Raw genomic sequence first — 70305 nt, 5'->3', positions numbered from 1 at the left:
ACGGCGTGTCTCCGCGCGGGCTAAGCTAGTATATATAAAGAAGGAATGAAATGGTGTAAAGACTGAGGGCCACGTCATCATTAAAATCAGGCCCCGCTATCAGTTTTCATGTCAAAATGTGGTCAATCGTTGTTTTAGTGTTTTTAGCAAATGGATTTTAACACAGTACACTTACATACACTCATCACCAATATGAACGCACACACGCACGTACACCCTATCCCTATGATCATCTTCGAGATACTGAGACCACCGGCGGAGCTATGTGGTGTGCTGCAGATGCCATGCGCCCCCCCCCCCCCCCAGCCCATGAATATTTTGTGAACAAACACTGTTTAGGATGATACAAATTAAGATAAATACAATATTTGGCCCCTCCATGCTATTATATTTGGCTATTTGCCCCCTCGGTAATATCTCGCTAGCTCCGCCACTGACTGAGACTTGAGTTAGGTGCGTAGCTCGTTCCCGGGGTAATTAAGATCCACAATGGCTTAGGGATTATTCTCTCCGTTCCTTAACGTAAGTGTTTTTAGACATTTCAATATGGACTATATACGAAGCAACATGAGTGAATCTACACTCTAAAATACGTCTATATACATTCCTATGTTGTTCATATTGAAATATCTAAAAGGAGTTATATTAAGGAAAGGAGGGAGCACGAAAAGCTCTTGGTACTCCATATCTAGCGGGATCTGGACACCCGTTTTAACTCCCACATATTCATGAAGTTCCCGAGTGAACCTTTGGTTCTCGAATACCATTCCCTTTGCTTCAGGAAACATTACAAAACTCGAAGAAAGATTTTATCGGCATTGATGGTGAAAAACTAGGCAGATTCTTGCATAGGGTTACTCATGGTGCAGAGCGCACATAGAGGATCATAATAGGGTATTGCGACTTCTAACCTGTGTTGGAATTTTCCCTGAAGAGGAGGGGAGATGAAGTATAGTGGAGATAAGTATTTCCCTCAGTGATAACTAAGGTTATCAAACCAATCAGAGAACCAAGCACACTCCCCCAAGGAGCACCTACACGAACAAAAGCAAATACTTGCACCCAATGTGGGCAAAAGGGGTGTCAAGCCCCATGAACTCGTTACTTGCTAGGATTAATTCTAGTAGTGATAGATAGATAAATTTCAAAATAAAATAAAAGTAAATAAATTACAGCAAGGTATTTTTCTGTTTTTATATATGATAAAGGTAGACCCGAGGGCCATAGGTTTCACTAGAGGATTCTCTCTCGAAGACAAAGCATGCGGTGGGTAAACTACTCTTGGGCAATTGATAGTAATGTGCATAGTTATGATGTTATTCATGACAATGATCACACATATAGGCATCACGTCCATGACAAGTAGACCGAATCCTGCCTGCATCTACTACTATTACTCCACCAATCGACCGCTATCCAGCATGCATCTATGGTATTAAGTTCATGGCAAACAAAGTAACGCCTTAAGAAAGATGACATGATGTAGACAAAGTAAACCCAATAAATATGAATAAATCCCGTGATTTTAACCTTAATGGCAACAGTAGAAATACGTGTCTTGGCCCCTTCTATCACTGGGATATAGAGCACCGCAAGACCGAACCCATTACAAAGTATCTGTCCCACTGAAGACAAATCAATCTAGTTGGCCAAACCAAACAGATACATCATAGAAAAATACAAAGCTATCATAATCATGCATAATAAAGTTCAGAAAAGACTCAATTACTTGCAACGAATAATCTGATCATAAACTCGTAATTCATGCTTTGTAGTGGGTTTAATCTGGCGGTGCTCTATATCCTAGTGACAGAAGGGGACACGACATATGTTTGTATTGTTGCCATTAAGAGTCAAACGATGGGGTTTATTCATATTGATTGGGTTTACTTTTCCTACAATATGTCATCTTGCTTAAGGCGTTACTTTGTTTGTCATGAACTTAATACCATAGATGCATCCTGGATAGCAGTCGATTGTGGAGTAATAGTAGTAGATGCAGGTAGGACTCGGTCTACTTGTCTCCGACTTATAGACTTGACATTAGGGTCAATGGAGCCACGTGGACCCTACAAGGTAACATGGCGCCCCAGGGGGGTTGGCCGCAGCCTGTTGCCTTGTCGGCAACTAGTGGCCCCCCTCTGGTGGATCTTTGCTCCAATATTTTTTATATATTCCACAAAAATTTCGAAAAAGTTTCGCCCGATTCTGAGAACTTTTATTTTAGCACAAATACAACACCATGATAGTTCTGCTGAAAGCAGCGTCAGTCGGGGTTAGTTTCATTCAAATCATGCAAATTAGAGTCTAAATCAAGGGAAAAAGCGTCTGGATAAGTAGATATGACGAAGACATATAAATGATCATGTATATAGGCATCAAATACTATCTTCCCGAGAAAAAATAAGACAAGAAGTTTCATCATGTTTTACGATACGAAGCCACCACCACGTCCTGATCTTCATCAAGAAGTTTGTTCTAGAGTCTGTTCGGGGCTCTAGAGAGGGGGATTCGTCGCCATCATCATCACCAACCCTTATCCATGACCAATTCATGATGCTCATCGCCGGAGTGAGTAATTCCTTCATAGGCTTGCTGGAAAGTGTTAGAGTTGGATATGATTTATCAGGGTTTTGGACGAAAACTCATCTCTTACAAAGGGATTTCATTTTTTAAACATATTTTAACTCCAGACTTTTTGTGCGTTCAATATGAACCATTCAAAGACACATCATCAATTTTCAACCCTTTTCTGACTTCATTTGCAATTTTTAATGCATTTAATATTTTTTAGCTAAATGACCCTAAAGTTGAAAAGCACTACAAATGAACTCTGAAAAGGTTAAAACCTAGCATGGTATCATCATTTCACCCACATATCATGTGCTAAAAAGTTGAGAGGGTTACAGCAAAAACTGGATGCACTTCGGGTACAAACTGGATAATCTCTTTCGAAGTATCAGGGTTTCGAACGAAAACTCATCTCTTACAAAGGGATTTCATTTTTTTAATATTTTAACTACAGACTTTCTGTGCGTTCAATCTGAACCATTCAAAGACATATCATCAATTTTCAACCCTTTTCTTTTCTTTATTTATTTAGTTTATACCATTTCTTTTTTTCTCCTTTTTTGGCCCGGCCCCATTGGCCAGGGCATAGCCGGCCATAGGGTGGGGGTTCTGCGCATGCACGCACACACTAAGAATGGCACGGCCGACGGCGAGCCACGACGGGGCTCGGTCGGAGAAGGGTGGTGCGGGCCGGAGAGGTCAGGGGGGTCGGGGCGCGGCCAGGGGCGACGAGTAGCGAGGCGGGGATGCGCGTGGCTAGGCGGAGGCGAGGCCAGGGAGGGGCAGAGAGCGGCACAATAGGTGGTGGGCGGCTGAGAATAGGGGCGGCGGCAACAGCTTGAGCACGTCCAGGCCACGGCGGGCGGGCTCGCGAGCATGGGACAGCAGGCACGTGGGTTCAGCGGCGATTGAAGCCAGCATCGCCAGTAGCATGCAGCAAGCGACAGTGCAAGGCATGGGCTACCAACGGCTAGCAGCGGCGCAGTGGCACGGTCGTGGGGCCGGCTCGGCAAAAGCGGGCTCGGCCGGCCGAAGGTGAGGCGCAGATGCGGGTGCACAGGGGCAGGGACGGCCATGGCCATGGGTGTGGTCGGCAGTGGCGATGGCGGGCGAGCAGTGGGGGCAGCGGGTCACGGCTGGAGAGGCGACACCACATGCAGCAGGTACCAGCAGAAGCAGAATCAGCACCGGCAGCGCATAGTGACAACAGGGCGAGAAGCTGCAACATTACGCAACAACATAGGGAGCAGCGGCGGCGGCAACAGTGATGGATCCACATGGGAGAGAGAGGGGAAGGAGACAGGGCCTCACAGCGGGTGCATTGGTGTGGCGTGCTCGGGCCTCGGGGGGGTCAGGGGGGCCGCGGTGGTTGCGGATCAAGCGACGGCCGAGGCGATCTAGTTGGGGATGATGGATCAAAACGACGCCTCGGCGATGACCTGCGGCAAATGACTAGGCATAGATGACGTAGAAGGCTTCGACGATGCTGTTGGACAACCCGAGTGGCATCCCCTCTTTCTTCTAACAACCATCGGTATTTTACTTGAAACTATATTTTTATTCGTCACATATTATGAATTTTGCTTGGAGCGTCTTGTATGATATGAGTCTTTGCTTGTTTTGCTTTTTGTTTTAAGTAATGAATCCTTGCTTGACACACTTATTTGAGAAAGCCAAAATTATGCTATGACTTGTTAGAACTGCTCTCTATGCTTCACTTAAATCTTTATGAGCTATGGAATTGCTCTAGTGCTTCACTTATTTCTTTTTGAGCTCGGTGTCCTTTATTATTTTTGAAGAAATGCTCTCATGCTTCACTTAGATTTATTTGAGAATTAGTAATTTTTTTAAGAAATTCTCTCTTGTTTCACTTAAATTATTTTGAGAGAAGAAACTTTTATGCTCATGTTCTTCACTCAGATTTGTTTGAGCTATCAAAAGCAACATATGAAATTAGTCCCAAAGTAACAGATATCCAAGAGGGATATAATAAAAACTTCCATGAAGATCATTGGACAAAATAAACGTGATTCTTTGTAATAGTTTTGAGATATGATGATAGTGATATGTGAGTCATGTTGATGAGTAATTATGCTTTAGTAAGAATATTTGTGTTAAGGTTTGTGATTCCCTATGCAAGAACGAAAGTCAATAGTTATGCAATGAAATTAAATCCTACTTGTGGTGCATTATTCGGTGTTAGTCGCACCACCTCTTTGATCTATAAATACCCCAATATTCTTGAAACCCTAGGGGAGTCGACAAAAATCAATTCTAGTCGCGACAAGTTCCAGAACCACCAGATCCAATCTAGACACCATCACGGAGGGGTTCATCATCCTCATTGGTGCCTCTCCGATGATGCGTGAGTAGTTCATTGTAGACCTTCGGGTTCGTAGTTAGTAGCTAGATGATTTCCTCTCTCTCTCTCTCTTGATTCTCAATACAATGGTCTCTTGGAGATCTATTTGATGTAACTCTTTTTCTGGTGTTTTTTTGGGATCCGATGAACTTTGAGTTTATGATCAGATCTATATTTTTATCCATGAAAGTTATTTGAGTCTTTTGATCTCTTATATGCATGATAACTTATAGCCTCACATTTCTTCTTCGAATATTTGGTTTAGTTAGGCCAACTAGATCGATTTTTCTTTCAATGGGAAGAGGTGTGTTGTGATGGGTTCGACCTTATAGTGCTTGATCCCAGTGACAGAAGGAGAACCGACACGTATGTATCGTTGCTATTAAGGACAACAAGATGGGGTCTATTTCTACATAAATAGATCTTGTCTACATCATGTCATCGTTCTTATTCATTACTCCATTTCTTCATGAACTTAATACACTAGATGCATGCTGGATAGTGATCGATGTGTGGAGTAGTAGTAGTAGATGCAGGCAGGAGTCGGTCTACTAATCTTATACGTGATGCCTATATAACACTAGTGCAGAACCGGGCTATAGCACCGGTTCGTAAGGGCTTTTAGTGCCAGTTGTGCAACCGGCACTAAAGGGTGGGGACTAAAGTTCCCTCCCCCCCCTTTAGTACCGGTTTTAGTCCCCACCCTTTAGTGCCGGTTCATCACAAACGGCCACTAAAGTGCCACCACGTGGCACGAGCCAGGGCCGGGTGCGGGGAGACCTATAGTACCGGTTGGTAACACCAACCGGTACTAAATGTTCGGGGGGGGGGGGGTTCTTTTTTTAAATTTTTCCTTTAGTTTTGTGTTTTCAATTTAATTTAGAGATTGTTTTTACATTATAATGAGTTGTTAAATCATTAGGTGAAAGTACCCGCAGATTAGTTTCAACTGGATGCATGCATGGATCCTAGCTAAGTGATCAAAGTATATATGCCATATCCATATATATTACTTGATCACTTATATTAGGTGAGCATGTAATTAATATGGATATGGCATATACTTGATCACTTAGCTAGCTAGGATTCATCCAGTTGAAACTAATCTGCGGTTTCTTTCATAAATGATATAATAACTTATTATCATCATATTAATATAAAAACTATTACATCATATATATCATCACCAACAAGTTAACGGTATACTAGCTAGCTAAAAATCATTATAGTCGTCATTACCACTATTTAATCATCATAGTCATTACCGCTATCTAATCACCACCAATACCAGCTTAAAGAAGAAACATTCACTTTGTACCAGAAGGAAAGATATCATCGAGTTCAACATGATCACTCTTTGAGATTAAGTTCAGGACAAAGAACACGAACATGAGAGGACAAGTACTAAGAGCATGCTAATCACTCCTGCTGCTCTCTCTCTCTCTCAGGTAAAATGGCATAGAACATGTGTAGCTCTCCTGATTCATCATATTGGAGCATGCAGATGAACCTGTCTCCTAATCGTGGGTTGCGCTTCTGCTTGTTGACTCCTAGTACTTCTCTGCGATCATTCACAATTTTGCTCCAGTCTTTCACTATTAAGCATTCCTCGGTTCTAGAAATCCTGAATGCACTCGTGTGCAATGTAGGATGTCTTGGCTGTAAGCTAACAATTGGCATGCGACCGTTAGTCAAGATCCACTGAGGCACAACTATCATTGGGAGACCCTGTTGAAGAGAACATCGTATAGTATCATACTTAGCAACATGAAGTTTAATTAGATTAAAAAATAATGTATGCAAAAGATGCACTGAGGACAAATTGTAAAAATCTTACCATCTTTCCTAAATACATGTGACCGTAGTTCGATACAAACACTATTGGTCGCACGTTTTGAGTACTAAGATTTGCAAGTCTAGGAAAATAATTTCTCTTGACAGCATCAAGATCCTCAAGCCATGATTGACTTATTTTCTCGCAGTTTAGTTTAGCCCTAGGACAGTGGACGGCCCTGGCTACCAAGCGCTGGAAATGTTTGCTTGAATGGAAATAAGCTATCAATAGAAATTAGTTGTCAACTGTTTTTGAAAAAACAATATCAACATAAATATGGCATGAGAAACTCACATAATGGTAGAACTAGAGGCGCGTGTTTTTGTCTCTGTGTGTGTGCGTGTGCAGGAGGCCGCTGGCGAGCGGCAATCGATCTTATAGTGCGCGGGGGGGGGGGGGGGGGGCGACAAGGACGGCGACGATGGTGATGGGACGGCGATGGGGGGGTGGCGGGCCGGGGGGCGGCGATGACGTACGGCGACGGAGGCGCGTAGCGACGACGGCGTCGGGGGCGGCGCACGGACGGGGGCGGCGACGACGGCGACGGGGGCGGTGACGGGGGCGGCGCGTGTGGGGACGGGGCGCGACGAAGATGGATGATAACTGAAAATTTCCGTAAGTGCTGGTTATATATGGGAGGCCTTTAGTACCGGTTGGAGACAGGAACCGGTACTAAAGGTTAAGTTTTGCCAGGCGAAGCGGCGGGAAGCGACCCCCTTTAGTACTGGTTCGTGGCACAACCCGGTACTAAAGACCCACCCTTTAGTACCGGTTTGAGCCATGAACCGGTACTAAAGGAGGTGCGCTCCCGTTCCGCGCTGCTCATTGTTTAGTCCCACCTCGCCGAGCGAAGGACAGCCGCACTGGTTTATAAACCCAGCTGTGGTTGCTCCCTCGAGCTCCTATATAATGCAGGCCTGTGGGCCTAACTTTGCCGCGCTGCCCTGTGAGCCTGTTGGGCCTTATGGGCCTGCATATGCACGTCCAAGGACGAGAAAGCCCACTGGGCAGTGCGGAAATAATTTTTTTCATATAAGTTTTTTCTTTTGTGGTTTATATATTTTCTTCTATTTATTTGTGAATAGTTTTTTGCTGTATTTAGAGTTTATTATATTTAATATTAGTGTGTTTTATCATTATATTCATATTTGTAGTGATTTTTCAGTTCATTTTGTACTGCTTTTCACTTTCACGGTGATTTAGCTCTGAAAACAAATTAGTAAATGTATCGGAAATAGCAAATTATGTCAGAAAGGGTTGAAAGTTGATGACGTGAATTTGAATTGTGCATCTGAACGCAAAAAAGTCTGGAGTTGTACTAAGTTATTAAAATATTGAATAGCCGGTGTAATAGATGAGTTTTCGTCTGAAACCCTGATACTTCCTAAGAGATTGTCCAGTTTGTACACGAACTGCATCTAGTTTTTGCCGTAACCCTCTCTACTTTTTTGCACATGCTATGCGGGTGAAATGATAATACCTTGCCAAGTTTCAACCTTTTAGAGTTCATTTTGTAGTGCTTTTCACTTTCACGGTGATTTAGCTCTGAAAACAAATCAGTAAAAACATCGAAAATAGCAAATTATGTCAAAAAGGGTTTAAAGTTGATGATATGGATTTGAATTATGCATATGAACGCAAAAAAAGTCTGGAGTTGTACTAAGTTATTAAAATATTGAATAGCCGGTGTAACAGATGTGTTTTCGTCCGAAACCCTGATACTTCATAAGAGATTGTCCAGATTGTACACGAAGTGCATCCAGTTTTTGTTGTAACCCTCTCTACTTTTTTGCACATGCTATGTGTGGTTCTCTTGCTGGTTCGATAACCTTGGTCTCATCACTGAGGGAAATACCTACCGTCGCTATTTTGCATCATCCCTTTCTCTTTGGGGAAATACTGACGTAGTTCAAGCTGACATCATCCACCTGCCGACATTCTCCCTCTTCATGTAAATCTTGTAAAACAAGAGAGAAAAGGCATAAGTAGTGTGCCATAATGTGTACCATGATGCAATAAATATCAACATAAAAGCATGATGCAGAATGGACGTATCAGCTCCCCTAAGCTTACACCTTGCTTGTCCTCAAGCAAAAATCGAAATCGAGAAATATGTCCACATGTTTAGAGATAGAGGTGTCGATAAGAACAAAATACAGACATGAGGGCATCATGATCATCTTTAGAACAACAACATATGTTGTCATATAATTTCTTATGCCAAAGTAACATTTCATTCACAAGGTAAAGTACGAATCAAAAACTTCATTGAAAACTAACAAACCATGATCTCAGTCATTGGAGCAATTGCAATTTATCATAACATCAGAAAGAGTCAATATAAGAGCTTTTCAGCAAGTCCACATACTCAAATATCATTTAGCCTTTCACAATTGCTAACACTCACGTGATACTTATGGGTTCAAAGTTTCAGTCGGACACAGAGAAAGATAGGGGCTTAAAGTTTTGCCTCCCAATCTTTTACCTGAAGGGTAATGTCAACAATAATGTTTTATGATAACCTATATCCAAGTGGGTATATATATCTGGATCTCTCCACCACATAGTGGTTGCCAAAAAGAAAAAGTGTAAAAAAGAACGGTGAAGATCACCATGACTCTTGTATAAGGGTAGAGGATAAAAGCACAAGATAGGCCCTTCGCATAGGGAAGCAGAGGTTGTCATGCGCTTTTATGCTTGGATGCACAAAATCTTAATATAAAAGAACGTCACTTTATATTGTCGCTTGTGATAAACAACTTTAATATGCAGTCCGTCGCTTTTAATGTAGTAGAAAATATTCTGAACCCTGGCCGGCAGTAGCAGAACCGAGCCATTTACTTGCACATCTCCCTCCTTGTCAGGAACAACGAGACTGCATCTTTTGAAGAAATCGACACATTCTGTTGTTAACTGAAGAAATCGACACCTGTCATGCTGTTAACTAAAGAAATTGACACCCAGCACGCAGTCGATTGGCGGGCTCAACGTCGACCGTCTGATCTTAATTACCTTTATTTACTGCCTCCTTGTTCAGCTGCTTTGCTTTATTAGTGTTAAAGTTAAGATTACCTTTCACTGGTTGTAATGGGTATAAAACCAACCCCGGATCTATCTTAGAGGTAAATGCTGCGTGCCCTTAATCCGCTATATATTTCTCTTGCGGTCATCCTCTGAATTTCACCTAGGTGCTTGGTGGTTTAATGTGTGAGTGGTTTAGTTTTCCGAACTCCCTCCGTTCCAAAATATATGACCCAACGGGAATACGTAGTTGGGTCTTCTCACTCCTTTGCTGCTGCTTAATTTGCCCGACAGACGTCAACATGGAACGGAGGGTACGTAGCTGCTCATCTCAGCTGTTGGTGAAATAGATGGTCAGCTTGTGTTCTTCTCAGCACAAGAAAGAATGCTGCTCATCTCAGCTGGCTTGCTTCATGCCCTAGCCTTGCAACTTCAAATATATTCATGCATTTGCAAAAAACCACATACCTCTATCAATATTGCAACTTCAAATATATTTATGTCTTTCTAGATTGTCCACTGGCTAAGATTCTTTGGCGTTCGATTCATATTGCTTTTAATATTACTTCACCTACCTCTATCAATATGTTATTTGGAACATGGCTTGATGGGGTGAACTTGGATGTAGCAAGACACATTCGTGTTGGCGTGTGTGCCTTGTTATGGGCAGTATGGAACTGCAGAAATGATTTGGTTTTTAACAGAGCAACGAACTTTCATTTTTTGCAGGTTATCTTCAGGGCCACAGCATTGATCCGTATGTGGTCGCTACTCACTCCCACGGAGGCCAGGGGGCGTTTGGCTACTGCGTCTACCCGATGGGAGATGGTAGCTCGGGTTATTTTCAACCGGTTTGGATGGCGGTCATGTAATAGGATAGGCATGTAGTGCTTCTATTTTATTTGCCAGCCGGTTGTGGCTTCATGATTAGGCTCGTTTGAGCAGCTTGTTTTCTTTTCGACCTTTCAGATATTGGAGACTTTGTGACTCATTTTGTTTTTTAATAATATGAGCCGTATGCATCTTTCTGATGCAGAGGCTAGGGTAATACCCCTTTTCTAAATTTCTTTTTTGCAAAAAACCACGAATTGGGAAATTCAAAAAACGTTTCACGATCTTGGATTTTTTTTGCTGATTTGAAAAAAAAATCGTCGATTTGAAAAAAGTTCATGGATTTTGATTATTATTTTGGAAATTTAAAAACATTTCATCATTTTTTAAAAAATATTTCACGTATTTGGAAAAAGATTCAACAAATCTATAACAAAATCATGAGTTTTAAAAAAATTCCAGGAATTTTAAATAAGAACCATAAATTTGGAAATATTTTGTGGATTTGAATATATTCAATCTTTTCAAGAAAAAACGTGGATTAAAAATTTTCACGTGTTTTGAAGGAAACAGTTCATGAGTTAAAAAAAGTTCATCAATTTTAAAAAAGTTCTTGAGTTGTAGAAAAGTTCTGAATTTTTTAAAAAGGTTTGAAAGTTGGGAAAATGTGGATTTGAATATATTCATATTTTGAAAATAATACTGGCGAATTCAAAAAAAGTCACGTGTTTTAAAAGAAACAATTCTTGGATTTGCAAAAGTTTCCGAATTTCAAAAATGTAAAAGAAGGGAGAAGCTACATTTCCAAACAAAAAACTGGCGATAAAAAGAAGAAAATAATTAAAAATGAAAAGGGAAAAACGTAAAAAAAAAGGAGAAGGTAAACCAAATAAAACCGTAAAAACCAAACTAGAAAACTAACAATAAACTGGTGGAAGCTTCCCAAAATCAGGAGCTTTCCGCTCATGCTTGCGATCATGGAACGGCCATTCAAAACATAAGTACTGAGGGGGGTGCGCTTTTTACCAATTGCACTTTAACTTTTTTTGAGACACAATTGCACTAACTGAGCGGCAAATAGGATATGTGATCTTCATGTGCCACAAGCCCACAACACAACGTCACAGCCCACAGGCCTGCAGAAAACCTGAGCGGCAAATAGGATATGTGATCTTCATGATCCCGTAATTTCCTGATGTAGTTTGGCCTTTTGTTACAAATGTTATATTTAATAAAATATATTTAAATACTATTCGGAGATTTAAAAATTTCATGAATTTTAAAATAACATTCATTCACAATAAACCAATTCAAAAATATTTTCTGACTAAACAAATGTTCAAGAATAAAAAAATCACAAATATTCAAAATACTTTAGAATTTATAAATTACTGTGAATTTTAAAAAATACTCATCAATTTTAAAAAATGTTTATGAACTAAAAATGTGATAAAATTTTATGTATTTTGCAAAATACTCGCAAATTTGAAAAATGTAACTTAAACTTAATAAATGTTGCAAATTTGAAAAAAACACACAGGATCTTTGTCTATATCTAATCATGTGTGGGCATGGACTTAGTTAGATCTATTTTCTTTCTCGAATACGCAAAATGTTTGCGCATCATTGCATCAATAGAAGCAGGGGTTTTTGGAAATTCTCATACACAAACCATGTGCACAACAGAGTGGCCATTACAGCCTCTCAGGGTTTTTTTTCACCCGCAAAAAAAAGGGTACATAGGCGTCGAGCCTGGGTGCGCCAGTGGGAAAACAATGATTACAGTGTGGTCTATAATTTTAGTGACGATTTAACAGCTTCCCTGTAACGGCTTTATGTGAGGAAACAGTCTATGTGAAGATGTGGGCCTAAGCTACTCTAGGAATTGTATAGTTGAATGCTACTTTTAGTCCTACACCGTGCATTATGAGCAACACTATGTGCATGCACGAATAATTGTTGCCAAGTTATTCGCGCTATCTGCCCTGCCGGATGACACTTTGGACATGCATGCTACTCCCTCCGTAAACTAATATAAGAGCGTTTAGAATATTAAAGTAGTGATCTAGACGCTTTTATATTAGTTTACAGAGGGAGTACATTGGACTAGCTCATTGAAGTGACTGTTGGCCGCTGGCTCCTCTGAAGGTTTTCCATGCTAATCAGATACCTTGACAGAAAAAACATCTGTCATCCCCCACGGCAACTCGTGCCACATCACTCCAACAAAACATGTTGCTCGCTCTCTGGCTAGATCACCACCTGCAACTCAGGTCATATGTAGGCGCTCTCTTCATAGCCCTTGGAATGGCAGTGCGAGCGACCAAAGCAAATCCAATTGCGGCTCATCGCGTGTAAATGTCACGGCTTTTCTCTACCGTCTTTACCCGTTTTTCGTTTTTTTTGTTTTGTTTGGTTTTTCTTTTCGTTTTTGATTTTATTTTATTATAAAAATTCCCCTAGTATTAAAGAAAAACCTTCACCTTTGTCTAAAAATGTTCACCAAACTTTTTAAAAAAACTTTTTGATTTCTTAAAAATGATCATGTTGGGGGCCGGTCGTACAGCCCATGTACCACATCGGCCCTGCGGCAGCACGGGAGGGAGTAGCCCACCGCCACCATGGATCCGACCCACCGTTCCTCCTCCTTTCCTCTGCTCTGCAGCTCTGCCGCCGACGAGTTCAACTCCAACAGGCAACAGCAGACGGCGACGGCGAGGAGGCACCGAGCGGCGGGCGAGGACGAAGCCTCCTCTGGGAGCTTCCTCGATCCTCTCCTCTGGAGTCTGGAAGCAAGCGTCCCCTGGTCACTCCTCGTCCGCCTGCCCACCAGGTGCTTGTGTTTATTCCCATGAGGTTCGTTCCACTGCGACCTATCTACCTCCACTACCTGTATACTATAGTGACCGCCCAACAACTCAGTAGCCGTCCCGTCTCCTTCCGCCCGTCCTTCTAGGTGCATCCATGGAAACTAGTACCAAGTAATGGTCAATTGGTCATGCATGTAGCTATCGACGACAAGTCAGGAAAGATATCAGCCATATATATGTTCGTCTGCGGCCCTCCCGTTGCTGTCTGTTGGCGACAATTACTCTTGTCATACCTTCAATTCCTGCAATGCTTATCTTCAATCAGCCATATATAGGGTTCCTAAGGTTTCACAGATAGAGATACAAGTAATTGCCATTATAGATAAATGCGTGCAAATCACGCGTTCAGACAAGTCTACGAAAATTATTTTGCCTAGTCCTACATGTAGCTATCAATACAAGCCAAGAAATTCATAATGGCATACATCTAGCTGCCCAGAAAGATATCTGCAGGCCGGGTACGTCCAGCCATACATCTACGACCCGTTGCTGTGGGAGACAATTCTTGCTTATCTTCAATCAGCCATAGGATAGGATTCATTCACATTCCACTCTGAAAAACCAAGTGAGCTGCATGTGTGGTAAGCTAAGTCAAGTCAAGCAAACTATCCTCATCCCCTTACACAGCAGCCACTGGTTACATATCTCCCTATCTCTCCTCTCCTCTCGTGTATATGTAAGGTAAGGTGTTCCTCAAGACCTCCTGCAACGACTCAACCCCCCTTTTGCACTAGCCAGGCGGCATCCATCACCGGCACCTCGTGCGTGAGTGCGTGCCAACGTAAGTAAGTAGTGCACACTCTTCTCCTTTAACTTGCAGCCAGGATTGATCACTTTTGAATTTTGATTGGTGACGGAAAATCTATGAATTAATGACTTCCCTTCGGTTCCTGGATCGATGCAGGTGCAGCAAGTCCGTCAATTAGAGGATGTCAGACGCGGCCCTCAGTGCGGCGCAATGGGTGGTGGGCAAGGCGCTAGCCCCCGTCACGGATGGTCTGCTAGAGGCTTGGGCAGGTAGCAGGAACCTTGGTCTCAACATTGAGGCCCTCAGTACGGAACTGCTGCTAGTGAAAGCCATGCTCGAACAAGCTGCTCTCAAGGAGCTCGGTGGCCCAGCCATGGAGATACTGCTGCAGAAGCTGCGGGATTCAGCACACAATGCCGAAGACTTGCTGGATGAGCTGGACTACTTCCGCATCCACGATGAGCTCCATGGCACGTACAATGCTGCTGAACAGCAAGGCAAGAGTGGTGTCCACAACCTTGTCGTCAATGCTCATCACATCGCCAAAGCTCTTGGCAAACAACTAGCATCTTTGTCTGCGTACTGGTTTGGTGCCAATGCTGGTGATCACCGACAACAAGATGCAAGACAACATGTTAATTATTGTGCTTCACAGCATGGTAAGAAGAGGTTACGTGGTGATTTCTCATCAGCGCCAAAGGCCAATCAGGCTGATGAGGAGGCCAGCAGGCGCATGCCCAAGCTCGGTAAATTCCTCCATGGCTCATCTTCCCCACACCCCCATGTTCACGATGACAATTGCAGCAATGCACAAGAAACACCAAAGCTTGAGTTTAATAGGGTGAATTTCTCTCAAAGGGTGAAGGGCATTGTAGAGAAACTGCAACTTATGCGTAATGAGGTTAGCAAAATTCTGCAATGTTGTAGCCCTAGAACTGTCCCAAACATTGCCTTGAGTCGTCCCATCACCAAAGGTCGAATTGATGAGCCAAAACTGTATGGGAGGGATTGGGTCATGAATAGCATCATACATGATATCACCAAGGGTCAATATTGTGACAAGGGTCTAACTGTGCTTTCGGTTGTTGGTCCCGGGGGGATGGGGAAGACAACTCTGATACAACACATATATCGCAACCAACAAGTGAAGAATTATTTTCCAGTCATGATTTGGATTTGTGTGTCGCTCAATTTCAGTCTGGATAAGGTGCTAGAACAAATTAAAACATGTACCCCTGCAGTTGAAAATGAAAAGGAGGGCAGTACAACTGAAGAGTTGATTGAAGAAAGATTGAAATCTAAAAGGTTCTTACTTGTATTGGATGATATATGGCAGATTAGTAATGGGGATGACTGGGAAAATCTACTGTCGATACTCAATCAATCACAAGAAAAGGGTTGCACAATTCTAGTCACAACTCGGTTTCAAGCAATAGCACAGAAGGTTAAAACAGGTCATTCAATACAATTGAACGGTTTAGAATCTGAAGAGTTTAGAAAGTTATTTTTTGCATTTGTCTTTGGCGATGAGCAGTGTGCAAGGGATAAACATTTTCTGCTTGAGACTGGAGATAAGATAATCCAAAAACTAAAGGGATCCCCTCTTGCAGCAAAAACTGTTGGTAGAGTACTCAGTAAAGAACTTAGTTTGCATCATTGGAAAAGGGTGCTAAAAAGTAAAGAATGGGAGACCGATAACAATGGAATTATGCCTGCCTTAAGGCTTAGCTATGACTTTCTCCCTTTCCATCTGCAACAATGTTTCGCCTATTCTGCATTGTTTCCTGAAGATTATTGTGTCACAAGCCACCAGCTCATTGGCCTATGGACAGGACTAGATATTTTGATACCTGGTGGTCAAAACCAAACATTGGAAGATATAGGTTTGAGCAATTTAAATGAGTTAGTAATCCATGGATTTTTCAGAGAAGAGGAAACTTATGCAGGTCTGCGGTACGTTATGCATGACCTACTGCATGATTTGGCATTGAAGGTTGCATCGCATGATTGTCTTAGTTTACGTCTCCCTAATGTTGAGTCAGTAGAAGTTCAGCCATCGACCCATCACTTATCTATAAGCATAGAGGACTTAGGTGAATATGATGCAGTGTCTGGCCAAAAATTAAAGAGTGAACTGAAAGAACTGAAAACAAGATTGAAGGTTGAACATTTGCAAAGTTTGATGTTATTTGGAAAAATAGATAAAAGTTTTGCCAAGGTATTTGGTGATTTTTTTGGGGAAGCAAATTCTCTTCGTGTTCTTTATTTGCCCAACATGATGTATCCAGTGGAATGCATGTTGCATAACTTCTCACGACTTGTCCACCTACGATTCCTGTGTCTAGGGACATGGGACAGACAGATACATTTACCACCTAACATGTCTAAACTTTACCACTTAAGGGTTCTAGATCTTGAGTCATGGTATGGTAGTCATGATTTGCCTGAAGACATGAGCAACCTTGCCAAATTGTGCCATTTTTATACTCCAATTGATTGTTTTAAAACCGGTCCTTTGTATACCACAATAGATGAGCAATGTTATGATATTTATAATGTGGGAAAACTTATACACTTAGAAGAGTTAGAGGTATTTCAAGTCAACAAAAAGAGTGAAGGATTTGAACCAAAGCAACTAGAGACTTTGACCAAGCTAAGGGAGCTTGGAATGTATAACCTTCACAAAATACATACAAAAGAAGAAGCGGCTCAAGTAAAACTGATAGAGAAAAACTACCTGAGAAGGTTAACATTGGATTGGGATAGTAAGCGATCTAATGTTGACCCTAGTTTGGAAGCATTGGTTCTTGAGAGACTTCAACCACATGGAGATCTTCAAGTATTGTGCATTAGAGGGCATGGAGGCCCTTCTTGTCCAACATGGCTGGGTGATGAGTTCGCTATTGAAGCTATACAGTCTCTTTATCTTTCTGGTGTTTCTTGGGAGGTTTTCCCTTCTCTAGGGAAGGCGTGGGATCTTCGTGAATTAAGGTTGGAGCATATTGGCACACCAAAGGAGTTTATCATAGAAAAAAGCTTTTGCATGCTAATAAAGCTTGAACTCATTGGCCTAGAGAGTTTTGAAAAATGGGTTTGTCCAGCTGAACAAGAGTCTGCCTTGGGTAGAGACCTGTCGCCACCACATGCTCATATGTTCCCTCTTTTGCAAATGCTATTTATTATGAATTGCCCGAAATTCTTGTGGTTGCCTTCTTCAAACCATATTGTTTTCCCAGATTGGTTTCCCAAACTACAAGAGTTTGTAATTGTGAACTGCCCAAAATTCCTGTCAGTGACTCCCATCTCCTGGATTGAAAGGTTGTGCCATTTCCATTTATCAGATGTGAAGCTACTACATTTGTTTAAATACTCAAAATCATCTGATGGGGTAGAATTGACGATTAATGGAGAGGGTGATCTACATAGTTTAGACCAAGTGTTAGTTCTGGATAAAGAAGCAGGTGTTGAGAAGCTGACACTCGGTAGGTGCCCACCTCTTGAGTTGAAGCACCTTCTGATGCTAACCTCGCTGAAGACATTGATTGTATTTAGTTCAGATGCCCTGGTTGGACCACTAGGAGGTCAAGGTGATTTCGAATGGCAACTCCCCGTTGAGAATATCAGGATGAATGACTTAAATGGTACTAGTGGGAAGGAATTGATAAAGCTCCTCCCCCACCTCCCAAGGCTCTCCAAATTGGAAATAGAATACATAGAAAACATAGTGGGGGTGGATCTACAACAAACAACATCAGCTATTTCGTTTTTCCGTCAACTTTTTCCTTCCTCCTTGCAATTCCTGGGGCTTAGGAGTGTGGAAGGCATGGGGACACTTGAGCCCCTCTCAAGCCTCTCCTCTCTTACCATATTAGAATTGAATTATTGCGGGCATGATCTGAAATGTCAGGGCTTGCGGTCTCTCCTTACATCTGGGGGCCAGCTCAACAAATTAAAAGTCTTTGGCAGCCCTAGATTCTTTGTTGGTTGGGATCCCAATCCCAGACGGGCGTTGGAGGATGTTGAAGGAGAAGAGCAGCAAACACAGCTTGTTTCATCCACACTGCGGGAGCTCTGCACGGATGATGCAGCGGGACTCCTTGCTGCACCCATCTGCAGCTTCCTCTCCTCCCTCTCCGAGTTGGGACTTCGTGGGAATGGGTCCAAAGAGGTGGAGCGCTTCAGCAAGGAGCAAGAGGACGCCCTTCAACTCCTCTCCTCCCTCCAGGAACTAGAGTTTTGGAGTTTCCACAATCTTCAGCAACTCCCTGCAAGGCTGCACAACCTTACCAGTCTCGAGATACTATCAATCAGCGACTGTCCAGCTATCTCATCGTTGCCCAGTGATGACCTGCCCAAATCACTGCAAGAGCTAAATGTTAGATACTGCTCGGAGGAGCTAAAACAGCAGTGCAGAGGGTTAGTGGGAACCATCCCAAGAATCATACAACACTGATCCAAGGTAACACAAACATACTTTCTTGTGTTTTCCACCTTGCCCTTTTGCTGCAATCCTACTTAATGACACTGTTGCGTTTGTTCCTATCCACTGTGCAGGACTCTGCCTTGGAATTCCCATGTACATTCTTCTATCTTTCTAGAGCTCAACTCTTTACATGCATACACATTTGCCACCGTGCATGACCCAAGGGTCTTGTGGCCGTCGTCTTCCTTACTGTACAAAAAATCTGGTGAGTAACATATAAACTGGAAATTTACTCCTGTAGTGAAATGTTCAAGATTCATTTTTCAATGCCCCTGTCTTATGTACAAGTCAAGAAAAGCAATGTAATTATCAGCCAATGTGTGCTGCAAGTCTCCTCTCTTTTCTTCCTAAATTTTGTAACCAACGAAATCTATGATCACCATTTGTTTTGGTTCTCTGTGCAGGTGTTCGTTCAATGTTATGGCTTCTTTATTTTTTGCATGCAAATTTGGGTTATTGTCATTCATCAAGGCATGGTAGTCTACTTGCCTATTTTGGGTGTCACGGTCACAATATCACTGGCGTAAGTAGTGAATAAATGAAACATTGGGGTCAAGCTACTGATATCAAGGTCTGACCAGTTTTTCATACACTGCTACATTGCTACCAATTCTAGGTGTTCTCGCATTCGTAATTTCTGTTGACTTGCTGTTCAGCTACTTGTGTTTACATTTGTCCAAAATCCATGAAGACTTGATGGTGTACCTCGAAAGTTCAGTTGTAAGGATCAAAAGATCATCATGGCATAATTATGGAGTGTTTTGCTACCGACAAGGTTTGCAGTTTCTCAATCCAGTCTACATTCTACTGATACCAGGTATCCTTAGCATTTTGTCATAACTGTTGTTGTTTACTGAAATTTAATGGCATATAGGGTCTTCACAAGAATAGCCTGCATATATACCATAGCAGTGCATGCACGGACTCAATTCGGATCATAGAGAGTAGTAGTACAGCCTGATGGTATATTGCATATTCGTCCTGAAACTGTGAGTTTGTGACTTTGTGCAAGTATTACAGTGGGCCAATCACATCCACATGGAGAGATGATGCTTTTTGTACTAACTAACAAGCAACTCCTCTGTGCAGGTCATAATGACAAACTAACAAGCAAGATTATCATTTCCTTAAGCCCCAAAGGCCACAAGATGCAGCTGACAACATTTTATTTCGAAAACTCAGCACTGCAAAGGTAACAAGGGATTATGCATTTGTATTCTGAGTAGAGGACGTTATGTATGTATAATCAGCTAAGGGAACGACTGGTCCAATTTTGCAGGTGTGAGCAACTGCAGAAAGGTCTAGATGCCACTGAACAGTCCAGGGCACCGAGAGAAACACGATTTGTCCCATACTCGCGGCGGTACACAAGGACTCCTACACACTTGCTCGATGACTACAGCAATGGGTGTACCTAAAACACCGGAGAAGGCTCATTCATGTGAGGTACATAGGCTCCCCAGCGACTGGCAACTCTGCAAGATGGCTACATGTTCTTATTAGGTTAACCGACCGACTTGTAAACGTTTCAGAATCAGCTACCATGCTCATTGGAGCCATGCTAAGGAAGAAGAAGCAGACACATAGGCTAGGCTAGCAGAAGCGTAGTCTGCAGCTAGGAATATCTAAAGCCAGTCGCTCAGAAATTGCTGTGATGAGTACATCCAGTGAGGCCTTATTCACCTTCATACCATGGTTAGTATTTTGGTCATTCGGTATTAGTATATGACAAGTTATTTTGACCGTGGCTGACAGAACCGTGCCAAGTACTTACACATCCCATTTGCTGCTGCTTTACGTGGCAGACAGATGCAAATGGTCAGATTCTTCTTCTCAGCAAAGGGAATGGAGCTGGAGCCATGGAGGATACCTGCCTGTTGGAAAAATAAATGGTCAGACTCTTCTTCCCAGCAAAGGGATGCTGCTCGTACGGCTTGCTTGAAGCCTGTCCGTCATTTGTGTCCAAGAAATGCTATTCCGTTGATCTTCACCGAAGGCAGTGATGTTCCAAGATATCATCATCACCGTCGTCCGTCGGTTGATCATCCCGGTGATTCACTGAAGATAGAGAGGAGAGGAGCACCATTCACTACAATCCGCGCCATTGAGCAGCTCAAGATGCTCTTCAAATGAGCTGCTTCTTTGCCATGAACTGCATGATCTTGTACCTCAGAATTGGTAGCAGCAGTATCTGTCGAATGCTTATGGGAAGATGGCCGAGGTGGTAGGTCTCAGGACCTTTTGTGAATGAGGCATGGAATGGGTGCAGAGGAAGAACCATCCAAATCCAGTTTGGCCATCAGGCTTTTGTTAAAAGTTGTTATTAAAACTGTGATGTTGTACAAAGTGAAGTTTTTCTTTCAAATTGTACACATTTATAAAAAAGGCGAAGATGGTTGATGTTCACCACATCTTAGACATTCTCTATATTTATTATCATTGCCATCGTCTGATAAAACATTCTACCACATCCATATTCTCGAGTTATAACGGCGCAGCGAGGCACACCTTTTCTTCAAGTTACACTTAACTGTTGCTATGTACGTCAGCTGTAACTAGTAGCTAAGATGAGCATGAGGTATGTCGCGAAATCGCTCAACATCACAGCCATTGTGTGTTCTGAATGTGTTGTACTGCTCACTGTCAGTATTCTACAAGAATTACACTAGCTAGCTAACACGCTTCTTATTATGTTATCTGACGAAAACATTTCAGAGTCGCTCCCCTGCCGAGGAAGCGTGGCAAGTACCTAAGCATCTCATTTGCTGCTGCTTTGCCTGGCAGATGTGAACATGGAATGGTGCTCATCTCATCCTATTCCGTGCGTGCACTCGTGGCGCCTGATTGCTTGAGCGCGCGCCGGATGTTGTCTCAGACCCAGAGTTTGGATTTTACGTTACGATGATTGATGAATATAAGTTGCACTACACTTGGATAGTTTGTATCAGACAGACCCCATAGTTGGCCTGACTGGTTTCTTCTGTTGCTGCTAGCCAAAAATCTCCAAGGACGGACCTACTGAGGGGTGTTGGTGGCATCTCAGAAATGAAAGTGTTGTGGACGGAGGGGGACCTGCTGCTGAACATGCTTGGGATGGGAGTGCTCTGCTCACCTCAACTTATGATGTGAAAAGGAAAGAACCGTGTCTTTAATTCGCGCCAATTAAGTCCGGGTCAAAAAGGCCATCACGAGCGGTAAAGTTCAATGTTGATGCCGCGCGCTTTCAGTTCAGAGCGACGAGCGCCGGTGCGGTACGTGATGCGCGACCACCATGGCGGTGTGGTGTACGCCATTGCCAGGGACACACACATAGAAGCTCTGTCAGGAAATGTGCAAATGTGAAGGAAGCTTTACGTCCTCGGTCTGAGTTTGGCGGTCCACTTCTCTCAAGACTACTTTATCTTTGATGAGAGCCATTGGGCGCCTATACCTGTACATGATCTCTCAAGAATATTCACTCAGCTACAATGAACCCCCGTCCCCCCGGTATAAAGATGGTCGTATCTGGAGATGAAGAAGCTTTGCGTAGGGAGGCAGTTTATTCAGGTCCACAAGACATAGAGAAAATAGCAACAAAGTTTTATTTTTTGTGCGGGGTTGCACACGCAGAGATAGCAAAATCTTCCAACTCAGGAAGCTACCTTTTCACCGGTTCTTGGAAGCTTCTAGAATCTTTTGGACGTTTTTTTCTCATTTTTCTTTTCCTTGTTTCTTTGTGCTTTATTAGTTATCTTTTAGGCTTTTTTCCGTGTTCATTTTTTATTCTTCTCCTTTTTATTTTTTCTTGTTTTAAATTCATGAGATTTCAGAATTTGTGAACATTTATAAATTCTTTATTTTTTTTCAAAATCATGAACTTTTTAAAAATCACGATAATTTCAAAATCTTGAACATTTTTTCAAATGTGTTCATAGCAAATATTCGTAATTTTTTTTAAATTCAAGAACATTTTTAAAAATTTGTAAATATTTAGGTCAGTGAACTTTTCAAATATATCAAACAACCGATAATTTCTTTTTTTGAGCTGTTTTTTACACATTCATGCACATTGTTTTCAATTCACGAGCGGAGCAGGCGGTGAGCTAGCGCTACTGGCCCGAGACCCACCGAGCTAGTAATGCAGTGCTAAAGGTGGCACTAAATATGAATATATATATTTTTTTCCTTTTTCTCCTCTTGGTTTTCTTTTTCCTACTTTTCATTTTTAACAAAAATTGAAAAAAGTTGCTGGATTTGATTTTCCTGTTAATTGGAAAAATATTAGGAAATATAATAAATGTTCCATAATTTTAAAGAACGTCCCAGAATTTGAAAATGTTCCTAGATTTTAAAATAACAATAAAATATTTAGAAATATACTAGCATTTCAAAAAGTGTTATCGAAATAAATAAATGTATGTGGATATAAATATATCATTAATTTAAAAATGTTCCTGCATAAATGTTTTTCCACTCACTATATACTCCTGAATTCTAAAATTGTTCTTCGAACTCAAAACATATTTCCAGAATTCAAATATTCATGAATTTGTAAAAAATATGCCTGGACTTTCAAAAATTCTCTCATGATTCAAAAAATGCATGGATTTAAAAATAAAAAGGATAAAGATATAAAATAAAATAAAATAGAAAAAACTGAAAATAAACCGTTAAAACCAAGAAAAAAACACACATACACAAAAACAGGTCGGGGAGGTTGGTGAAAACAAACACAGAAAAGACAGGAGCAAAGTCATATGCCAGACCCGAATAACATGAGAGGGATGAGCATTTGTTTTCAAGGTTCATATTGGGTGTTTTTCTTTGTTTTTCCACAATTAAATATACTACGTCTACCAGATTATATTCATCTGCTTGTGTAGTGGTTTTGTTTATTTATAGCTGTGAAATTGATATGTATTCTTCAAAATGGGCCGGATATATTCCAGCTTTTGGATGAGTTAGAGAAAGCCATGTTTATAAAAACCAGTGCTCCAAGACGAGAAATATGTCCCTATTTTGACGGGTAAGTCTTAGTTTCCCCTTACCTACACATTTTGCTGCTAAATTTGCATATACACATAGAATTGTTGATATAGCTTGTACAAACATAATGGGGATCACCAGAGTGATCATAGTTTTAAATAACCATGAATGAGCTAGTGGTTCATGACATGAAGACATGCTCTTTAAGACGATCAAGTGGTTCCGAATTTTAATCCAGAAGTTAATAGTTGAATGGTTTTGTAGAATTCAAATAATGAATTTAGGGTTAGGAAATTAACAATGCAATATGTAACATAAATGCTTAAATCGGTCGTAAATCAACCTACGAAGTAGAAACTGAATTTTTGAAATTTTTTTAAATGTTGCATTACCTAATTGGTGAGGACTTCTGTGTAGACAACACTTTTTGTGTATGTCTCGCTTGTGCTGATATTCGTCTTCTTTTTCTTTAACTTTTTATGCTTTCCATTTGTTGTACTGATCTTCTTATTCTTCTCCTAGTTCCCTTAATGTGTACCAAGACAATAAACCGACATGACATTTTGATACTAAATATTTTTACTTTGTGATATAGTTTTCACTGAATGCATTGTTTTCAATTCGTTATTTCACATACAATGTTAAATATATATTACAATACCAACAAAAAAATATTCCAAAAATAACTAGAACAATTAACGATGCCATAAGACTCTCTTTCCCTTTAGTTTTAGTTTGGGGCATTAAAGAAATTCTTTTATTAAGATGGATGTCAGTCCACCAAATTAATTTATGTTATTTATCTACTCAAAGTGAAGTTGTTTCCCTACTCAACAAATTTAACTTAGGTCTTTAATGAATTGGAATGCATCTATCTTTATCCATACCAGACCTAAATATTTACTGAACTTTTGAACTTGGTAGAGTCCTTTGTACTATATGAAACTAGCAAATAACTTTGTAAATGTTTCTAAAATTTCAAAGACTGATATTTTCGGATTTAATGAAAAAGATAATTCAAGAATGTATGATGTGGCAACGATTATTTTGTCCTAGATCCCCCGTGTGTACCATTGGTTGTGGTGCTGCATTCTTGGTCTGAGAACTTGCTATCAAATCATAACATTTAGAATTCAAGTGTCCCAAGGCTAAACTTTATTAATGGTACTAGTGTTAACAACGATGATATGTCCATGATTTAATGGCTGAGACAAAAAGTTATGGCCAGCAATGGTAACAGGATGGCCAGCAATGTGTACCAAGTGTGTCATTATGCGAACTAGTTCTATGAAAATTAATGTGTCACGAATGATAATAACTTCATAAGTTACAATGAAATTTCCAATTTTTATATTCCCCCGAGATGCCTAAGTTCCATATATACTATGCTTACTCTATTGTTACTGACTTGGTAACTTATGTCCATCCTTATGAGAACTTTGTACGGTCTCTTTAGTAAAATCTACTTATTGGAGCTTGCTGGTCCTATACATAATGCTTCTTACCTTCAAATTAGCATTTGAAAAATTGGTGTTGTACATAAGGCTTCTTACCTTCAAATTAGCATTTGACATTATACTGTTGTTGTATATCGATACAAGTGATGATGCATAGAAATTATTATATATAAATATTTAACTGAGTGCTTAATGCAACATTATTATCTCGCTACTTGCATGTACACCTGTCTCTAATCAAGTGTGTATAATGAATGCTATAATAACTTCAGCAAGTTACAATTCGTACCATGAGCGAGCTCTGCTTGAAAAAACAAAGACGAGCAAGCTTCTATTTTTTTGTTTTATAGTCATACATCAAATAGCTTTTGTGCCTGAGATGAGTTTCCTTGCTAACAGCTGCCACACCCGTCGGAGTTAGTCAACCATCGCATTTTGTGTCCTATTATGTTGCTCGCGCATTTAGTGTCAAAAAACTTTGCAAAGATATCACCGTTGTTGTTCTAATAGAAAATTCTATCAGGCAGAATTTAATTTGCTGAAGAGACTATTGTTGCAAATGTTTTTTGTCAACCATGGTCACCATGTCTAGTGTTAGCCGCTCACCGAAGCCGTTGCCATCCCTGGAGCCAAGGGAGCGGATGTGGCGAGGATTGGTGCGAAATGGAGGTGCCCGCCAATGATAGACGTCGCCGAGATTGATCGCCTTGTTCAACAGTATAGGGCAGAACAATCATGGACCACCAGCAGAGTCAAATACAAGGTAGACTCAACAGCTCTGTTCTGTGACATCCGATATTAATGACATACTGTTTGGAGTTGTGTCATGAAGAATTTTTTGAAGATTGGAATGGTTAGGTTGATCTATATGTTTGTCTGTTGTTTTCTAGGCTTTACTGTATAATCAAGACTATGGTCTTTTAATAGACCACTCTGATAGACAGCTCTGTTTTGTGGCTCTATGTTGCATGGAAATTTACAAATTTTATTGTCTCGATGCCTCGGTTTCATATTATGCTTACTCTACTGTAAATGGGCTTACCACGCTTACGTTGACGTCTAGGATCATTGTGGAGAAATGTTTCTATTGGAGCATGTTGGTCCTATAGATAAGACCTCTTCCCTTCTAATTAGCATTTTAAATTATAATGTTTCTGTATATAATATGGCATTATTGTCTTGTTGCTTATCTCTACACCTGCCCCCTAACGTTAAGTGTCTCTAGGTACTTTGCTCCCTGGCTCAACGGAGTATGACAATGTACTAGGTCCTTCTTGTAATTTTGTAAATGACACGCTGAATCTACTAGTTTTGGATGAGTTTCACGGTCTGAATCTAGCTAACCCGCTGAATCTATTGACATGGAGTATGACAATTTTCTAGGTTCTTCTTGATTTTTGGAAAAGAATGTTGGGGAACATAGTAATTTCAAAATTTTCCTACGCACACGCAAGATCATGGTGATGCATAGCGACGAGAGGAGAGAGTATTGTCCACGTACCCTCGTAGACCGTAAGCGGAAGCATTATGACAACGCGGTTGATGTAGTCGTACGTCTTCACGATCCGACCGATCCAAGTACCGAACATACGGCACCTCCGAGTTCAGCACACGTTCAGCTCGATGACGATCCCCGGACTCCGATCCAGCAAAGTGTCGGGGATGAGTTCCGTCAGCATGACGGCATGGTGACGATGAAGATGTTCTACCGGAGCAGGGCTTCGCCTAAACTCCACGACGATATGACCGAGGTGGAATATGGTGGAGGGGGGCACCGCACACGGCTAAGGAACGATCTTCAAGATCAACTTGTGTGTTCTAGGGGCCCCCCTGCCCCCTTATATAAAGGAAGGAGGGGGAGGTGCGGCCGGCCCCCTAGGGGTGCGCCTGGAGGAGTCATACTCCCACCAGGAGTAGGACTCCCCCCTCTTGCCTTGGTGGAGAAGGAAAAGGAGGGAGGGGAAAGAGGAAAGGGGGGCGCCGCCCCCCCCCCCCTTCCTTGTCCTATTCGGACTAGGGGGGAGGGGGCGCGCGGCCTGCCCTGGCCGGCCCTCCTCTTCTCCCTCATGGCCCACTAAGGCCCATTAACCCCAGGGAGGGTTCCGGTAACCCCCCGGTGTTCCGGTAAAATCCCATTTCACCCAGAACCATTCCGATATCCAAATGTAGGCTTCCAAAATATCAATCTTTATGTCTCGACCATTTCGAGACTCCTCGTCATGTCCGTGATCACATCCGGGACTCCGAACAAACTTTGGTACATCTAAACTTATAAACTCATAATAAAACTGTCATCGTAACGTTAAGCGTGCGGACCCTACGGGTTCGAGAACTATGTAGACATGACCGAGACACGTTTCCGGTCAATAACCAATAGCGGAACCTGGATGCTCATATTGGCTCCCACATATTCTACGAAGATCTTTATTGGTCAAACCGCATAACAACATACGTTGTTCCCTTTGTCATCGGTATGTTACTTGCCCGAGATTCGATCGTCGGTATCCAATACCTAGTTCAATCTCATTACCGACAAGTCTCTTTACTCGTTACGTAATGCACCATTCCGTAACTAACTCACTAGCTACATTGCTTGCAAGGCTTATAGTGATGTGCATTACCGAGAGGGCCCAGAGATACCTCTCCAACAATCGGAGTGACAAAACCTAATCTCGAAATACGCCAACCCAACATGTACCTTCGGAGACACCTGTAGAGCTCCTTTATAATCACCTAGTTACGTTGTGACGTTTGGTAGCACACAAAGTGTTCCTCCGGTAAACGGGAGTTGCATAATCTCATAGTTACAGGAACATGTATAAGTTATGAAGAAAGCAATAGCAACATACTAAACGATCAAGTGCTAGGCTAACGGAATGGGTCAAGTCAATCACATCATTCTCCTAATGATGTGATCCCGTTAATCAAATGACAACTGTTTTGTCCATGGCTAGGAAACTTAACCATCTTTGATTCACGAGCTAGTCAAGTAGAGGCATACTAGTGACACTATGTTTGTCTATGTATTCACACATGTATTATGTTTCCGATTAATACAATTCTAGCATGAATAATAAACATTTATCATGAAATAAGGAAATAAATAATAACTTTATTATTGCCTCTAGGGCATATTTCCTTCAGTCTCCCACTTGCACTAGAGTCAATAATCTAGTTCACATCGCCATGTGATTTAACACTAATATTCATATCTGTATATGATTAACACCCATAGTTCATATCGTCATGTGACTAACACCCAAAGGGTTTACTAGAGTCAATAATCTAGTTCACATAGCTATGTGATTAACACCCAAAGAGTACTGAGGTGTGATCATGTTTTGCTCGTGAGAGAAGCTTAGTCAACGGGTCTGCCACATTTAGAGCCGTATGTATTTTGCAAATATTCTATGTCTACAATGCTCTGCACGAAGCTACTCTAGCTGATTGCTCCCACTTTCAATATGTATCGGATCGAGACTTAGTGTCATCTGGATCAGTGCCAAAACTTGTATTGACGTAATCCTTTACGACGAACCTTTTGTCACCTCCATAATTGAGAAACATATCCTTATTCCACTAAGGATAATTTTGACCAATGTCCAGTGATCTACTCCTAGATCACTATTGTACTCCCTTGCCAAACCAGGGCAGAGTATACAGTAGGTCTGGACCATAACATGGCATACTTTTATAGAACCTATGACTGATGCATAGGGAATGACTTTCATTCTCTTTCTATTTTCTGCCGTGGTCGGGATTTGAGTCTTACTCAACTTCACACCATGGAACACAGGCAAGAACTCCTTCTTTGACTGTTCCATTTTGAACCACTTCAAAATCTTATCAAGGTATGTACTCATTGAAAAATCTTATCAAGCGTCTTGATCTATTTCAATAGATCTTGATGCTCAATATGTAAGTAGCTTTACTGAGGTCTTTCTTTTTAAAAAAACTCTTATTCAAGTATCCTTTTATGCTATCCAGAAATTCTATATCATTTCCAAACAACAATATGTCATCCACATATAGTATTTAGAAATGCTACAGAGCTCCCACTCACTTTTTTGTAAATACAGGCTTCTCCAAAAGTCTATATAAAACCATATGCTTTGATCAACTCATCAAAGCGTATATTCCAACTCCGAGATGCTTGCACCAGTCCATAGATGGATCACTGGAGCATGCACACTTTGTTAGCACCTTTAGGATTGACAAAACCTTCTGGTTGTATCATATACAACTCTTCTTTAGTAAATCCATTAAGGAATGTAGTTTTGACATCCATTTGCCAAATTTCATAAAATGTGGCAATTGCTAACATGATTCGGACAGACTTAAGCATCGCTACAGTTGAGAAAATCTCATTGTAGTCAACACCTTGAACTTGCCAAAAACCTTTTTGCGACAAGTCAAGCTTTGTAGATAGTAACACTACTATCAACGTCCGTCTTCCTCTTGAAGATCCATTTATTTTCTATGGTTTGCCTATCATCGGGCAAGTCCACCAAAGTCCACACTTAGTTCTCATACATGGATCCTATCTCAGATTTCATGGCCTCCAGCCATTTTGCGGAATCTGGGCTCATCATCGCTTCCTCATAGTTTGTAGGTTTATCATGGTCTAGTAACATGACTTTCAGAACAGGATTTGAAGGAAATATGCCCTAGAGGCAATAATAAAGTTATTATTTATTTCCTTATTTCATGATAAATGTTTATTATTCATGCTAGAATTGTATTAACCGGAAACATAATACATGTGTGAATAAATAGACAAACATAGTGTCACTAGTATGCCTCTACTTGACTAGCTTGTTTATCAAAGATGGTTATGTTTCCTAGCCTTGGACAAAAGAGTTGTCATTTGATTCACGGGATCACATCATTAGGAGAATGATGTGATTGACTTGACCCATTCCGTTAGCCTAGCACTTGATCGTTTAGTATGTTGCTATTGCTTTCTTCATGACTTATACATGTTCCTGTAACTATGAGATTATGCAACTCCCGTTTACCGGAGGAACACTTTGGGTGCTACCAAACGTCACAACGTCACTGGGTGATTATAAAGGAGTACTACAAGTGTCTCCAAAGGTACATGTTGGGTTGGCGTATTTCGAGATTAGGTCACTCCAATTGTCGGAGAGGTATCTCTGGGCCCTCTCGGTAATGCACATCACTATAAGCCTTGCAAGCAATGTTACTAATGAGTTAGTTACGGAATGATGCATTACGTAACGAGTAAAGAGACTTGCCGGTAACGAGATTGAACTAGTTATTGGATACCGATGATCGAATCTCGGGCAAGTAACATACCGATGACAAAGGGAACAACGTATGTTCTTATGCGGTTTGACCGATAAAGATCTTCGTAGAATATGTAGGAGCCAATATGGGCATCCAGGTTCCGCTATTGGTTATTGACCGAGAATAGTTCTAGGTCATGTCTACATAGTTCTCGAACCCGTAGGGTCCACACGCTTAAGGTTTCGATGACAGTTATATTATGAGTTTATGAATTTTGATGTACCGAAGGAGTTCGGAGTCCCGGATGAGATCGGGGACATGACGAGGAGTCCCGAAATGGTCGATATGTAAAGATCGATATATTGGACGACTATATTCGCACTTCGGAAAGGTTCCGAGTGATTCGGGTATTTATCGGAGTACCGGAGAGTTACGGGAATTCGCCGGGGAAAAGTATTGGGCCTTATTGGGCCATACGGGAAAGAGAGAGGGGCTGCGTAGGGCAGGCCGCGCACCCCCCCAAGGCCTAGTCCGAATTGGACTAGGGGGAGGGGTCGCACCCCCTCCTTCCTTCCCTTCTCTCTTCCCTTTCCTTCTCTCCTACTCCTACTACATGGAAGGTCTCCTAGTTGGACTAGGAAAGGAGGGAGTCCTACTCCCGGTGGGAGTAGGACTCCTCCCTGGCGCGCCCTCCCTTGGCCGGCCGCCTCCTCCCCCTTGCTCCTTTATATACGGGGGCAGGGGGGCACCCCAGGACACACAAGTTGATCTACGGATCGTTCCTTAGCCGTGTGCGGTGCCCCCCTCCACCATATTCCACCTCGGTCATATCGTCGCGGAGTTTAGGCGAAGCCCTGCGCCGATAGTACATCATCATCGTCACCACGCCGTCGTGCTGACGGAACTCATCCTCGAAGCTTTGCTGGATCGGAGCCCGATGATCGTCATCGAGCTGAACGTGTGCTGAACTCGAAGGTGCCGTACGTTCGGTACTTGGATCGGTCGGATCGTGAAGACGTACGACTACATCAACCGCGTTGTCATAACGCTTCCGCTTACGGTCTATGAGGATACGTGGACAACACTCTCCCCTGTCGTTGCTATGCCATCACCATGATCTTGCGTGTGCGTAGGAAATTTTTTGAAATTACTACGTTCCCCAACAGGATTACCATACCACTCTGGTGCGGACCGTACTCTGGAAGACCTACGAGGTTCTGTAGTAACTTGATCAGAAGTTTCATGATCATCATCATTAGCTTCCTCACTAATTGGTGTAGGAATCACTAGAACTAATTTCAGTGATGAACTATTTTCCAATTCAGGAGAAGGTACAATTACCTTATCAAGTTCTACTTTCCTCCCACTCACTTCTTTCGAGAGAAACTCCTTCTCTAGAAAGGATCCATTTTTAGCAACGAATATCTTGCCTTCAGATCTGTGATAGAAGGTGTACCCAACAGTTTCCTTTGGGTATTCTATGAAGATGCACTTCTCCAATTTGGGTTTTGAGCTTATCAGGATGAAACTTTTTCACACAAGCATCGCGGCCCCAAACTTTAAGAAACGACAACTTGGGTTTCTTGCTAAACCACAGTTCATATGCTGTCGTCTCAACGGATTTAGATAGTGCCCTTTTAACGTGAATGCAGCTGTCTCTAATGCATAACCCCAAAACAATATTGGTAAATCAGTAAGAGACATCATAGATCGCACCATATCCAATAAAGTGCGGTTACGACGTTCGGACACACCATAACATTGTGGTGTTCCAGGTGGCGTGAGCTCTGAAACTATTCCACATTGTTTTAATTGAAGACCAAACTCGTAACTCAAATATTCGTCTCCGCGATCAGATCGCAGAAACTTTATTTTCTTGTTACGATGATTTTTCCACTTCACTCTGAAATTCTTTGAACCTTTCAACTATTTCAGACTTATGTTTCATCAAGTAGATATACCCATATCTGCTCAAATCATCTTGTGAGGGTCAGAAAATAACGATACTTGCCACGAGCCTTCATACTCATTGGTCTGCATACATCAGTATGTATTATTTCCAACAAGTCAGTAGCTTGTTCCATTGTTCCGAAGAACGGAGTTTTAGTCATATTGCCCAAAAGGCACGGTTCGCAAGCATCAAATGATTCATAACCAAGTGATTCCGAAAAACCATCTTTATGGAGTTTCTTCATGCGTTTTACACCTATATGACCCAAACGGCAGTGCCACAAATAAGTTGCACTATCATTATTAACTTTGCATCTTTTGGCATCAATATTATGAATATGTGTATCACTACGATCGAGATCCAACAAACTATTTTCATTGGGTGTATGACCATTGAAGGTTTTATTCATGTAAACGGAACAACAATTATTCTCTGATTTTAAATGAATAACCGTATTGCAATAAACATGATCAAATCATATTCATGCTCAACGCAAACGCCAAATAACATTTATTTAGGTTTAACACTAATCCCAAAAGTATAGGTAGTGTGCGATGATGATCATATCAATCTTGAACTACTTCCAACACTCATCATCACTTCCCCCTTCAACTAGTCTCTGTTTATTCTGTAACTCCTGTTTCGAATTACTAATTTTAGCAACTGAACAAGTATCAAATACTCAAGGGCTACTATAAACACTAGTAAGGCACACATCAATAATCTGTATATGAAATATACCCTTGTTCACTTTGCCATCCTTCTTATCCACCAAATATTCAGGGCATTTCCACTTCCAGTGACCATTTCCTTTACAGTGTAAACACTCAGTTTCAGGCTTTGGTCCAGCTTTGGTCTTCTTCATGGGAGTGACAACTTGTTTGCCATTCTACTTGAAGTTTCCCTTTCTTTCTTTTCTTGAAACTAGTGGTCTTGTCAATCATCAATACTTGATGCTCTTTCTTGATTTCTACCTTCGTTGATTTCAACATCACGAAGAGCTCGGGAATCGTTTTTGTCATCCCTTGCATACTATAGTTCATCACAAAGTTCTAGTAACTTAGTGATGGTGACTAGAGAATTCTATCAATCACTATCTTATCTGGAAGATTAACTCCCACTTGATTCAAGTGATTGAAGTACCCAGACAATGTGAGCACATGCTCACTAGTTGAGCGATTCTCCTCCATCTTTTAGCTATAGAACTTGTTGGAGACTTCATATCTCTCAACTCGGGTATTTTCTTGAAATATTAACTTCAATTCCTGGAACATCTCATATGGTCCATGACGTTCAAAACATCTTTGAAGTCCTGATTCTAAGCCGTTAAGCATGGTGCACTAAACTATCAAGTAGTCATCATATTGAGCTAGCCAAACGTTCATAACGTCTGCATCTGCTCCTGCAATAGGTTTGTCACCTAGCGGTGCATCAAGGACATAATTCTTCTGTGCAGCAATGAGGATAAACCTCAGATCACGGATCCAATCCGCATCATTGCTACTAACATCTTTCAACACAGTTTTCTCTAGGAACATATCAAAATAAACATATGAAAGCAACAACGCGAGCTATTGATCTATAACATAATTTGCAAAATACTACCAGGACTAAGTTCATGATAAATTAAAGTTCAATTAATCATATTACTTAAGAACTCCCACTTAGACAGACATCTCTCTAGTCATCTAAGTGATCACGTGATCCAAATCAACTAAACCATGTCCGATCATCACGTGAGATGGAGTAGTTTCAATGGTGAACATCACTATGTTGATCATATCTACTATATGATTCACGTTCGACCTTTCGGTCTCCGTGTTCCGAGGCCATATCTGTTATATGCTAGGCTCATCAAGTTTAACCTGAGTATTCTGTGTGTGCAACTGTTTTGCACCCGTTGTATTTGAACGTAGAGCCTATCACACCCGATCATCACGTGGTGTCTCAGCACGAAGAACTTTCGCAACGGTGCATACTCAGGGAGAACACTTCTTGATAATTTTTAGTGAGAGATCATCTTAAAATGCTACCGTCAATCAAAGCAAGATAACATGCATAAAGGATAAACATCACATGCAATCAATATAAGTGATATGATATGGCCATCATCATCTTGTGCTTGTGATCTCCATCTCCGAAGCACCGTCATGATCACCATCGTAGCATCGTTGTTGTTACGCCATCTATTGCTTCTACGACTATCGCAACCGCTTAGTGATAAAGTAAAGCAATTACAGGGCGTTTGCATTTCATACAATAAAGTGACAACCATATGGCTCCTGCCAGTTGCCGATAACTTCGGTTACCAAACATGATCATCTCATACAATAAAATATAGCATCACATCTTGACCATATCACATCACAACATGCCCTACAAAAACAAGTTAGACGTCCTCTACTTTGTTGTTGCAAATTTTACGTGGCTGCTACGGGCTGAGCAAGAACCGTTCTTACCTACGCATCAAAACCACAATGATAGTTTGTCAAGTTAGTGTTGTTTTAACCTTTGCAAGGACCGCACGTAGCCACACTCGATTCAGCTAAAGTGAGAGAAACAGACACCCGCCAGTCACCTTTAAGCACGAGTGCTCGTAGCGGTGAAACCAGTCTCGCGTAAGCGTACGCGTAATGCCGGTCCGGGCCGCTTCATCTCACAATACCGCTAAGCCAAAGTACGACATGTTGGTAAGCAGTATGACTTGTATCGCCCACAACTCACTTGTGTTCTACTCGTGCATATGACATCTACGCATAAAACCTGGCTCGGATGCCACTGTTGGGGAACGTAGTAAATTCAAAATTTTCCTACGCACACGCAAGATCATGGTGATGCATAGCAACGAGATGTGAGAGTATTGTCCACGTACCCTTGTATACCGTAAGCGGAAGCGTTATGACAACGCGGTTGATGTATTCGTACGTCTTCACGATCCGACCGATCCAAGTACCGAACGTACGGCACCTCCGAGTTCAGCGCACGTTCAGCTCGATGACGATCCCCGGACTCCGATCCAGCAAAGTGTTGGGGATGATTTCCGTCAGCACGACGGCGTGGTGACGATGATGATGTTCTACCGGCGCAGGGCTTCGCCTAAACTCCGCGACGATATGACCGGGGTGGAATATGGTGGAGGGGGGCACCGCACACGGCTAAGGAACGATCTTCAAGATCAACTTGTGTGTTCTAGGGTGCCCCCTGCCCCCGTATATAAAGGAGGGAGGGGGAGGTGCGGCCGGCCCCCTAGGGGTGCGCCTGGGAGTAGGACTCCCCCCTCTTGCCTTGGTGGAGAAGGAAAAGGAGGGAGAGGAAAGAGGAAAGGGGGGCGCCGCCCCCCCTTCCTTGTCCTATTCGGACTAGGGGGGAGGGGGCGTGCGGCCTGCCCTGTCTGGCCCTCCTCTTCTCCCTCATGGCCCACTAAGGCACATTAACCCCCGGGAGGGTTCCGGTAACCCCCCGGTGTTCCGGTAAAATCCCGATTTCACCCGAAACCATTCCGATATCCAAATATAGGCTTCCAATATATCAATCTTTATATCTCGACCATTTCGAGACTCCTCGTCATGTCCGTGATCACATCCGGGACTCCGAACAAACTTTGGTACATCTAAACTTATAAACTCATAATAAAACTGTCATCGTAACGTTAAGCGTGCGGACCCTACGGGTTCGAGAACTATGTAGACATGTCCGAGACACGTTTCCGGTCAATAACCAATAGCGGAACCTGGATGCTCATATTGGCTCCCACATATTCTACGAAGATCTTTATCGGTCAAACCGCATAACAACATACGTTGTTCCCTTTGTCATCGGTATGTTACTTGCCCGAGATTCGATCGTCGGTATCCAATACCTAGTTCAATCTCGTTACCGGCAAGTCTCTTTACTCGTTACGTAATGCATCATTCCGTAACTAACTCATTGGCTACATTGCTTGCAAGGCTTATAGTGATGTGCATTACCGAGAGGGCCCAGAGATACCTCTCCAACAATCGGAGTGACAAAACCTAATCTCGAAATACGCCAACCCAACATGTACCTTCGGAGACACCTGTAGAGCTCCTTTATAATCACCTAGTTACGTTGTGACGTTTGGTAGCACACAAAGTGTTCCTCCGGTAAACGGGAGTTGCATAATCTCATAGTTACAGGAACATGTATAAGTCATGAAGAAAGCAATAGCAACATACTAAACGATCAAGTGCTAGGCTAACGGAATGGGTCAAGTCAATCACATCATTCTCCTAATGATGTGATCTCGTTAATCAAATGACAACTCTTTTGTCCATGGCTAGGAAACATAACCATCTTTGATAAACAAGTTAGTCAAGTAGAGGCATATTAGTGACACTATGTTTGTCTATTTATTCACACATGTATTATGTTTCCGGTTAATACAATTCTAGCATGAATAATAAATATTTATCATGAAATAAGTAAATAAATAATAACTTTATTATTGCCTCTAGGGCATACTTGCTTCAAAGAAAACCAGCGGCTACTTAATTTAGGAAGCGCCCACTTATTTAGGTTTTTACTTTAGCGTTACTTGCTTTTCTTTCCAGAACTTCGTGGTTGCTGTAATTTCTACAGCAGTTTTTCTCGACATGCACATGGCAGAAATTATACTATTGACCATAAAAAAAGAAATTATACTATTGTTAGCATAAGACGTTGGTCGCGCAAACCCTATTTGCCTCTCAGTGCGATAAATTGTCTGTTTTTCCGGTTTTAGAAAAGTTCTAGAAGGTTCTTCTAACCCGTTTTTTCAAAAACAAAATCTTCTATTGTTTATCTACCAGTTCTATTATTAAATTTTGCATTTTTGGTATTTATTTTCTTATAAATTGTTCATGCTATTTAAATATCCATAATTTTATAAGATGCTCATGAAATTATTAGAAAATGTTCACTTTTTAAAAAAAGTTCATAGTTATAGAAAAATGTTCACTTTTTTTAAGAAAAGTTCATAGTTATAGAAAAATGTTCACATGTTTTAAAAAGATTACCATTTCTTTGAAATATTATTTTCTAAAGAATGTTCACAAATGTTTCTAAATGACAGGTTTTTTCACATAAACATAATTTACGTTGTGACGCATAATAAAGAAAACAAAATAGAAGCCAGCCGGGCGGGCCCATGTATGTACCATTCCGGCCCTGCAGCAACTACAGGACCGAGCGGGCCACCATTCCTGGAATATTCTATTTGACGCTAGTTGCGGCAAATAAATTGTCGAAGAAACGCACAGGGAACAGGACCGAGCTAGCTACATGAGCTGGCCCATTACATGGGCCGGCCCACTAGCGACATGGACCGTTTTTTCTGTTGGACCGGCTTTCCTGTTTCTTCTTGGGTTTTTTTGTTTTTCGTTTTTTTCTTTTCTTCTTTTTCCGCTTTTCTGTTTATTTTTCTTCTTTCTAAATTTATTTTCTGTTTTCTGTTTTCTGTTTTTTTGTTTCTTCGTTTATTTTGGCATTGCAGAAACGTTTTTTGAAATTGCAGAAATGGGGTCTTGGCAGTACTTGTTTGCGCATTCAAATAATCCACAGAAAAATAATTCAAATAATTCATAGAATAATCCATACATCACTATTTCATCTAGCGCACACCAAGTGCACGATGACTTCATCAAAATAGTTCACAAAAACAATGATAATAGGCCCCGAAAATACAACTTTGAACGCTAGAAACTATTCCCATCAGGTTACTGAAAATTGCCATTCTAGTTTTTTAAAATTAGGACCGTTTTAGGCATTGACATGGTGTTCAAAAATATTACCGTGGCCCCTAGTTCTATCGAATAAATGGCACCACTATAGACATATTCAAAATTTCAAATCAGCACGGAAAGATTTTTTGAATATTCTGTATTACATTAGTATTACAAACATTTGAATTTTTAAAAATAAGTATGTTTAATACAGTGAAATTAACAAAAAAAATCATGTTTTTAAAACTTGGGTACTCAAAAAGATTGCATTGTTATTTTAAGGTTTACAATATTATTGATATCTCAGAATTTTCCAAGTTAGGCAGTACGATCACTTGCAACACTACATGATCAAGTGTAAGTGGAAGATTCTTAATCAAACCAGTACAGTTATTTTTGCATGAAAATAAATTACCATGTGTTTAAATTAGTTGTTTTTAGCAGAGTGTGTTTTAAATTAGTTTTCTTTGAGCGAAATGCGTAGTAACACGGGTTGTGTGCAAATAGAGAAAAAGAGTAGGGTTTTTTTTTGAGACGTTGAGAGAAAAGAAGAAGCGGATGGGCCAAAGCGGTCAGGCCCATGTACCTGGTGGCCGTGCAACAATTCATCATCGACCAAGCCTTCCATCCTTCTCTGCTCTGTTCCTGGCGAGTTCAACGGCAAACGATGGCGGCGCCGGCGAGGGGACGAACGGTGAGCAAGACGAAGACGCGTGCGTCGTCTTCCAGGCCGGCCTTGCCTCCGCCGTGCTGGAACAGGAACTGGAACTGGAAGCAAGCCGCCGGGTCATGTCAGGTCAGCCCTCATCCACCTGCCCGCCCGCCATGTGCTTGTGCTTATGCCACTGCCACTGCCACCGAGTAGGAGTAGTTGTGTGCCCAAGACCACGAGGTAGCCTCCCTCCCTCCCTCCCTGGCTTGGGTTGGCATGGCTGGAGTATTTGTTTGTTGGCTTGGCTTGCCTTGCCTTGCCTTGCCTCTTCACAAACAAATACTCAGGTCATTCATTGCTCACCAACAAACGCACAAGAGCGCGCAGTCAGTCATAAATAATGCTGGGCGAGAGAGACAGAGGGTAGAAATTAACACGGCGGGCCAACTACTCTACTCGAGAGCAGAGCAGGGCAGGGCAGGGCATGGCATCCAATGCGTTTCTTCCCTCCATCCCCATCCGGCCCCATCCCTGGTTCATGCATCTTTCATCAAACGTACTCCTAGAATTCAATTGGTACGTCAGTATCCCGCAATAACTTGTTTGCTTGCTTCTCACAAAGTGTACTGTGTGTTCTGCCCAAGTTTTCCAACCCCCTCTTCTCCAACAGATTCAAATTTCAAAACAGACAGCCACACCACAATATTTGGGCGACGACCAATTCAAACCAAACTTAGTAGTCGCCGGGGGGTTGTGGATTCATTCATGCTAATCACAAAACAATATCTGAAATGAGTTTGGTTTATGTTATTATTATCAAGGAAAAAAATAAAACTAAATATGTCTTCGTCCAATGGGTATATTCTTACACAAATCCTTCATTATTTCTGTGTCATTTTCAGAAGCATTCCATACAACTATCATTATTTCTGTGTTATTATTATCATTATTTTTTAATCAATTTCAGAAGCATTCCATACAACTATTAATTTTTTTAATTGGTTCAAAACAATGTACAAATATAATTTGTAGATTTAACACATTTCAATTATTTTTATATTCAATCAGTTCTAGAAACATTCCACATACATTTCACACAAATTTCTTTTTATTCAAGACACGTGTCAATCTGATAATTGAAGTTACATTTTTATGAAAAATAATATGAAGGTTTTTCAAAATTTGGAACCATCTTGAATTTTGTAATTGTGGGAAATAAGCATATTTGAAACTATTGTGAGTCGTCGTGTTTAAATAAGAGGTTGCCTGGTAGGCTAGTCGCACAGGTGCGCGACGGTGATGTTAATCTTGGTGGGTAATGCAAAGGCACACCATCATGCATGGCTGCATTCACTCTTTATCCACGGCAAAATTCTCCTCCTGCTTTGTGGAGTCCATGGTCCGGAGGTCGACGCCGCACCCCGGAAATAAAAGCGGCTGCTGTCGCTCGGCCTTGACGGTGTAGTTCTGACCTAGCAAGAAGTCAGCTTCAAGCCGAGGGTAGCTTGAAAGCGGTGTTATGAGCTGACTCTGCTCATCTGCCACATAGCTTATTCCACGAGCAGTGTACCTGAGTTTCAGACTGGACACAAACACATGCAAGTTAATTAATTTGAAATGTGCATGTGCACCTCAAATCTTTGCATGTTCCAACATGTTTGCCTCCAGCGCCGAGGACGAGGAGAAGGACATGTTGTCGCCACCAATGGCGGAATGGGTCTGAAACCCATTGCCGCCGATAGTGGCCGTGGTGAGGCGCGGCACATCGGACTAGGAGAATCATCTATTAGATCAATGTTATTTGCACAGGGGGTTACTCATGTGAGGTATAACGGAGATATACAAATTTACCGGTAGGTACGACCCTGTGGCAGAGGAGGACGAGGCGGCCGGCAGTTGGGACTCGGGGACGAGCTGCGGCTTTCTTGAACGGTGCTCGTAGAACTTGGAGCCGGAGGCGGCCGGCGGTTGGGACTGGGGGATGAACAGTGTTTTCACGCGCTTTCTTGAATGGCGCTCGCAAAACTTGGAGCCGGAGGCAGCGTCGTTGGCACACCGCCACTTCTTGCCGTCCACACGGCGGCACCGCGCCAATTGTCGAACGGACTCCATCTTGTTGCCCGATCCAACTGCACAAAGCCCGCAAATCCGATCGATCAGTACACTGCACACGCAGGATGCAGATGCAAGGTAAAGTTGCCTATTCGTCAATCCTAAAAACTAGTCAGATTTGCAGCAAATAAAAAAAAAGTGTAGAAAAAAGAAAAGGTTCCTCCTCTTAAGCAGGGCAAATCGACATGTTACTCGACCCTATGCTACTCTGTTTTGGACATGAGGACGCGTTTTGAACCCTCCCCACGAAACCATGTGCGTAAAAACCTTGAAAATAGATTAATGAAAAACAAACACACACACACACACACACACACACACACACACAGAGTTTTCGGTGGAACGCACGCACGGACGCGTTTCACGAATAGCGCATCCCCAAACAAAAGACCGAACGGTAAAAGCGGCGCACTAGCACAACCATACTAAATAGTACAAGAAATCGGAAGATTTGCGGCGAAGAAGAGGTACCGGAGAGGGGGCGGCGAGGGATTCCATGCTAGGAAGCACGAGACCTGGACCCGGAGTGGCGGGCAGGCCGGACATCAGGTGATTCTATACCCGCATTAAGGTTGAGCCGTTCGATATTGTCAAATCAAATGTTTTCTCGACCTAGTGGGTTACAATGAGTGAGCCAACATGCCATTTTGATAGTAAATATTTTTACTCTATGATATAGTTTTTCATTGAATGCATTGTTTTCAATTCGTTACTTCCCATATAATGTTAAATAATATATTCCAATACCCACAAAGAACATTCCAAAAATAACTAGAACAATTAACAATGCCATAAGAATCTGTTTCCTTTTTGTTTTAGTTTGAGACATTTAAGAAACTCTTTCCTTAAGATGGATCTCACTCCACCAAATTAATTTATGTTATTTATCTAATCAAAGTGAAGGTGCTGTCCTACTCAACAAAATTAATTTAGGTCACTAATGAATTGGAATGCATCCATCTTTATCCATACCACACCTAAATATTTACTGAACTTTCGAACTTGGTAGAGTCCTTTGTACTGCACGAAACTAGCAAATAACTTTATCAATGTTTCTAAATTTACAAAGACAAAAAAGATAATTCAAGAATGTATGATGTGGCCACGATTATTTTGTCCTAGATCCCCGTGTGTACCATTGGTTGCGGTGTTGCTTTCTTCGTCTTAGAAATTGCTATCAAATCATAACATTTAGAATTCAAGTGTCCCAAGGCTGAGCTTTGTTCATTTGACTATTATAGTAGTTCTCACAACAATTAGATAATCAAACTAAAAATTAATGGTACTAGTGTTAACAACGACGGTATGTCCGCGATTTAATCGATGAGACAAAAAGTTATGGCCAGCAATGGTAACGGGATGACTACGCCCAATGGTAACATAAAAAAATTGAGTAATGAGACTTCTGACAATATACTATTGTTGTATACTGAATTACTGAACAAGTGGTGATATTTAACTAAAGTCCTTAATGTAGCATTAACCTGCTACTTATTTGTTCACCTGCCCTCTAATCAAGTGTGTCATTTTGCGAAACTAGTTCTATGATAATTAATGTGTCACGAATGATAATAACTTCCTAAGTTACAATAAAATTTCCAATTTTTATATTCCCCTGAGATGCCTCAGTTCCATACTATGCTTACTATATTGTTACTGACTTGGTAAGTTATATCCGTCCTTATGAGAACGTTGTAGGGTCTCTGTTGTGAAATCTACTTATTGGAGCTTGTTGGTCCTATACATAAGGCTTCTTACCTTCAAATTAGCATTTGAAATTGGTGTTGTACATAAGGCTTCTTACCTACAAATTAGCATTTGAAATTGTACGGTTGATGTATATTGATACAAATGGTGATGCATATAGAAATAATTAACTGAGTGCTTAACGCAACATTACTGTCATGCTACTTGCATGTACACTTCTCTCTAATCAAGTGTGTACAATGAATGCTATAATAACTTCAGCATGTTAGGTTCGTGCCATGAGCCAGCTCCGCCAGAAAAAACAAACACGAGCAATCGTTGATTCGTTTTTTTAGTCATACAACAATAGCTTTTATGCGTGAGATGATTTTCCTTGCTGACAACTGCCACACCTGTCGGAGTTAGTCAACCATCGCATTTTGTCTCCTATTATGTTGCTCGCACATTTGATGTCAAAACCTTTGCATAAATATCACCGTTGTTGATCTAACAACAAATTATATTAGGCGGAATTGAATTTGTTGAAGAGACTATTGTTGCAAATGTTTTTTTGTCAGCCATGGTCACCATGTCTAGTCTCAGCCGCTCACCGAAGCCGTCGCCATGCCTGGAGCCAAGGGAGCGGATGTGGCGAGGATCGGTGCCAAATGGAGGTGCCCGCCAATGAAAGACGTCGCCGAGAATGATCACCTTGTTGAACAGTATAGCGCAGAACAATCATGGACCATCAGCAAAGTCGGATCCCAGGTAGACTCAACAGCTCTGTTCTGTGACATCTGATATTAATGACATACTCTTTGGAGTTGTCTCATGAAGAATTTTTTAAGATTGGAACGGTTAGGTTGATCTATCTATTTATCTGTTGTTTTCTAGGCTTTACTGTACAATCAAGACTATGGTCTTTTAATAGACCACTCTGATAGACAGCTCTGTTTTGTGGCTCCATTGTTGCATGGCCATTTACAAATTTTATTGGCTCGATGCCTCGGTTTCATATAATGCTTACTCTACTGTAAATTATACGTCCGGAGCCGGACTAGCACCGCTTAGTTGATGTACATGTAATGAAATCCGTCATGTTTATATGAAGTCTGGACCGTGTTTATATGAAATCTGTCATGTTTATATAAAATCCGGTCTTGTTTGCATGAACGTCATCCGGTTTGTTGAAAAAGAGTTTGAAATGTATGCGGCTATGGTTGAATGTCGTCCTCCCGCATCCGTGTCCACGGACTGGTCCCGCTGTCCGCGGACGGACGCGGGAGGAAATTTGCGGGTTGTTGTTGGAGATGCCCTAACGCACAAGCTAGACTACATGTAAATGTGAGCACTAGGTTTTTCTATATGTCCATGGATCTATTCTTGCAAGCAAATTGTGTAAAATGAAGCAAGTCTGACAACACATTAATTTGAACAGATAATCACAGTGCTGCTGCTCTGGTGACCATGACAAAGCAGGTACTGCCTTCCCGTGACTCCCTTGGGCTCCATCCACATTATCCGCTCATGCCAGCTGGTGACTCCTTTCAAACTTCACCATCTAACATGTGCAAGATTATCCTTTTCTACTTAGATAGATCACTTCAAAAAAGGTATAAAAATCAAGCAAGAAAACGGATGCGCTAACGCGCAACGGCTTTCGCGCTAGTTGTTCAATCCATTGCTTGCTTCTCTTCTGTCTTGGAAATGGTGCCTGAGTGCCCAAAAAAGAAAAACCTATTCATCTATAGTAAGCTACTGTGAGACTTTGGTAGGTCAAGTCGATCAAGGAAAATCCAGACCAGATCTCTCTCGCTCTCCCAATTATTACCAGGCAACATCAACAGCGTGTGTCCCATCCGGATCAAATCGATTTGGGATAAGTATACTTTTCGTCCTCGAACTCTTCCTAGAGTTTAGAAATCGTCCCTCAACTCTAAACCGGAGAGTTTTTATCCCTCGACTATCAAAACTGGATAGTTTTCGTCCCTCGTGCCGCTTCGGGCGGTTTTATTCCGGGGTAAACAGTAAATCGGTGAACAGTAAAATCGAAAAAATAGCAACAAAAATCAAAAGAATCTGAAAATTTACAGCATCGAAGATACTTTGGTGCACAAGACACATGCAAAATTTTGTGGTGTTTTGATATTCGAGCAGCTCGTGGCAAACAAAAAACTACAAATATGTACGTCAGTGAACAGTAAATTCAAAATAAATAGCAAAAAATTTCAAAGCAGTATGAATTTTTTTGGCATAAAAGAGACTTGGGTGCCCAACGTGCGTGCAAATTTTCGTGATGTTGGGTATTGTACGAACTCGTGACAAAAAATAAATTTTGGCTCAGATTTATTTTTTTGAAAAAGTGCGCTATTTTTTTTGGCTAGAGCTCCTCGTATGTCATTTGATCACGAATTTTTGCATGCATCTTGCGTACCTGAGCATCTTTGATGCCAAAATGTTTCATGTTTTTTTTGCTATTTTTTAATTTACTGTTCACCGACTACATATTTACAGTTTTTTGTTTCCCACGAGCTGCTCGAATGTCGAAATACCACAAAAATTTGCACGGGTCTTGAGCACCAGATTACCTTCGATGCTATAAAATTTCAGATTTTTTTGATTTTCTTTTGCTATTTTTTCAATTTTACTATTCATCCCGGCCACCGCCCAAAGTGGCACGAGGGACGAAAACTATCTGGTTTTGGTAGTTGAGGAACGAAAACTCTCCAGTTTAGAGTTAAGGGACGATTTCTAAACTCTCGGAAGAGTTCGAGGACGAAAAATATACTTATCCCAATCGATTTTAGCACTTTTTACACGACCATGCTGTGCCCTTTTTACACGGCCAAGTATTACCACTAGTAGACTTTCTACTACCGTGACGAACCATTTTTGGCCAGAAAAAAAAAAGAAAATAGTCTTTATTCATTCAAATATGGAAACAAAAGTACCGTGTACACACACACACACACACTTCAGCAGGTTTCTCACGAAGTCTGTATTGCGTTTGGCCAGAGCGCCTAAACTCCAGCTTAACTTAGCATATTCTCGTTTTGCCAAACAATGCTTGTTTAGTTATTCATATTTACAGACAAACACTCCCAGGCCCTACGTAGTATAGTTTTGAATCATTACGTTGGCATGGTAGTGCCAAATTATCCGGTGAGAAAAAATTCCGACAACGAAAAGTCTCATAGCGATTGGGTGAGTTGTGTAGGATTAAGGACCTTTGGAATCAAAATTAGGACAGTCATTGATGCTCTCCACGCTTTCTTCTCCTTTTATGATTTTCAGCACAACATTAGTAATTTCTTCCCCATACAGATCCCAATGTCTGTGATAAAAGTGTGCACGGAATCCATCCGGGCCAGGGCCAGGGGCCTTTGTTGGAAACATCTGGAACAGCGCACACTTCACCTCCTCATTAGTATATGGTGCACAAAGAGCTACATTCATACCTTGGGTGACCCTGCACGGCACATGCGATAAAACAACCTCAACATTGTCCACGCCCTCTGATGTTTCTTCATAAAAAGAGGAGACCATGCCCTTGAGTTCTTCTGGATCATCAACTTGGACCCCAAGCGCATTTGTGAGGGCTTTAATCATGTTTTTCTTCCGCCGGAGACTAACCCTCATGTGAAAAAAATTCATGTTCTTATCTCCAGCGGACAGCCACTCAAATTAGCTCCTCACGGTGGTACTCCCTCCATCCCAAATTACTCGTCGCGAAAATGAATGTATTTAGAACTAAAATACATCTAGATACATCCATACATGCGACAAGTAATTCGGAATGGAAGGAGTACCTCTGAACAAGCTACTCATTCAACTTGATTTCGATATGTGAGGGCCTCACCCTGTTTGTATCATTGCGTAATGTTTCTATTAGTCTACACTACTATTAAACGAGAGAACTTGACGACAGAGGACGAAAACTCTGCCCGTAAAACAACCCACGCCCGCACGAGTCTACAGGTAAATCCACGTCCTTTTCTCAAAAAAAAAAGGGTAAGAACCCACGCCCAAATTACACGGAGAGTCATACACGGAAAACAAATGAGTCATACACGGAAACAACTGAGCTAAATTAGCGGGAATCAATCCAGGCTCGACGTCCAGATTACATGCCCCGTCGCTGCCCTGCGCAGCCGCTAAGGCACCCGACGACGGCCGCGACGTCGCTGCCCTGCGTAGCCGCCGAGGCACCCGACGACGGCCGTGGCGACGAGGTCACCGAGTCACTCGATGACGGCCACGACGACGTGTTGTTCCCCAACACAGGTGCAGCCGCATAGACGCCCTGCCACGGCCGCGACGAGGAGCTCCTCGCCGACATAGGTGCATGCTCTTCTCTGATCTGAAGTTCGAAAGGCTTTTACATGCCGCTGCCGCCAAGGCTTCGTTAGGCTAGAAGACGCCTCCACCCTGCTCCTTTCTCAACCTGTTCATGTGATCCATCAATTGTTTTGACTGAATAAAATTATGAAGAACAAGGAAAGTGTATGCACTGGTGAATTATGACATGACATATGCTAACAATCCCTGTTGTCCGTACCTGACCTAAACCTGACGTCGTTTCATGAATCCTTGTCAAATGAGCATTGTACTGACCTCACCTAAATGCCTCATCAAGCTGCATATGAACAGGTTCAATTCTCAGTTCCAAATATGAACACACATAAAGTCACTCTGAGATACACCTACATGAATAGCATTACAAACTACTACATCCCGAATCATTATTGCAGGTATATATATTAATGCAAAAGGAATTCAGCTTTTGACTGAGTATTAACAAAGCTTTCATGTTAAACAGTAGGATGGAGTTGAACATAAAACACTACTCTGTCTGAGTTGTGGTAATAGTATTCCTTCAGTTACAATTGTGTGATACCATTCTTGACATTCACAGGGTTGAAGGACTTCATATGGCCCCAACCAGTCCCAACAGGGCGCGCACCCCGTTCCAGGATATAAGCAACAACCAATCGTTGGGTGATGAGCATTACACAACCACCCAATTTCAGTTTTTGTACCCCAACTGCTGAATTGTGACATTGATTGCAGACCCTAAAGAAGTAAAAAGGCAGAGGGATAGAGAGCGGTATGCACCAAATAAGGATGAGATTAATAAGAGACAACGTGAGGCCTACAAACAGAAGAAAATTGCCTCTGCTGAGATCAGTGGGGCACAAACACAGCTGGGTGTATCACAAGGTAATAAAGATGAACTTCATTCTTCATTATATATATTGCTTATTTTGACAGCAATCTGTAGGAGGAATTAGTTTAAATAAACATGGAGTAGTTTAACAATCTTGAAAGCAAGCTGCGCACACATCTTACTGAATTTAGGCTCATCTTGAAAGCAAAGTTTTGATAGTTTTTTAGCTTTGACATACAATTTTGACAGTCTGGGGACAGATTTAGTCACTGAACCAATTATGACCAGCAAATCATTAAACTTTAGTCTCAATATCTGAATTTCTATCTCTGGACCATGTGGCGGCAAGCAAGCAAATTAAATTGGTAAACAGTACAGTGTCCAACTGATTCAGCACTAGAGGCCGACAGTGATAGCACCAAGCGAAATTCAGTAATTATGACCAGCAAATCATTAAACTTAGTCTGAATATCTCAATTCTATCTCTGGACCATGTGGCTGTAGGCAAGCAAATTAAATTGGTAAACAGTGCAATGCCTATCTCATTGAACACTAGGGCCTGAGAGCAACTAGATTCAGTCAAGCATGCAAGTGAATCTAGAGCAGCAGAAAAGTCAGGGAACCAGACCTATGAAATCAAAACGAGAGAGAGGTAGAGGGAGGCTTTACCTTGGGTTGCTGCTGCCCCATGGCTGGGCGTCATCCCGTGAGAGAAGCCTCACTCCTCCTCTCCCTACATCAAGTTGGTGCAGGTGCCTGGTGAGTTGGAGGCTGGCTGCATCCATTGGCGTGTTGAGGTCTCCTGCAGCCCAGCACAAACACCATCTCAGGGAAGGGAAGAAGAAGAAATCCAATAGGAGAGGAGAAGGGGGCAGACCTGTATGTCGTCGGGATAGCCTTCCTGTCCCGGAGCCACAGGGTAAGGTCGCCGGAGCCACGACGGAGCAGATCAAGCGCCGGCGCACACGGATCCAGCGCCGGCGAACGCACATCAAGTGCCTCCTCGCCCAACAGCACCACCAGCAGCACCTCCTTGCCCAGAAGCCTCACTCCTCCTCTCCCTACGGGGTGTCAGAGAACTAGGGTTGGGGGCTGCCAGAGCGGGCGTAGGTGATGGGGACCAAGGCGGCCATGGGGAGGAAGAGGAGAGCGCACGCCCCGGCGTCGCCGGGAGGAGTGAGGGGCGGCGCAGAGCAGATCGCCGGGCCGCCGCCTGTGGATGGGGATGTTGTGGCCACGAATGAGGGAAGAATGGGGAGGAAAGGAGAAATGAGGGGGCGGTGGGAGTTTGACTGAGCTTTGAGTGAGTGTGGCGTTGTCCGAACAAAAATACACTGTACTATATTAGATCTTCTAAATACACATTATATTTCATAGGGCATGTCCGGTTCACTAAGTTTGTGAAAATTTTGTTTTCATCATGGCTTGTTTCAGTCATGATCATTTGATGATTCTAAAAGTTGTTTTATACAAATATCTATAAATTTGATTAAAAATGATTGAGTTTATTTAATTTTTATATTTGTAATGGAGCAGGTCATCTTGTGGTCTGTGGATGGTAAATTTTATGGAGTACTTCACAGGAGATATGTTGTCTGACATTCCTACACGTGTATTTTTTACTGTGTATCATTATATTTATTCTATGTTGTATCACTATTTAACTCTTATTACTGTTTTAATAAGAACATATGACAAATTTTAGAACAAAACTAGCTGTCATTTTAGTGGACTCAGAATTGAATGATGATAATATAAGAAATCGAGACATGGAAGAGGACGATAACAACACAGATCCCACTGGATAGACCCCCTGAGAATTTCAAAACATCAAATACATCAATAGAAGTTGAGCTCATTTCGCGGTCATTTATTCTTTCACCGTCTGTCAACCCAACAAACGATGATTTAATAGATGAACTTTGCTTGTTCATCGGTATGGTTGATGATGTCGTTCTACTAGAGTAAGCCATATTTTTTATTTCATTTTGTATTCCAACAAATTACTCTGATGTCATTATAATTTACAGAATTTTGATTTTACAGGAGCGAATGGGTGAAAAGCTCTGATCCGTACCCTATTAGCTTAAATTTGAGACAAATTTAAAACATATTAAGCAATAATGAATACATGGATATTCATTGCTTTAATATGGCCGTGCGAATACTAGCGCGCCACGAAGTCCAGCTTCTCAGAGACATTCCATCTCACTATATGGATCTGAACTTTTGTGTAAGTTACTATAATCATGTACTACATTTTTTTTCCTCATTGCACTAATATTTTCTCATTCTTACTTTAGTCCATGTTCCACTATGCACGAGACTCAAGTCATCGTGAACATATGAAAATTGCTACATTGAAACGGTTGTTTCATAGCTGGCCTGACAGTAATGACTATCATATCTCTCAATGTGATATGGTAAGATTTTTTTTCATTTGTAACAGTGCTTTACTTGGTCTTAATTAATATTCTATGTATTTCTAAACTATTTCATCATTGCAGATTTTATTGCCTGGGTATATATTTGGGTTATTTCTATTGTTTGTCTTGGATCAAAATAGAAAAGTTGTCTCAATTTTCGATCCGATACCAATACCTACTTTCGGAAAGAATGTACTTAAAACCGTGGCCGACAATCTAAACCTTGCGCTTGAAGTTGCAAACCCTACATTCAAGGACGATATCTCTAAATGGGAATGCATAGTTCCTGATGCTCCAACAAACTCACACTGGTATGAATCTTTTAAACACATTACAATATTAATTGATTCATTCAACGCACATTATGTGTTTATTTCATGTATGCAACGCCCTGTCTGGTTATTTGGTTTTTAATTACATGCACTCATTATGCGATGGAAAGCTATATTTTCCCATACCCCAGGTGATTATTTACACCATGCTTATTTGTATACACATTGCACATACAACTTGTTATAACAATGTTGTATAATGCCAATGTAGGATGGTTTTCAACTGAGGAAGCAATTTTTGGTGCATATTTTAAAGTACGAAGAGAATGAAGCTCAAAACAATATCCCATACATTGAACGAAGCATCGTTGATCGCATCTATAGATGGACCTTCATTGCTTCAAAAGATGGACCTTCAAAACAAGCTTAGTTGCGGTTTTTAGAATATGTTCTTGTAGCAATTACAATACAATTATTATGTGACAGTGAATTTTATACGAAGACATGTTTATGATATGTGTGTTGGATCACAAATTTGTCGCACTTTTTGAAAATACAATTTGAGTGACATGATAACATTTAGTAGCGATCTGAATTTTCTGTAAAAATCATTTTAGTATTATATCATGTGAACATGTTTTGTTTGAGACGTGACGTGCGTTGCACGTGCATGCTTACTAGTACTAAATAAAATAGAAAAAAACACATGAGGCGAGCCGGTATGGCCCATGTACCCGACCCAGCAACAGACAGACACCGCACCGGAGTGGCCCGCTATTCCCTTCCTGCTGTGCTCTCGAATCTCGATGACGAGTCGAGTCCAACAGCAGACGATGCGACGGCGACGACAAGGAGACACCGAACGGTGGACAAGGGCTCCTGGGACGCACGCGTCGTCTTCGAGCTGCTCTGCCCTCCGGCGACTAGCCCGTCCGCTGGAACTGGAACTGGAACTGGAACCAAGCGCACCGGGTCAGGTTAGTTCTCTTTAAACTTTTAATCCACATGCCTGCTAGCTCGCCATGTGCTTGTGATTATTCCCATGACGTTCTCTTCCACGGCGACCTATATATAGACAGGTCGATTAGGTGTCAAATTACTTTGAGCAACAACGCAGGAGATCGCGCGCCCTGCTCCTGTTTTCAATTTAAATTTCCAGCAACCAACACTGACGATCGATCATATAGTCAACTAATGCTTCAACGCATCTTTGTGAAGCAGTATGTCAGGATCACACATTTCTTCCGGTCCCTCTGATAAGTTTGCTTGTTTGCTTTGCTTTGCTTTGGCTTTGCTCAACTCAACTTAATAATGCTTGATGATGCTTCAAGCCTTCCCGTGACACACTTGGGCTCCATCCACACTGTCCTCGCATGCCAGCTGGTGGCTCCTTTCAAACCTCCCAGTACTATCTCACATGTGCAAGATCAGACCTGAGTGCCCGAAAAAGAAAAATCTATTCATCTATAGTAAGCTACTGTAGGACTTTGGTACTAAGTCAAGTACATCATCTCTCTCGCTCTCCCAATTATTTCCAGCCAACATCAACACTGCGTCGTGTCCCATCCGGATCACATCAGATCAGATCGCTTTGAGCACTTCTTTTTACACGGCCAATTATTACTATTATTACTAGATTTTCTGCTACAGTGACCAACCATTCTTGGCCAAAAAAAGAGAGCCTTTATTTAGTCAAATTTGGAAACAAAAATCCTGTGGCGCATCAGCCTGGCAGTGCAAATATATATATATATATATATATGAAGAGAGCAAAATTATTTGACAAAAGAAAAAGATCTACCGGTAAATAAGCATGGCCATGGTGAAAGTAGGTGGGTGGGTCCGATCCGCCTGAGCACTTCGTACACAAGTACTCCCTCCGTTCCGAATTACTTGTCGCATGCATGGATGTATCTAGATGTATTTTAGTTCTTTTTTTTTACGGAACCTCGTCAGAGGGCGGGGAGCTCCCGCATTGCATTAAGAAGAAGAGAATTGGTCTAGTTAATAGGGGAAACCGGACCCAAAAACCATACATGGCACGGTTACATAAGGGAAATCGGCGAATACCACAAAGACCGGGCTAGCACTCAAGGGACGTCGTCCGAGCCAGATACAAGGGTGCCTAAGCCCAAGACCACCGACAACACAACATACCCAACCAAGTCAACCTTTGCAACCTCAAGAACATGCCTGCAACTAGCCGTGTACTTGCGCCTAACCTTCTGAAAAATGAGATCAAACATTGACTTCCACCAAGGCACGGATTGCCTGGACCGCCGTTGGCGTAAGCGATTTCTTATACATCTTCTCTTCTCTTGCACCTCCTCCTCGGTGGCTTTCTTAGATGTCATTCCCTTCGGTAGTTCCACATAAGCCTCCGCCAACCTATATTCAGCGTGTTTGGCAGTAGGAATGTTGCAGTTTTTGTTCTTTTTATCCAAACGGTTACTACGCCTTCCGGAACAAGTAGATGCCCCTTCAATCTGCAAATGAATCGGTTCTACAAGCAAGGACCGTGGTGCTGTGCAACTGAAACTGCTTAGGAGCTCATCCAATAGTCTAGTTGAAGGCACTCCAGTGTCACCGAGTAGCTCCTCGGACCCGGAAGACATCATATAGGTATTGCCCTCTGAGGCAGTCATCCCTGGAGAGGAGACCAAGGGCGGCACCTCTCCAACCAAGCCAACAGGTAAGGACACCTCACTCCGCTCCATATCATCGGTCCCTCTGACTTTCTCAGCAACCTTAGCTTGTGCCTTCTCACCTTGAGTAACCATCCTGTGCAGAGCTAGATCCAAATGAGGAGGAACATCTACAGGTAGAGCCACAGTAGCCAGTACCTCGGATGAGCAACCGGCCACGCCCGTATCACTGATATCCTTACCGCAAGCAACAACAGGAGGCAACGATTCCTCATGGTCACACCAGGGAGGAGGTGGACCCATCGGCACCAAGGAAGGGATGATGGCCGACGAAGCAACAACTCTGTCACTAATAACCTCCAGCCGCTCCAAGAAGCCTGAGACCTGGGCCGCCCATCCCTGCAGAGCGACCGCCATGTCGCGGAGAGGTTGAACGACCTCCTCCACATGGGCGGTAACCAGGGCCTGCAGTTCAGCTCGCAGCGTCTCGGTCTGTGCTGCAAAAAGGGATTGCTGCAACCCCAGATCAGCAGCAAAGGTAGTCTTGCCGGGATCGGACAGACCTGACCCAGAGACACCGAAGTTGCTACAAAGGGCCTCCTGAACGAGCCACGTCAGAGAAGCAACCACGGCGGCCCACGAGCGCTGCTGCAATTGTTGTGAGGAAGCTGGGGGCTGGTGGTTGGGGAGGCCAGGAGCAGATGGCGGCAACATGGAGCAGCGGTGGCGACCTTGACTAGCAGGAAGGCGTCCCGGACAGTCCCGCTCGCGATGGCCAGAGTGGCTGCAACCCAGGCAGGTGACAAGGACTCGGCAATCGGCGACAAATTGGTCCTCCGCCAAGCAACGAAAGCAGAGTCCGTAAGCTCTCCGCTTGAATGCGAGGGAGCGGTCGTCCTTCTTCTTGCGGGGCAGGGCAGATGGCTTCTCCAGCCTCGGGCGATGCCGGCCCCCGTCCTCCACCCACCCCTTCTCCGCAGGAGCCTGCGATGCATCAGACACGATTTCACCTCGCCCCATCTCTGATGCTTCTGATGCTGTTTGTTGCACACCCACCCCCACTACCAGCTTTTTTATGTTTTCACAATCACTTATTTTCAATTTGGAGAGCCCCGGGAGGTGGGGGAGTAGCTCGGTCAAATCCTTGCCAATAATACCATTTATGTTGTAGATCTCGATATGCTCAATAGGAAGCTGCCATTCCACATCATCCTGACCTACTAGTGGTCCAACCAGACCATCTGAAAGGTGTACAATCAATGTCTTCAGCGATTTTAGCTTCAGAAGGTGCTTCAACTCCAGCGGTGGGCACCTCAGCAGTGTCAGCTTCTCAAGACATGTTTCTTTATCGAAAACTAACAATTGGTCTAAGCTATGCAGATCACCCCGTCCAACGATTTCCAATTCTGCTCTACCAGATGATTTTGAGTACACAAACTCCTGTAGTAACTTTACATTTTTTATCGTGGCACGACGCAGACTGTTAATCCAGGAGATGGGAATCACCCATGAGAATTCTGGATAGCCTTGTATCTCAAGCTCTTGTAGTTTGGGGAACCAATCTGGGGAAACAATGTGGTTTGAGAAAGGGAACCTCAAGAGCTTCGGCCAATCTCTAATAATTAGCACTTGCAAAAGAGGGAACATATGAGCATCCTGTAGCGAGTCGGAGAGATAAGCTGGGAAGAGCAGTGTCCCATCATCATCTTCCCCTTCTGCCGCTGTTACTTCATCTTCCTCCATCTCCATTGGTTGCTGATACCGCCGTGAAAACATCATTTCCCTTCTTCGATAACGAATTATTTCCAGTTTGGAGAGCATTGGGAGGTGGGGGAGGAGCTCCGTCAATTCCTTTCCACTAATACCTTTTAACCACTCGATCCTCATATACTCAACAGGGAGATGGCATTTCCCATTACTCTGACCTCTTAGTGGTCCAACCAGACTAACTGAACATTTTACAATCAATTTCTTCAACGAGCTTAACATCATAAGGTGCTTTAACTCTAGAGGTGGGCACCCCTGGAGTGTCAGTTTCTCAAGACTTGTTTTTTCATCGAAAACTAACACTTGGTCTAAGCTATGCAGATCACCCTTTCCAATAATTTCCAATTCTGCTCCATCAGATGATTTTGTGTACTCAAATTTTTCTAGTAGCTTGACACCTTTGATCGTGACACGACGCAGACTTTCAATCCGGGATATTGGAATCACGAATGAGAATTCTGGACAGTACCGTATCTCAAGCTCTTGTAGTTTGGGAAACCAATCTAGGTAAAGAATGTTGTTTGAAACCGGAAACTCGATTTTCGGGCAGTTTTTGATAATCAGCACTTGCAAAGCAGGAAAGATATGAGCATCCCTTGGCAACACGTCTCCACCTAGGGAAGACTCTGGTTTACTTGTGTAAAGCCATTTTTCAAAACTTGCTAGGCCAATGAGTTCAAGCTTTATTAGCATGAAAAAGCTTTTCCCTATAATAAGCTCCTTCAGTCTTGCCATATCCTTCAACCTTAGTTCACGAAGATCCCACACATCACCCAGCCATGTTGGACAAGAAGGGCCTCCATGCCCTCTAATGCACAGTACTTGAAGATTTCCATGTGGTTTAAGGCTCTCAAGAACCACTGCTTCCACACCAGGCTCAATGCTAGATTGCTCACTATCCCAGTCCAATTTTAACCTCCTCAAGCACTTTTTCTCAACCAGCTTTGCTTGAGCTGCCTCCTCTTTTGTATGTATTTTCTCAAGGTTGTAGATGCCAAGCTCCCATAGCTTGGTCAAATGCTCAAGCTGCTTTGGTTCAAATCCTTCATTCTTTTTATTGACACGAAATACCATTAACTTTTCTAAGAGTTTAAGTTTTCCCACATTATAAATATCAAACTGAAGCCCATCATCCCTTGGGGGATAATAGTGGCACAATTTTGCAAGGTTGCACATGTCTTCGGGGAAATCACCACTGCCACCCCACCTCTCAAGATCTAGAACCCTTAAATGATAAAATTTAGAGATGTTAGGTGGTAACTGCATCTGTCTCATCCGTGTTCCTAGACATAGGCATCGTAGGTGGACAAGTCTTGAAAAGGTATGTAACACAGACTCCATGGGGCACATCAGGTGGGGAAAATAAAGAACACGAAGAGCATTTGCTTCCCCAAAAAAATCACCAAGTATCTTGGCAAAACCTTCATCCATTTCCCCAAATAACATCAGTGTTTGCAAATGTTCAACCTTCACTGTTGTCTTCAGTTTTTCCAATTTAGTCTTTAATTTTTCACCAGACACTGCATCATATTTATCCAAGTCCTCTGTGCTAATAGACAAGTGTCGGGTTGTAGGCTGAATTTTTACTGATCCAACATCAGGGAAACGTAAACTAAGGCAATCATGAGATGCAACCTTCAATGCCAAATCATGCAGCAGGTCATGCATAACATAACACCGATCACCATCAATTTGCTCTTCTCTGAAAAATCCATGGATGACTAACTCCTGTAAATTTCTGAAACCTATGTCTTCAAGTGTTTGATTTTGACCATCAAGTATCAAAATATCTAGTCCAATCCACAGGCTGATGAGCTCACGGCTTCTGAAAGGGTAATCTTCAGGAAACAATGCAGAATAGGAAAAACATTGTTGCAGGTGGAAAGGGAGAAAGTCATAGCTAAGCTCCAAAGCAGGCATAATCCAATTGCCATTGGTCTGCTTCACCCATTCTTTACTTTCTAGGACCCTTTTCCAATGAGCCAAACAAGGGTCTGTCCTCAGTAATCTACCAACGGTCTTTGCTGCAAGAGGGGAGCACCTTAGTTTTTCTGTTATCTTATCTCCAGTCTCACGCAAATGAAGTTTTTCACTGGGATATTGCTCTGCATCAAAGACATAAACAAGGAATAACTTCCTAAACTCTTCAGGTTCTAAACCACTCAGTTCTTTTGGCTCTACAATTTTCTTAACTTGATCTGCTATCTCTTTCTGCCGAGTTGTGACTAGAACCATGGAGCCCTTTTCTTGTGACTTGCCGAGTATCAATAATAGTTTTTCCCAGTCATCCACATTAGTAAACTGCCATATATCATCCAATACAAGTATGAACCTCTTGGATTTCAATCTGTGTTCAATCAGCTCTTCTGGTCTCATACACCCATTTTCACCTTCAGCCGCAAGGGTATATTCTTTAATCTGTTCTAGCACCTTACCCAGGTTGAAATTAAACGACACACATATCCAAATCCTGACCGGAAAATGATTCCGCACTTGCTGGTTGTTATATATGTGTTGTATCAGAGTTGTCTTCCCAATTCCCCCCGGACCAATAACTGGAAGCACAGTTAGAGCCTTGTCACTGTATTGCCCCTCCGTGATATCATCTATGATACTCTTCATGACATGGTCCCTCCCATACATTTTTGGCTCTGCACTCAGAGGTGTGGTGGTGGGACGGCTCTGGGCAATGTGAAGAACACTTCTACGGTCATAACGTTGCAAAATCTTGTCAACCTCATTACGCACAGGCTGCAGTTTCTCTACAATGGTAGTCATCCTTTGAGAGAAATCAGGCCTATTAAACTCTGGTATTGGTGTTTCTGGTGCATTGTCACGATCTTCATTACCATGAACATGTGGATGCGGGGAGACCTCCTGATCAGCCTGATTGGCGTTTGGCGCAGAGGAGGAATCGCCGCGTGTTATGTGCCTAGCATGCTGCCAAGCGCAACAGCTGACATGTTGTCTTGCATCTTCTTGTTGGGGATGGCGAGCATTGGCACCAAAGCAGGACCCGGTGAAAGATGCCAGCCGTTTGCTAATAGATTTGCGAGTGTGGCGAACATCACGGGCAAGGTGCTGGACACCACCCTCGCCGTGCTCGTCGGCAGCCTCATATGTGCCGCGGAGCTTGTCCTGGATGCGGAAGTAGTCCAGCTCGTCCAGCAAGTCTTGAGCATTGTGCGCCGAGTCCCGCATCATCTGCAACAGCTCCTCCATGGCTGGACCGCTGATCTCCTTGCAGGCAGCATTTTCGAGCGTGGCCTTGACGAGCAGCAGTTCCATCCTGAGGGCCTCAACGTTGGGACCAAACATCCTGGTGCCCTCCCAAGCCTCCTGGAAGATATCCGTGACGGTGGCTAGCGCCTTGCTCACCACCCATTGCACCACGCCGAGGGCAGCGTCGGCCATCCTCGGGCCAGAAGCAGAGATGGACGACCTGCGGCGCCTGCATCCAAGAATCAAAAGGAATTTGTTGGTAAAAATAGGCTGCTGGTAGCTGTAAACTAGTACGTACGTTGTCGCAAGCACGCCGGTGATGGGATGCTGCCTGTCTGCCTTCCTGCCGGTGACAGATGCCGCTGCCGCTGCCTAGCACCTAGTTGCTTCAAATTGGGGGTTGGGTCGCAGCACAGCAGGCCTGTTGGGAATTTTCAATCACAAAAGAAATATAATTAAGGCATCAGGCTAGAATTTTCAATCACAAGGGGAAACAGAATTTCCAATCATGAGAGAGAGAGAGAGAGAGAGAACAGAAACAGAACTCTGACCTGCTGCTGTGCGTCGGTGGCACGGTGCGTCGGAGGTCTGGCGGTGATGGATGCTGCCTTCCTGCCGGTGACGGATGCCGTCGCCGGTGACGCGTACCTAGCTGCTGCAAATGGGGGTTGGGTGAGTCACACCGAGCAAGGGAGGTACAGGAATGGAGGCACTGAAACAGAGCGCGCGTGCACACACACACACAGAGGCTACTGACCTGCTGCTGTCCGGCGGCGGGCGGTAGGGTGCGGCTGGTTCAGATCCGGGTGGGAGCCGCCATCGCCATGGTGAGAGGGCAAGATGACCGGAGTTGCGTCGACCAGGAGGAGGCGAAGTGAGCTGCGTTGCCGGACGGCGAGGCGGAGGTGAAGGACAGCAGCGGTGGGCAGTGGAGAGCAGGGGAGCGCCGGCCGTGGAGCCAGCTTGAGAGAGTGAACGAACGAGACTGAGTGAGAGTAGTACCACCTCTAGATCTAGATCTGGTAATAATTGAGAGGTTCGATCTGGATCACGAGGACTACAGTACAAGTATTTTTCCTTGACTTCACCTATCCCAAGTCTCTCTCAAACTAAACTTAGAGCATCTGCCCCACACCCAACAGGCCTCCTCAGAGCGATTTTTTTCACACCGGTGCCGAACAAAAACCCTAGTCGCGCCATCAAGACGCCAAAATCCGCCGGTTTGGCCCGTTTTTGAGCCTCGCGATCCCAGGCCGAACCCAGCAGATTTCTCACAAAGTCTCTATTGCGTTTGTCCAGAGCGCCTAAACTCTAGCTTAACTTGTCATATTTTTGTTTTGCCAAACAATGCTTTGTTTATTTATCCGAATTTTCAGACAAACACTCCCAAGCCCTGCATAATACTCCCTCCGTTTTTAAATATTTGTCTTTCTAGACATTTAAATGGACTATAATATACAAATGTATGTAGACGCATTTTAAAATGTAGATTCACTCATTTTACTTCGTATGTAGCCACTTGTTGAAATCTCTACAAAGACAAATATTTAGGAAGGAGGGAGTACAATACGTTCGCATGGCAGTGCCAAATTATCCGATGAGAAAAGATCCCGACAACGAAAAGTCTCATAGTGGATTCCCGCAATTGCGCAGAAGGCGCGCAGCGTTGGTAGACCACCCGCGACTAACTCCTCTACAAGTTTCAATCAGTGAACCAAACAAAATGATAGCACTACCCCTACAAGTGTCAATCAGTGAACACTGTTTTTTTTTTTTTGCAGTGAACAGCTACCGCCGAGCTGTGAATGCTACAGTGGTAACGAACACAAAATATTTGTTTTGAACCAGAGGCAAAAGTTTTTTCTTTTTATTGATTAAGAGGAGATAGTTCCCCATTAATTAAGAAGAATATAGTGACCGGCCATCCTTTACCAAAACAAAGTGTGTTAATTTATTCAACCAGAGGCAAGAATATTTACTTTAGTCAAATTTGGAAACAAAAATCCTGTAGCGCATCAGCCTCGCAGTGCCAAAAATATCCGACGGGAAAAGTGATCCTACGGTTAAACAATAAGACTTCTTCCAATGTAAAGGTTCTTAGAGCAACTCTTAAATAATGCAATAGAGTACATAAGAGTACAAATACAAATGCAAAGGTGCTTAGAGCAACTCTTAAATAATGCAATAGAGTACATAGGAGTACAAATAGAAATGCAAAGGTGCTTAGAGCAACTCTTAAATAATGCAACAGAGTACATAGGAGTACAAATACAAAAGCAAAGGTGCTTAGAGCAACTCTTAAATAATGCAACAGAGTACATAGGAGTACAAATAGAAATGCAAAGGTGCTTAGAGCAACTCTAACAGACCCCGCAAAAGGCCCCGACCCGCAAAATAACCGCCAAAATGCGGGTCGGCGTGGTAAATCCCGCCCGCACAGACCCCGCAAACGTGGCCGGTGTCGTGGTACTAAGTCTGACAGTAAGAGTAGGGGGTATGTAAGAGGAGGCAAGGCCCTAGCTATGGTGAAATTGTACATACGAGTTTACGAGTTCAGACCCCTCTCAGAGGAGGTAAAAGCCCTACGAGTCGGTGCCCTGAGGCGGTCGACTGGAATATGGGTGTGTGTAACAAGGGGTGCGAACCCTTGTTCCAGAGGATGGGTGTGGCTTATATAGAGTGTGCCAGGGTCCCTTGGTCTTTTGGCCTACAGATTATATCCCATTTAGCGAGTCTGTATTTTCGTTTTAACTCATCGCTTTGTCAGAAGAAGCGTGATCGATAGAAGTCCAGTCTTTTCCCAACTCCAACTGGTACCTTAAAAGGGACAAGAGAAACATTGGCATACTCGTGAGTACCGAATTAATGAGAATTAGTCGGCCTCCATATGACATAAGCTTGCCCTTCCAGCACCATAGTTTTTTTTCAAATTGATCCTCAATGCACTTCCATTCTTTGTTGGAAAGCTTGCGATGATGAATTGGTATACCCAAATACATAAAGGGCAATGGACCTAATTCACACCCGAACAATTGTTTGTAAGCTTCTTGTTCGTCTTTAGCTCTTCCAAAGCAGAACAATTCACTTTTATGGAAGTCAAATCATGCTCCATAAAGATGATAGTATCATCAGCGTACTGTAAGATGGACACTCCTCCGTCCACTAGATGCGGGACGAGCCCGCCTATCGGGCCATTATCCTTAGCTCTTCCTATTAGGATCGTCAACATGTCTACCACTATATATGTTGAATAGAATAGGTGACATCAGGTCTCCTTGCTGTCGTGGTTCTAAGTCTGACAGTAGAGTGGGGGGTAGGTATGGAGAGGCAAGGTCCTAGCTATGGAGAGGTTGTAAACATAAGAGATGTACAAGTTCAGGCCCTTCTCGGAGGAAGTAAAAGCCCTACGTCTCGGAGCCCGGAGGCGGTCGAGTGGATTATGTGTATATGAGTTACAGGGGTGCGAACCCTTCTGCCTGTGGAGGGGGGTGGCTTATATAGAGTGCGCCAGGACCCCAGCCAACCCACGTAATGAAGGGTTTAAGGTACATTAAGTCTGGGGCGTTACTGGTAACGCCCCACATAAAGTGTCTTAACTATCATAAAGTCTACTTAATTACAGACCGTTGCAGTGCAGAGTGCTTCTTGACCTTCTGGTGGTCGAGTGAGTCTTCATGGTCGAGTCCTTCAAGTCAGTCGAGTGGGTTCCTCGTAGGTCGACTGGAAGGTGATCTCTTCTAAGGGTGTCCTTGGGCAGGGTACTTAGATCAGGTCTATGACCCTACCCTAGGTACATGACTCCATCATTAGCCCCCGAATGGATTGAGGCTTGAGTGAGGAAGGAGTTGATGTTGTTTCCGATTGGTCTTTGCATACTGGTCGTGCGTTGTTTTGAACCAAGAATCTCTTTGTTGATAGTGAGCAACTTTTCTTCAGTCGACTCGATCCATTCTTTTCTTTCGTCGAGTGATCTTTTGGACTTTGCCGATTTCCGAGCGACGGATCGCAGGAAATCCCGCGTCTGACAGACCGATCTGCCGTTCGCGGATTCTGCGGGATACAAAATTTGGGGAAGCGCGCGAAGCGGGGCGGACCGCGGCGCTCGGATGGGATAGGGCACAGACGCCTCGATCCTCGCGCCGCTTTTTTCGCCACGTATCGCGTCTGCGCAACTGTTTCGGGATATCATTAGATCGACCGGGCCCACCTGTCATCCACTCGGAAGGGATCTTATAAATGCGCCCGGTGAGGGTTTTTGAACAGTGCCTCAGCATTCCCTCTCTGCTCTCTTCGTCTCCGCCCAACGCGCCCGCTCTCGCCTCCGCACAACTTCCCCTCGCGCGTCTCGCCGGCAGTCATGGTGAAGGAGAAGACGGCGACGCTGAAACACGCAAAGAAGGCGTCGGCATCGGAGAAGGCGAAGGGGAGATCCACCAGCCGCGGCGGGTCTTCGTCCAGATCCCGTCTGCCGCACGGCTGGGTCCAGCGAGATTGGATCCAGTCGACCATCACGGAGAAAGATCTCCTCGACATGGCCAACGACGGTCTGATCCCCCACGGAGCTGCAAGGCTTCCGAGGAAAGAGTGGCAGCCCCAGCCGGAAGAGGGTGAGTGCGTGCTCCTGGCCACCCATGTCGACCGCGGATTTTCTTTGCCACCGAGTGTTTTCTTCCGTGGTTTTTTGAACTTCTTTGGAGCGCAACTCCACCACTTCACCCCGAATTCTATCACCTATCTTGCTGCGTTTGTGTCCATGTGTGAGAATTTTCTGGGCTGTCGACCGCACTGGGGCTTGTTCAAGCACATATTCACGTGTCGCTCTCAGACCGTGAAGAAGGCGAGCCCAGGCGACGAAAAGACCCAAGTTGTCCAGATGTGTGGTGGTCTGTGGATCCAGATGAGAAAAAAGAGCACCTTCCCAACCATGTCATTTCCCGAGTCAGTCAGAGGCTGGCAGTCGACCTGGTTCTACTGCCAGAACGAGCCGACGCCGGGGCAGTCGAGTGGACTCCCTCAGTTTACCATGGCCCGAGTGAACAAACCTTCTTCACTGAAGGTGATTCCGGAGGAGAAAGCCGACGTGAAGATGCTGATGGAGCGTGTAGTTCAGTTGGTTCGAGATGGAGTGACTGGTATGGATCTCTTGGAAGTTTTCCTTAGACGGCGTATCCAGCCTCTTCAGTTCCGGAGCCATTGCATGTGGTTGTACTGCGGGACTGAAGATGAGACTCGGATCCACCCGGAAGCAGTCGACGACGCCACGGTGGAAAGGTGGGTGGCCGCGGTCACTGGGAACAAGGATAACCCCCGTGGAGCTAGAAGGATTCCTCCACTCGACCGTCACAGCGTTCCAGAAAAGGTATGTCCGCTCTACCCTCCACTGTATTCTTGTCATATTTAATTCTGTTTTCTCCGCAAATTGGTCGATTGATCTTTGTCTTGATGTCTATCAGGCCCTCACCAAGCTGTACTCGATGCCCAATGGAGCACAGTCTCCGACTGAAGAGGGAGAAGCGAGCGTGGTCGAGAGCCAGGAGGAGTGGGACTCGGATGCCGCTGAGGATGATGATGATGATGATGACGATGAGGAGGACGAAGAAGAGGAGGAGGAGGAGGTCGCACCACCACGCTCGGAAAGGCGGTCGAAGCTTGTCCATGACCCTGTGACTGAACGTGGCAAGGGGGTTGCGCAGTCGACCAAGCGCCCTTGGACCACTTCTCCGGCGCCGACTGAAAAGGCGTCGAAGCAGCCCAGGGCGGCCCCGTCAAAGCCGACCAAGCTCCTGCCGAAGATGAAGGTGTCCATCCCCACCATATCAGGGTAAACATGTTGCTTAAGTCTTCTTGTTTTGTGTGAGCTTTATCTCTGGTTTACGCTTGAGTTAGTCGACTGATTCTTTGGAATCGCAGTGCTGCTACTTCTGAGACCTCAGCCAGGGCTGACGACCATGAGATGGAGGACGCAGCAACCTCAAACCCTGGTACTATACTCTTAATTCCGTTTTTAGTCGACTGACTCATGATCTCTAATTCTGATTCTTTTCTGTAGCTCCATCCAATGTTGTTATCACTCTTCCTGATGATGATGAGGATGAGGAACCACTGAAGCACAGAAGGAGCAGGAAAGCGTCTGCCGGCAGGGTGGCCCAGGATGTGACGGCGCCCGAGACTCTGGTCGCGGAGGAGGAGAACACCACTCGACACACCGTGTCCTTCGCAGATCCACTGACGAGTGCTCTCCCTGCTTCGTCGAGTGCCGCACAGCCTTCCCTCTTCACGACGCACCACGTCCCAGAGGACCAAGCTGGCGCCGCGAAGGAGGCGATACGCCAGGCGGGGATCATGATGGAGCAGGTGAAGACCATCCGGGATGCGAGCCAAGCAGCTTACGATGCCAGTTCTGCTCTTCAAAGCAATGTACAGGTCAGTCGAATCGCTTGTTCTGTTAGGATATGCTATCAAAAGCTTTTCTTTCCGGAATCTATAGCGATCACCCACTGGGTGTGTCGATTGAAACTCCGTGTTAGCGGGGGCATGCTGAGTGCACCCGCTGGGTGTAGTCCCCAAGGCTAAGGTCGACTGCTGGCAGTCGACCTTAGGCTTTATAAGTTCAGTCTTTCCGTCATTTGACTATGGCGAATGGATTTCCCAAACCGGTGGGGGCACGCTGAGTGCACCCACTGGGTGTAGTCCCCGAGACTGTGGTCGACTGCTTGCAGTCAATTACAGTCTTAAAGAATACGTCTGGGTTTTTTTTGGGTCGACTGGTCGACTCTGTCTTCAATAGGATTAGTGGGGGCATGCTGAGTGCACCCACTGGGTGTAGTCCTCGAGACTACGGTCGAATGCTTGTATTCGGCTGTAGTCTTAGAAACACATGATTTTTCCTTTTCCACTCGGAAGTGAATTATCTTTGACATTTTTGTCGATTGGTTCTTCGCAGAAATCCTGTGACCTTGCGGCTCGTTACACCGAGCTGGAAAACAAGCACATTCAGCTCGAACTGGATCTGAAGCTGGTTCAGGAGAATCTGACGAAGGCGAGGGAGGAGACCAAAGGTATGTTCGGTGAGACCTCGACGACTCCTTTTTCCCTTCATTTGTTTCAAAATCTGACCTTGCTATAACTTGCAGGCAAGGTGAAGGAGGCCCAGAAGAAAAAAGACCTTGAGCTAGATGAGAAGATCAAGCTTGCTGACGAGAAGTTAGCTTCAGTCACCAAGCTCGAACAAGAAAATACCAATCTGAAAGCTGCTCTTGGGATCGCCAACAAGGAAGTCAGTCGACTGAAAACTGACAAAGCTGCCCTGACCGACAAAGTCAGCCAGTTGACCGGGAAGAAAAATGATCTGGAGGCCTTCCTGAGTGGACTTGCCAAGAAGTTGTTCCTTATGCTTGAAGGTAACCCTTTACGCTCGTCAATCATTTTCAACTGTGATTTTTCCATTCGACCATTGCCTTGACTCGGTGATTGTCCTGGTAGAGTTTTGTCAAAACTTTGAAGAAGAGACTAGCCGGCTGGAACCAAACCTTGATCCCGTCAATTCTCCGGTGAACGATGAAGTTGCCATGAATGTTTTCCGACTGGAGTCCCGTGTTGCAGCTGTCGTGGACTATGTTGCAAGGCTGAAGGTCGCCACATCTCGCATCGACTCAACGCTCAGGCCTAGGGAGACACTCCAGAACGACCTAGAGTCGCTGATGGCTCGCCTGAACACGGTCCCTGGTCGAGTGCAGGAGTGGAAAAAAGTCCTCGGCTCGGTGCGGTGCAGATGTTGCTATGTGTCTGGCCCGAGTCCACTGCAAAGATGCGCGATAAGACAAGCTGGCGGCTCTCCGGGTGGCCAACACCAAGAAAGACGACTTCAGGTCCTTCATGGAAACCTTCATTGCTGCTGCCACTCGGATCGCAGATGGAATTGATCTTGATGAGTTCGTTGCTCCTTCCAGCCCTCCACAGGAGGGGTAAAAAACTTCTTTTAAGCTCGACACTTTAAATTTGCCTCGGTATGCCGAGTGAATTTGTAACCGATAAACCTTAACAGGCTTAGCGCCTGAGCACTTTCGGTTCCTTTAGGTATCGATCTGAACTTGGAATTGATGTTTGAATATGATTGCTTTTGGCTCGAAATGTCTTTTGCAGGTTCAAAGCAAGACGCTCACTGTAGTCGACTTGTTCCTTAATTCACTTAGGCGAGCGCTGGGCTGCAGCTAAGCCCCCGAGTAAGAGGTTTGCTCTTCACTCGGCAGGATTTTTGTAACTTAGGCGAGCACTGGGCTGCAGCTAAGCCCCCGAGTGAGAGGTTTGCTCTTCACTCGGTAGGATTTTTATATCTTAGGCGAGCGCTGGGCTGCAACTAAGCCCCCGAGTGTGAGGTTGCTCTACACTCGGCAGGATTTTTATAACTTAGGCAAGCACTGGGCTGTAGCTAAGCCTCCGAGTGAGAGGTTTGCTCTTCACTCGGTAGGATTTTTATACCTTAGGCGAGCACTGGGCTGCAGCTAAGCCCCCGAGTGAGAGGTTTGCTCTTCACTCGGTAGGATTTTCGCGTTGTACTTGTGACGAAGCTCAGAGGAGAGGGTCGTAGTCGACCTGCACCTCGTCCTCCTTACAACCGCACGTTGTACTTATGGCGTAGCTCAGAGAAGAGGGTCGGAATCGACCTACACATTCGTCCTCCTTGCGAGCGCACATTGTACTTATGGCGTAGCTCAGAGGAGAGGGTCACAGTTGACCTGCACCTCGTCCCCCTTGCGAGCGCACATTGTGCTTAGGCGAGTGTTTAAACTGCAGCTAAGCCCCCGAGTGGAAGTCTGGCTTACCACTCGGTAGGATTTCTATAACTTAGGCGAGCGCTTGGCTGCAGCTAAGCCCCCGAGTGGAAGTCTGGCTTACCACTCGGTAGGATTTCTATAACTTAGGCGAGCGCTGGGCTGCAGCTAAGCCCCCGAGTGGAAGTCTGGCTTACCACTCAGTAGGATTTTTATGACTTAGGCGAGTACTTGGACTGCAGCTAAGCCTACGAGTGGAAGTCTGGCTTACCACTCGGTAGGATTTTGTTTAAACTTAGGCGAAACGGATTCGCAGCTAAGCCTCCGAGTGGGAGTCTGGCTCACCACTCGGTAAGGATTTTTTTTACAAACTTAGGAGAAACGGATTCGCGGCCAAGTCACCCACTGAGGGGAAATTTTATTGGACAAATAAAAAGTGACAAAAATTATGGAGAAATTATGACACTATTATTTTGTAATCCATGAACTACAGAAGTACTTATTACAACTCATCCGAGTGAAAACTTTAAGTGTAAAATGGGCGGAGTAGTTCCGCGTTCCAGGCTCGGGGCTCGTCGATATTGTGTTCGACATTGTAAAGAAGGTACGCCCCATTGTGGAGAACTTTGGTGACGATGAAGGGTCCTTCCCGAGAAGGAGCAAGTTTGTGTTGTTTCTGCTGATCCACTCGGAGAACTAAATCCCCTTCCTGGAAGGCTCGACCCCTCACATTTCGGGCGTGGAAACGACGCAAGTCTTGTTGGTAGATGGTCGATCGGATCAGAGTCATCTCCCTTTCTTCCTCTAAAAGGTCGACTGCGTCCTGTCGCGCTTGTTCAGCTTCTGCTTCGTTGTAAAGTTCAACTCGAGGGGCATTGTGGAGAAGATCACTCGGCAGGACTGCTTTAGCTCCGTAGACCAAGAAGAATGGAGTTCTTCCGGTCGACCGATTAGGTGTGGTCCACAGTCCCCAAAGCACCGAGGGAAGTTCGTCGACCCATGCTCCAGCTGCATGCTTGAGATCACGCATCAGTCGGGGTTTCAATCCTTTGAGGATCAGGCCATTGGCTCGCTCTGCTTGTCCATTCGACTGCGGATGGGCGACTGAAGCGTAGTCGACTAGTGTGCCTTGAGAGTTGCAGAAATCCCTGAATTCCTCCGAGTCAAAGTTCGACCCATTATCCGTAATGATGCTGTGCGGGACTCCATATCTGAATATCAGTTCCCTGATGAAGCTAACAACAGTACCGGCGTCAAGGTTCTTGATTGGCTTAGCCTCAATCCACTTGGTGAACTTGTCGACTGCCACCAATACATGCGTGAAGCCACTTCGACCTGTTCTCAAGGGACCGACCATGTCCAACCCCCAAACTACGAAAGGCCAGACGAGTGGAATGGTCTTCAGAGCTGACGCAGGCTTGTGTGACATATTTGAGTAGAACTGACATCCTTCGCACTTGTCCACTATTTCCTTTGCCATCTCATTCGCCTTTGGCCAGTAAAATCCGGCTCGGTATGCTTTGGCCACGATGGTCCGAGAGGACGCATGATGACCACAGGTCCCCGAGTGGATATCATTGAGAATGATTCGACCTTCCTCCGGCGTTATGCACTTTTGACCAACTCCAGTCGCGCTCTCTCTATAAAACTGTCCTTTGATAACGGTAAAGGCCTTAGATCGACGGACGATCTGTCGAGCCTCTTCCTCATCCTCTGGGAGCTCTTTTCTCAGGATATACGCGATATAGGGAATTGTCCAGTCGGGCGTGACTACCAAGACCTCCATAACCAAGTCGACCACTGCTGGGACTTCTACCTCAGTCGGATGCGTGGCACTCTTGGGTTGTGGGGTTTCTTCAGTGAAAGGGTCTTCCTTAACTGACGGCGTATGAATATGTTCCAAAAACACGCCACTCGGAATGGCTTCTCTCTTGGAACCAATCTTTGTTAGATCATCAGCTGCTTGATTTTTCAATCGGGGTATATGATGGAGCTCTAACCCTCAAACTTCTTTTCCAGCTTCCTCACTGCATTGCAGTATCCAGTCATGGCTGGGCTTCTCACGTCCCACTCCTTCATCACTTGGTTGACCACTAAATCTGAATCGCCATAGACCATCAGGCGACGGACGCCGAGTGAGATGGCCATGCGCAATCCGTATAAGAGGGCCTCATACTCTGCCTCATTGTTGGAGGAATCAAAGTGAATCTGGAGCACATATCTGAGCTTATCTCCTCTGGGGGAAACCAGAACAACCCCAGCACCGAAACCATTCAACATCTTAGAGCCATCAAAGAACATGGTCCAATGCTCCGAGTGAACTTCAGTCTGCTGCTGCTGTTCAATCCACTCGGCGAGGAAATCTGCTATTGCCTGGGACTTAATGGCTTTCTTTGCCTCAAACTTGATATCAAGGGGAAGAAGTTCAATCGCCCATTTCGCCACTCGACCAGTTGCATCTCTGTTGTGCAAAATCTCTGATAGTGGAGCGTCGCTGACGACTGTGATGGAATGATCAGAGAAATAATGAGCAACCTTCTTCGTGGTCATGTATATTCCATACACAAGCTTCTGATAATGAGGATATCTCTGCTTGGATGGAGTCAAGACTTCAGACAAATAATACACTGGGCGCTGAACTTTGAAGGCTTTTCCTTCTTCTTCCCGCTCGACCATAAGCACTGTACTGACGACTTGTCCTGTGGCTGCGATATAAAGCAACAGAGGCTCTTTGCTGATTGGAGCAGCAAGCACCGGCTGGGTGGAGAGCAGAGCTTTTAGCTCGGCAAACGCTGCATCAGCTTCTGGAGTCCACTCGAACTTGTCTGCCTTCTTCATCAGTCGGTAAAGAGGCAATGCCTTTTCACCGAGTCGTGAGATGAATCGACTTAATGCGGCCAAGCATCCAGTAAGCTTCTGGACATCGTGCACTCGCACAGGGCGTTTCATTCGGAGAATAGTGCCGATCTTTTCTGGATTAGCATCGATCCCTCGCTCGGAAATGAGAAAACCGAGTAACTTGCCACCAGGAACTCCGAATGTGCACTTTGATGGATTGAGCTTGATATCATACCTTCTGAGGTTGGCAAATGTTTCGGCGAGGTCAGCGAGCAGGTCGGAACCTTTTCGTGACTTGACGACGATATCATCCATATACGCTTCCACATTCCGACTGATTTGAGTGAGAAGACACTTCTGAATCATTCGCATAAATGTGGCTCCGGCATTCTTGAGGCCGAATGGCATGGTGATATAGCAGAAGCACCCGAATGGAGTGATGAAAGCTGTTTTTATCTCATCGGGTCCGTACAGACGGATCTGGTGGTACCCGGAATAGGCGTCTAGAAAAGACAATCTCTCGCATCCCGCGGTCGAGTCAACAATTTGATCTATGCGAGGGAGAGGAAAATGATCTTTCGGGCAGGCCCGGTTGATGTGCTTGAAATCAATGCACATCCGGAGCGATTTGTCCTTCTTAGGAACCATGACGACATTAGCGAGCCACTCGGAGTGGTATATCTC

General features: G+C 43.6%; 3 protein-coding genes and 1 long non-coding RNA gene across 12 annotated transcripts; 2 read left to right on the top strand and 2 right to left on the bottom strand.

Annotated features, from left to right (window-relative positions):
• Positions 1-13227: 13227 nt before the first annotated feature.
• Positions 13228-21140, top strand: LOC123043039 (putative disease resistance protein RGA4). 7 transcript variants are annotated; one of them, XM_044465378.1, is made up of 10 exons: positions 13228-13475; positions 14394-18696; positions 18792-18925; positions 19125-19291; positions 19377-19495; positions 19595-19709; positions 19810-19912; positions 20000-20166; positions 20253-20415; positions 20526-21140. In XM_044465378.1, exon 2 carries the CDS (start codon positions 14419-14421, stop codon positions 18688-18690), a length of 4272 nt encoding a protein of 1423 aa, XP_044321313.1. In that variant the 5' UTR covers positions 13228-13475; positions 14394-14418; the 3' UTR covers positions 18691-18696; positions 18792-18925; positions 19125-19291; positions 19377-19495; positions 19595-19709; positions 19810-19912; positions 20000-20166; positions 20253-20415; positions 20526-21140. The 7 variants fall into 7 exon arrangements, with proteins under 7 accessions (XP_044321313.1, XP_044321312.1, XP_044321315.1 ...); XM_044465377.1 differs by lacking the exon at positions 13228-13475 and adding an exon at positions 13482-14270; XM_044465380.1 differs by lacking the exon at positions 13228-13475 and adding an exon at positions 13482-14274 and having other exon boundaries at positions 19412-19495.
• A 17144-nt stretch (positions 21141-38284) lies between these two features.
• On the top strand, positions 38285-43623 carry LOC123043037 (uncharacterized). 2 transcript variants are annotated; one of them, XR_006418986.1, is made up of 3 exons: positions 38289-38859; positions 43092-43281; positions 43408-43623. XR_006418986.1 is itself a non-coding variant. In XM_044465374.1 (2 exons), exons 1-2 carry the CDS (start codon positions 38622-38624, stop codon positions 43199-43201), a joined length of 348 nt encoding a protein of 115 aa, XP_044321309.1. In that variant the 5' UTR covers positions 38285-38621; the 3' UTR covers positions 43202-43623. The 2 variants fall into 2 exon arrangements, 1 of the variants encoding a protein (XP_044321309.1); XM_044465374.1 differs by having other exon boundaries at positions 38285-38859; positions 43092-43623.
• A 2717-nt stretch (positions 43624-46340) lies between these two features.
• LOC123043038 (uncharacterized) lies at positions 46341-48984 on the bottom strand. Its single transcript, XR_006418987.1, has 4 exons — positions 48558-48984; positions 48350-48482; positions 47072-47149; positions 46341-46957 (listed from the first exon to the last, which is right to left on the bottom strand). It is a non-coding gene; the product is annotated as an uncharacterized lncRNA (long non-coding RNA).
• A 2061-nt stretch (positions 48985-51045) lies between these two features.
• On the bottom strand, positions 51046-59049 carry LOC123043034 (uncharacterized). 2 transcript variants are annotated; one of them, XM_044465372.1, is made up of 4 exons: positions 58770-59049; positions 58564-58667; positions 58311-58433; positions 51046-58241 (listed from the first exon to the last, which is right to left on the bottom strand). In XM_044465372.1, exon 4 carries the CDS (start codon positions 58202-58204, stop codon positions 52469-52471), a length of 5736 nt encoding a protein of 1911 aa, XP_044321307.1. In that variant the 5' UTR covers positions 58205-58241; positions 58311-58433; positions 58564-58667; positions 58770-59049; the 3' UTR covers positions 51046-52468. The 2 variants fall into 2 exon arrangements, with proteins under 2 accessions (XP_044321307.1, XP_044321308.1); XM_044465373.1 differs by having other exon boundaries at positions 58564-58664.
• Between the last annotated feature and the right edge of the window lie 11256 nt (positions 59050-70305).

The sequence above is a fragment of the Triticum aestivum genome, chromosome 2B (genome assembly GCF_018294505.1).
Source record: "Triticum aestivum cultivar Chinese Spring chromosome 2B, IWGSC CS RefSeq v2.1, whole genome shotgun sequence".
Taxonomy (NCBI): domain Eukaryota; kingdom Viridiplantae; phylum Streptophyta; class Magnoliopsida; order Poales; family Poaceae; genus Triticum; species Triticum aestivum.
Note: the sequence above shows the minus strand (reverse complement) of the source record. Positions and strands in the feature narration are given on the sequence as shown.

Excerpts from the sequence above, each read along its gene's own strand:
- LOC123043039 (XM_044465378.1), top strand. The coding sequence starts at position 14,419 with ATGTCAGACGCGGCCCTCAGTGCGGCGCAATGGGTGGTGGGCAAGGCG.
- LOC123043037 (XM_044465374.1), top strand. The coding sequence starts at position 38,622 with ATGGGCCAAAGCGGTCAGGCCCATGTACCTGGTGGCCGTGCAACAATT. Across the intron at positions 38,860-43,091 it reads AAGCCGCCGGGTCATGTCAG|CCATGGTCACCATGTCTAGT; the intron begins GTCAGCCCTCAT and ends TTTTTTTGTCAG.
- LOC123043034 (XM_044465372.1), bottom strand. The coding sequence starts at position 58,204 with ATGGCCGACGCTGCCCTCGGCGTGGTGCAATGGGTGGTGAGCAAGGCG.